The sequence below is a fragment of the Cygnus atratus genome, chromosome 1 (genome assembly GCF_013377495.2).
Source record: "Cygnus atratus isolate AKBS03 ecotype Queensland, Australia chromosome 1, CAtr_DNAZoo_HiC_assembly, whole genome shotgun sequence".
NCBI lineage: Eukaryota > Metazoa > Chordata > Aves > Anseriformes > Anatidae > Cygnus > Cygnus atratus.
Genome location: NC_066362.1, coordinates 57,094,982 through 57,165,988, shown reverse-complemented (window position 1 = coordinate 57,165,988; position 71,007 = coordinate 57,094,982). Strand labels below are relative to the sequence as shown.

Genomic DNA, 71,007 nt, shown 5'->3' with positions numbered 1-71,007 from the left:
TCCAGCAGTCCCTCTTCCCTGTCTCCCTAATTCTCCCCTTTCTCTATGCTCTCTAGTCTGCAGCACATTGAGGCACATGTATCTTTTCCCTTGTTCTGTCAACTGGGAAATAAGACCAGATCAAAAATGGTGTACTGACCAGTAGGTAAGTACAGGATGATATGGCAGAACTGTTGGTATATTCAGCATCCTCTTTAGTCCTCAGAGAAACAATTGGTTTATCACTTCGTGAACAACAGTCACGGGCCTAGGTGATGCTTAAGGGGCAGCATCACACTAAGGCATGGCTCTAGTTTGGAAAGGCCCATCCAGCCATGGCACTCAGTCTGTACTGGAGAACATTGGAAGAGAGACGAGATGGGCACCAGGGCGTTAGTTCTTTTTTTCCCGTCTCACGAATCCTCCCCCAAGCAGGCAGAAAGAAGTGTCTGGAGCAATGAGGGACACTAAACTATTTTAAAACCTCGATTTCTTTTGAGTTCTTTTCTTCCATTTATTTTATAGTCAGTCTTCTCCTACCATAGAATACAATGAACTGGAAGTCCTGCAGTGATTTACTGCTGTTAGGTTTCAGGATGCTTTTTTTTTTTTTTTTTTTCAGTAAAAAAACTGTAGCAGCCAGCTAGATACATAAACTGATACAGAGAAAAATCAACCCTTGGCCACATTTCTGTCCTATGCTGGAATAGTACTTTCTGTAGTGTGACATTCATAGACTAGTTTTTCTTTCCATGCACTTTACTATCTCCTGGTTACATGTCTATGGTGACACTGACATAGGACAAAATAAACTTTCCGGCTCCATTTTGGAAATACAAGAGCTATAGAATTATGTGGAGATTGATATCCTTAAAGAGCTGCAGCTACTCACAAACAAGGAAGAGCTGCTGGATGATGTTAAGATCAAGGACAGCCTTGGCTGCAATGAGCATGAGACTGGAGTTTCAGATCCTGAGAGGAGTAAGCAAGACAAAGAACAGAATTACAGCTGTAGACTTCAGATGTGCAGATTTCAGGAGCCTGCTTGGCAGGATCTGTGGGAAATTGCCCTGGAGAGCAGAGGCCCAGAAGAGCTGGCTAATCTTCAAGGCCAACCTCCTCAGAGCACAAGAACAGTCCATTGCAATGTTCAGACAGTTAAGCAAGTGTGGCAGAAGGCCAGAGGGGATGAACATGGAGCTCTTGAGTGAACTCAAATACAAAAAGGAAGCATACAGAAGATGGAAACTGGGATCAGCTACTTGGAATGAACACAAAGACATTCCTTGCACATGTAGGAATGAAGTCAGGAAAGCCAAAGCTCATTTGGAGCTGAAACAAGTGTGAGAGGTGAAGGGCAACAAAAAACGTTTCTGTAAATACATCAACAACAAAAGGAAGGCTAAGATGAGTGTGGGCCCATTGCTCAGGGGGCCAAGTGACTGGTGACAAGAGATGTAGAGAAAGCCATTTTCATTAGCAAGATCTTTTGTGAGGACTCCCAGGTCCCTGGGCTCCTTGCAGAGTCTGTGGGAGTGAGGTATTATCTGCAGTAGAGGAAGACAGAATTTATGTTGTCCCATACACAAATCCATGGGACCTGACAGGATGCATCCAAAGGTGCTGCACAGCTGCTGTCAGCAAGAAGCTGCTCTCTATCACCTTTGAAAAGTCATGGCAGTCGGAAGTTCCTCATGACTGAAAAAAGGCAGACATCACACTTGTCTTCATGAAGGGCAAGAAGGATGTTTCAGGGAAATACAGGACAGTCAGTCTCACCTCAGTCCCTGAAAAGGACATGGAGCAAAATATCTTAGAAGCCATTTCTAAAGCACATGAAGGTAACTGGAAACAGCCTGCACAGGTATTCCCTGTCGGGGCTGATCATGTCGGACCAACCTCGCTACTTCCTGAGATGAGCTGAGTGGTTCTGTGGATGAGGGGAGGGCAGTGGATGTTGTCTACTTTGATTTCATTAAGGCCTTTCAAACAGTATCAATTAGTCTCATCACCAAACTGTTGACATACAGGCTAGAGAAGGTAGGTTGAAAACTGTCTGCACTGCCAGAATCAAAGAGTTGTGATCAGCAAAGTCCAAATATTGACTGGCAACCACTGGATGTCCCACGGGAATCACTACTGTGACCAATGCCTTCACTGATGACCCAGATGAGGGGACAGAGTGTGTTCTTGGGAAGTCTGTGCTCAACACCAAACTGGGGGGAGCAGTTGATAAGCTGGAGAGCAGGGCTGCAATTCAGAGGAAGCTGGATGAGCTGTAGAAGTAGGCTGACAGGAACCACATAAAGTTCAACAAGAGCAAGCATGAAGTCTTGAATCTGTGAGGGAGTAAAGGGAGTAACGCCCTGCATCAGTAGAGGCTTGGGGCTGTTCAGAAAGCAGCTCTGCAGAAAAGGATCTCAGAGTCTTAGTGGACAACAAGTTGAACATAAAGCTGCAGGATCCAGGTAAGTGATCCTTACTCTCTATTTGGCACTTGCAAGACTGTGTTTGAAGTACTGTGTCCACTTTGGGCTCCCCAGTACAAGAAGGATATTGACATCCTGGATCAAGTCCACCAGGTGTCACGAAAACGGTTAGGGGGCTGGAGAACATGACCTACTAGGAGAGTCTGAAAGACCAAGTCTGTTCAGCTTGGGGAGAAGGCCTGCATGACCTTTTTGTTGTCTACAATTTCCTGATGTGAGGATACAGAGAAGACGGAGACAGACTCTTCTTGAAAGTGCATGGTGGTGGGACAAAAGGCAATGAAGCTAAATTGGAACATGGGAATTCTGATTAGATATCAGGAAAAAATTTACTCTGAGGTGGGTTAAATAGCAAAGCAGGTTGCCCAGAGAGGTTGTGGAATCTCTGTCCTTGGAGGTATTTAAGACTCACCTGGAAATAGCCCTCAGCAACTTGATCTACCTAGTCCTATTCTTAGCTGGTCTCTGGACTAGATCTGGAGGTTACTTCCAACATAAATTATGATTCTGTAGTTCTATGATAATTCACTGGATTTCATAATCTGTTCCCACTCATGGAATACAGTTACAAAGGGATGCATTGTGAAAATATTACAAAGAATAAGGTCTCACTCTATATAAAGTTTTGCTAACACTAATGGAGATAAGTTGAACAATGCAACAACTGGTATCTGAAATTAATAAACATTGGTGTTTATAGCACTAGTAAAAAGAACCAGTCACTCCTTTCCATCATACTGCAACAAGTTTTCTAAAATATCAATAACAGTCAGCTACACCTGCTATACTAAAAACCAACAGATTCAGTTCATGAAAAGTAACAAAACATCAAAAATAGTAACCAAGAGCCATGCTTCTAATCTTATAGCAACTACTCCATACAAGCCTACAGAAGGAAGACTTCATTTTTCTCTATTGTTGTTTGAAAGTAAAGGGACATTAGGATTGACTGTGAAGGTCCTCATCTTCCCCTTCCTCATGTTTGTAGTGAACATCAGTGAAAATCAACAGATGACCCTGAGGAAAGAAGAACATGTAAATTTCAGATGGACATATTCAAGGTTAGTAGATTCCACGGTAAACCCCTCAGCACTGCAGGGTAGCTTTATGCTTCCTGCAATTTAGTTGACCTCAGTGTATGAACAGGCTCTAATGTGAGTTAACACAACCCTCCAGAAGGCTGGGTAATGCTAACCCCAAATTGCCTCTTAGCACTACAGAAAGGGCAGAGTAGAGAGAACTCATGCACTCAAAGCTCCTAAGACCTACTGGGGATAGCAGAGCTATCCCTGTGGTGTTTTCACTTTGCTGGCATTTCCCAAAGGGCTAGAGAACCCTTTATAACCTACAATTACCCAAAGCACCCTAAGGTGGTGGTGGTAGTGGGGTGCATCCAAAGTCTGGATTTTAAATCTAGTGTATAGTTACACTAAAGCTTTACTATTAACTACATTTAGAAACCCAACATGACAATACACACAAATTCACAGACCTGAAAAGTAAGCATTTTTCTTGAACAAGAAATTGTGATTCTCACCTGATTCATTTTTATTACAGGTCCAATCAGGGTAGTGTGGGCGAAGTTAGGAATAGGAAATCCTTTTCCTAGTTTATCTTAGAAAAGGACAAATACAAATATATCTTTAGGTAATAATAAAATACACTTCAGAAGCATCTTTCAGTAGGAACTAAACTAGTTTTACAGTTTCCCTTTAATCAGCCATCACTGTGCCTCTGCAAGGGAGCTGTTACTTGTGTTTCCTAAAAATTTAAAAAGTCCTGTGAAAAAGTAGCACTCTTACATCTCTCAGCTGTATGACAATGGGACCTGACTGCCTCCACTCCTTTCCAGATTAACTGCCCCATGGGATTTGTTTTCTGCTGTTTCCCATTCTGACTTATTCTCTCTTCCTTTCACTTTCTTCTCTACCTTATCCTTTAATCCTGTCAGTCCCTCTTATTCTCATTTATCCCTACTTTCGTGGATCAAGTCCCAGCTTTACTGCTACATGCTTTTCCAGCCATCTGACTTTTGTGTCTCTTCTTTCCATTCTTCCTTTCTCCTCATTAATATCTCACCTCCTTCCTCAGCAGTCTCTTTGGTTCTGTTTACCCCATGGGCACCTTCTGTACTCCTCAATCTGTTTCTTTCCACCTTTACCTCCTTCTTCATCATCCTTCACTGTCTGTATCCCACTAAGCCCATTTTCTACTTTGTCCTGCCTAGGGCAGCAGGGGAGTGCAAAGGCAGAGGGAAGTCCTAACGTTCCTGATGCTATCCTGTAGCCCCAGGATGCAGATGTGATTCTGAGCTTCCCAAGTCTGGGCCCTTCTCTGGTCATGGCTTGACTCTGTGGGGATGAGACTCAGGCATGTCTCATCTCTGCTGCTGCACTGCATTCAATGAGAAGGAAACCCAGGCTCAGCATTCGGAAGGATGCTGAGACTCACTCTGTTCCAGCCCTTGCCTGATTCAGGTGATTGAGGGTCCAGCACAGAGCAGACCAGTCCAGATTTAGCCAAACTGACAAAAAACCTCCCGTAACATTCTTTAAAACTGGGCACTCCCTTTCACAGTTTCAGTCTTGCTTTCCCACCAACTGTGCTCAGGAACTGGCCACGATCCTTACCATTGATTACTGGGATCACTACATTCCGTAAAGCGTAAGACAGAAAATTCTTTACCAGTGAGACCTGCAGTAAGGGGGAAAACACATTTGGTGATTATTGTGTGATGCCTAGGGGATTGTAACCTGAGGATGGAGATGGAGGGTTAGAACTGAAGTAACATGCAAGAACATCAGAACAGAAACTGGCAAAGAAAATCTCAGGTTAAAAATAACTTTTTTTTGTTTTAAGTTGCATTTGGACAATGCAAAATTTACAAGGCAATGGGGTGGGGTGTTCATATTTCTTGCAACATAAGTGATATTTTTTCTGTATGTAAAGTATCTGGGATCAACTTTAACTGTAAGAATATGATCCATTTAACCTCATCTCAGCTTGCAAGTCTCAGTTCTCAGAACTGAATTGTGTTCTGTGTGGCAAGAACTGCCCCTGTTCCGGTGCTCTGTCTTCAGCTACCGTGATTAGTGTTTTCCTCTCATCACTTAAAGATGTAGGTTGGGCTGAGCTGCTGCAGTCACCCTGACCACTTCTCAGTCTATGGTGAAAGATCTAACCAGTGGCTTGCTGTTTCTTTTAACCCCTATTTTTTACTCCCCTTTTATTGTTTGAAGTGATTCAAGATACTTGAAACTGAGCTTAAGCTTGACTTTGTACTTACTCCTACTGCTAGGCCTTCTTAATTCATCTGTAAATTCAGGTTGGCTGACAGAAACAGCTAGAAGATGTTCTAGCCCCATGCCTGCCTTTGTGTTGCTGGATACAGAAAGAAGCAAAATCAACTAGCTTGCTAGGTCATGCAGCCCCAGGCCTCCTTGTTTCAACTAATATTACATGGTAATAAACGACATTTGGTGCTTCTGATGAGAAAGAAAACACTCCAGGAGGTATTTCCTCTTACTGGAAAGAAAAAGAGAAGCAGAGAATATACTATTTCAAAGCAGAAAGAGCAGTGGCAGATGATACCCAAGTCAGACCAAGAATTTTCCAGCAACAAGTTTTGTTGAATTGCTTTTTATCTCTAAAGAGATCAGATACCTTTCCTAGGCACTGAAGCCATCAACTTACCTCAGAGAAGCCAACAGTAGCGTTCAGCAGGGAGAACTGGAGCCTAAGGGGAAGAAGTAAAAGAAAAGAACTGAGAGAAAGGATGAAGGCACAAGTTATGCACAGCCACTGCTTGAAGATGAAAGACCATCTGAAGTGAACAGTCTTGAAGAAACACACCTTTGCAGTCCAGAAAAAAAAAAAAAAAATTTTTTTGTCTTTAAGTGCTGCATAATGTGTGTACGGAAATAAAATGCAAAAGTATAGTAGGCAGTGAGAATTTGCATTTCCTTTTACATCTCATTTGTACAATTACTGATTTCACGCTAATTCACTTTGCCAAAGACTCATTGTTTCCCAACAGCATTTAATCAAAACTGGCACAACTACAAATTGGTTGTAGAATTACTAGGATCTTTCTGATACCAATCTCCTTCTACAGTCATGTGTAGTCTTGGGCTGTGACTACAAGACTTGGGAAGAAAAATCTCTCTGGAATTACTACTTCCTGCAATGGCTGAACTACACATTCCTCAAGTGTTTGTTATGATTTCGATAAACCTCAGGTCGTTGTAAACATAATTCTGTGGAAAACAAACACATAAAAAAAGACAGCATATTGAAGAACACAATCTCATGTCAAAAGCTCTGGCTGAGTGGCAACATTATTTCTTGAACTCATATGACAGGCACTGATCACTCCAAGTCCCCTCTTCCTGTTAAAAAGGCCCAGTGATCAAAACTAAGAAAAGGCTGCCTACATTTTTCTTTAATGGAAATGTAATAGGTTAAAAAATATCATATATTCTGGAATTCTGCCCCAATGTGGAGTGCAGAACTGCCAAGAAGAAACACAGGTAGGGACTACTTGCTTGAGAGTCTGTGCTTCTACACAACCGTGTCATTAGGGAGAAAGGAGTTGTAAAATATAGCCCAGTTTGAAGTGTGAATAAAATTTACTGTAAGCCATCTGAGAAGACCTGTAACTGTACATAACCACAAAAACAGCAAGTGTGGTTACTTTGTAGTCTCACTTTTCCCTTCCCCTCATGTAAAGGCATACAAAGCTGGCTGTAGTGCTCTTGTAAAGTGTTTTCATGGTGGCAGTTCTTTTTATGATGCTGACATGGCATGGGAAATACATGTAGAGGGTTTAGAATAAACTACTGAACCCCGTTCTCCAGCATTAGCACAGACTTAAACAGATGCCTTTAAGGTAACTAATACATTGCCATCTTGAGGGGTGTTTAACCTTGAGAAAGGGGTAATATTATGTTGCACAAGACACACAGTTGTTCCCCGGTATTATTATACTTCATCTGCACGATATAGATTAAGCAGTCAGAGTATCTTAGAGCCCCTGTGAGAAAGAAGGTAATTAATGTTCTTTTTCTTACAGTGAAACAAACACTGTCAGACTGACACAATGAAGTTCTGGTGAGTCCTAATGTTGGGATCATTAATGTTACTTTCTGAATTTTCCTTAGTTACCTCTTCAGAAGTAATGAGATTATCAGCTTCTGTTTGGTTATTGTCAGATCAGCTCTGGTACTTGCTGTCTGCAAGGGAGAAACAAAACAGTGTTCTGTGACTGTATACACAGACAGATACTGTCCTAGATACAGGAGCAAATGTAATTGCTTTTTGTGATTGGAAACACAATGTCTAAACATTTTATTTAGTCAGTATGCGTAGATAGTGAAATCATTTGTGAATTTGCCAGTTTCTGACAGCAACAGGGATTGTCTGAATGAAGTGATAGTACTGCCCTGATTGCCTCCTTATCATTAGGATCATTTAAATTCCTGCATGGCTGACATAACTGGTTCATTTTCAACCTAATGAAGAGAGTCATGGGGACACACTGAACTGTTTTATAACAAATAGATTAGGAAGACTGGGAATCAGATAATCACTTATACATAGTAAAATTTATTCTTGAATAATCACTCAACACCCCACATGGAAAGAAGAGCTTTCATAAATAGCTTCTTGTACCTGCATATTAAATTCTACAATATGTAGTGCATCTTTCCTCCCCGTGAAATGCAACAGAACAGTATACATTTTTGTGAAGGAATTGGAAAATTCCTGTGTGATTTGTTCAGCTCCAGCACTGAACGTTATCTTCTAGTTCATGCTACTTACTAGATTCCCTGTAAAGATGTGCTGGGAAGTTGAATTTGGCAGAACAGCAAACACTTCTACACAGCCAGAGATCTGTAGGCTGCATCTGTCTGCCTGCAAACTGACCACAGCTGGTGATGTAGCCATCAGTTTCAGAAGCACTGGGCATGCTGTTACATAATGCAGAGTAATCTGTGGGGTTTCAAAGAGAAGAAAAGATTGAATGTGGAGTTCCTGCACCTTAGGCTTTTCTTAAACTATAGTTTCTGTGGCTACATCATAATCAGGTGTTATATAGCAATATAGTTAATTAAACTAGATTCAAAATACTCCATTTCAATTACACCAAGTTAAATGTTTAAATTAGCATGGCATATACTCTGAGTTTCAGAGATCATAAATGATGAAGCTTTAGACACACCAATATTGAACATATCTGAAGAAATAATTTAAGCGACTTCAGACGGAGGGGACTGGCAACACATGTTAAAGAAATGAGTGATTGATGTAAATAAAAAAGTAACGACCCAGCCAATATAAAGAATTTGGAAGAGAGGTAGCGTTCCAGAACAGCCAATTTTCTGAAAAATAGAGAAACTCCTAGAGGAAAGAACTTTAGTTTACAGTGCCATAGATGACTAATTTCATAAATTCATAGTAAATGTTGCCGCGTTAGGAGTTGTTAAAGCATCTCATAGTATCTTAATGACTTGCATCACATTTATAAACTGTGCTCCTCATGACCATTACTTCCCATTGGATATAATCTCCAGCAGCCAGCAGATATCTTGACGTAGAGAAGTCAGGCTGCCAAGAACAGCGATGCCTGGAAAGGAGACTGATTTCCCTGAAGATGTCTACTACATACTCTTGTTAATTATTTCAGAGACTGAGAGCAAATTTGGCACTTATGGGGGCAGAGGATGACTTCAGAGTAGTGTGACATAGTTAAGACGAACATAGAGCTATGAGGGGCCAGACATGTACTTTTGAATCTTCCACTACGCGTAAACCAGCTCAGTTTCCTTATCTCCTCCAAACTTTTGCAAATGAGCTAGTACACAGACGATATCCACAGGACACATCAGCTAGCATTCTTTCTTAAAAGGTCTGTACAAGCAGAAGTACCCACCTCAGGAACAAAATCTTTAAGTATGGCTGTATTTAGGTTAAATGTAGCAGCAAGCTGTAAACAAATTAAATAAATTAGGTCACAGAATCATAGAATCATTAGGGTTGGAAAAGACCTCCAAGATCATCTGGTCCAACCGTCCCCCTACTACCAATGTCACCCACTAACCATGTCCCCAGGCACCACGTCCAACCTTTACTTAAACACTCCCAGTGATGGTGACTCCACCACCTCCCTGGGCAACCTGTTCCAATGTCTGACTACTCTTTATGAGAAGAAATTTCTCCTTATTTCCAACCTGACACCATTATATGAGCTTGAAAATGAGGTTTTCCTTGAAAAAACATACTCTGTTTACTTTGTTTTTAAATAAACCATGTTTTAATGTAGCATTTCCTTGCCCCAACATCATTCTTAGGGAAGCCAGTGTTCTGCGGGACAGAAGAGTGACAGACTTCTTTCTCATGGACTTCTTTCTCATGTCTCTGGGTCACTGACCAAATAGTCAGTAGACATTATTCTTTGAAAGAAGAGACATGGCATGTTGCTTACTTCCTGCCTTTGGGACTTTCTTGGGTGGAATATACTGAATCTGTTGGAGACAGGACTCAAAAATCTCATTTGCCCTTTAGCTGCTGACCACTATGACAGTGTTTGTCAGTGCCATTTGTGTCACCACTTTTTATAAAGACTTTCTTAGCAATGTTTCAATTAGGAAAACTTCATGGAATCTCAGTCTACTGTCACTGTGGAAACAGCATTTCTGGGAGAAGTCTTATACGTTCTTCACCTGCAACTGAAAGGTTAGTTTCCTTGTACCTTCTTCTTGCCTTGTTCTGCTGCTAAATCTGAGGGTTTATTCTAGCTCTCAGCACAGCCAATACATTTGTTGTGGGCCTCTATGCAGCAGACTGTGGCTTAAGTACGCTTTTTCCTATTTTATGTTTCCCTCTCCTATTTGTATCTCATGTAGAGAAAAGCTTTCTTTGGTTCTTTCTGCCATCCCTTGCACACTGACTCTGTGACATTTGTATCTGTCACTCCTTGCCTAGAGCTGCCAGCAAACCCAGGTCTGAAGGAGGCTTTGACTATCTAAAATGATGAAATATGGAATGAATGTCCTGGATCACTCTTACAAGTGGTAGAAGCATGACCCAGATCTGTGTGAAATGGCAAACCCAATGTATTAATCTCCTTTGCTGACTACCCATGCTCCTGATATTTGTAATTCTGCTACATGCAAATTACACTCACCTCTTTGGAAATGGTGATGTTAAAGGCCCCTGCTCTGTAGTAAGCCAGTGAAGCAGACTTAAGAAAATAATTGGAGACTCCCAGGTAGAGCATGGAATCACCACGATTTGAGAGACCAAATGGAGCTGGCACAAAGGGAGGGTCTGTGTGATTTCCTACTGGATAAACTGTGCCCTGCAATGAGTTATTAACAAATATTTCTACTTATAAACATTTGTATTTGTCAGAATGCATTAGCAGTGGTTCAACAGAAAGAATTCTTATTCCATCTTCTTACCTGAAGAAAAACTTGATATTAAAGAAAACCTGAAGCAAGCAAGCGAGTTGATTATATGCCCTGAAAATCAGCAAATGAAAGTACTTTTGGAAAAACACAGGAATCACAGAAAAAATATGGCTTCCGCCCTTTCTAAATTTGAATTTGAGCATTCAGATGAATATTCTGAACTGCTACCATGAGAGAGAACAAAAATCCTCTTGAATAGAGTTTTCTCTCTCTTGTTGCAAAGATATATTTGTTAACTTAATTCTAAGAGTGACATTCAGCTAAAATCTTCAGGAACCCCTCCCCACACTCCAAAAGCACTGGAAGTAGTTTAAGAGAGGGACACAAAGGAACCTTTTTATACCACCTAGCTCTAAAACGAGAGTTGAGAGTTGGAAGATAGCAACTCAAAAACATTAAGAATCAGCCTGATCCAAGGAACACTGACGGCTAATAACTTTCTTACCTGATTAATAACTGACTAAGACTCATCTGGTATCTCATCACGGGTGTCAGCTTAAAAAGCTTATCCTGTAAGTTCTAGCTAGCTACAGCAGCTGAATAATAATTGCTTAGTACTCTTAAGCTGTGTATACCCCATTTGTAGAGTATTATTATTTTTATTTTTTTTTAAGATGGTAACAGTTGTTTGAACAGAATAACCAGAGGGAGAGTTTCAACTGTAACTCTAGCACATCTATCTAAAGGGAAGCCAGTTTTGAGAGCAACAGGGAGGTCTCTTCCAACCTAGATGATTCTGTGATTCTGTGATTATTGAAGCTGCTGGAACAAATGGGTGTTGCTGGGATCTCTCTTGCTAGGGAACGTGAAAAATAAATGAAGAAGGACCTGCTATGTGCTGCTCAAGAACTCTTTGTGAAAAGTCTTTTTTTGGGGTGTGACTGTACATAAACAAAACCCTAAGTCATCCCAAAACAAATACTCAGAATTGCAGTCACATTGGTAGCCATCATGGATTATGTATCACTGATTATAAAGCACCTCTGAAGAAGTTCCAACTCTGAAATAATTTAATTCTAAATAATAACTTTGGTTAATTAACCAATGCAGTTATTTTATTAAGTAAACAATTGTATCTGGTTTCTAAAATGGCTGTTACCCAAAACGTCCAAATGTCTTATGGCTTTTCTAATTAAATAGCAGAGAGGCTGAGTAAGACTGTAGTGAAAGAAAATGAATCAATGCAAAAGAGTATCAGAACAGTCTTAGAGAGCACAGAAATATTAATGGCAAATTACCTTCAAATCCAAGTTAATGTGTGATTTCAAGACTGCTGGAGAACTAACTAGGGAATAGTCTATTTGTGCAAAGGCATCTATCTGGCTTAAGACTAGAAAAATAATGGACAAAAACAAAAAGCATTATTACAAAAATATCACAAACAGCTTTTGTTTAGTTAAAGGCAAAGATGTTCTAGAAATTATGAATCTGAAGAAGGAGAACAGTGGGAGAAGGAAGAAGAAAGTTTAAAAAAATGTTTTAAGGGAAAAAGGGAGCGTATCCCCTCAGAGAAAGTCACCAATTCCTCCAGTTTAAGGCATAGTTCTCTTGTTTCACAACTGAATACACCCCTCAGAAATCTGCTTCCATGCAGTAAAAGAAATACCTAGGCAGGGTCTCCTTTTTTTGTTATTTGTTTGCACAAAAGAAATAAAATTCTATATGGTTAGTGAAATAATAGTACATAGTACTAAATACTTTGGAAGATGACATTAGCACATTTTTATGCACATCAGTGTTGAAAACAAGAGATGTTTGTTCACAACAATGGAGTGCTCTTTGTCAGACAGTATGATTGAAGACCTTTTTTCTGAAAGGTGCTCACATGCAACTTCAGACTGACTGCTGTTTCTGATTGCATTGTAGGTCTGTTCATACCGCAAATACGATCAGATGGTTTTAAAGAGAAATGGTGAATTCACACAGAGATTATTAACTCCTCAATATGACAGCACAGCCTGAAGTGTTTGGGTAACAACTGTGAAAGATAATGTTCTTGATGACTGTGATCTTCAGTAATATTTGCCAGTGCTTGGCACATGGTGGGTATAAGCCATTGTAGGAAAAAACAATTTCTACATACACTGCTTCCGAATATGGAGCTGATAACAGCTATATCCACAATGCAAACTGAAATGTTTTGAAGAGCAGAAACAAATTATCTGACATGAATTATACAACAGCAGAATTACATAAATTTGAATTGGTGAAAGCTACAGTTAAATATTCTTACTCTTGGAAAAAAAAAAAGAAAGAAAAGTTGTGGGATACTTATTGATTATAATCATGAAAATCCTACATGCTTTTTGAACATATTTATCTATTGTCTCCATGTCTCTACAAGAGTGACACAGGAATTGTTACTGATGTGAAGAGAAATATGCTTAAGGTGACACTGTCATCCTGCAGCATTTTATTATCTCACTGAACACAAGTTTAAAACAAGGTATGATAAGTTTGCAAGATCTTGCAGGACTGCAGTGCAGGATGGGATGTTTATTAGCTTTTTAGTGGGTTACTACTTACTCGGGTTTTCTTATGGCCACAGTACCAAGAGCATAAAGGATCAGTGTGAAAATGTTCAGCTTGAAAATCTAAGCTATCTAGGCATGTTCAGCTAGAACAAACTGAGAAGGATTACAGGTGACCTGCTATGAGCACAGAAGAAACCTGAACATTGTATATAAGGTTCTTGCAAGAGATTTCTAAGAGTCTGGAACAGGATAAGGTACAGAAAAATGGCTCTGTTTTTATCCCTTTGCTTTTTTGTACGGTAAACACAGGGAAGGTTTGGCATCTAACAAAAATGGTACAAACTGAGCACTGTGAAAATTACTTAAAAACCTGTTTTCAACAACTCACCCTTATGTTTTCTAAGCTGTGCATCCATCATTTGTATTTTGTATTTGATGTTTAGGCATAGCTACATGAAAAGAGAGAGACGTCAGTAACGTAAGGTCTGTATTTGAAATCCTCCCTTCACTAGCTGAAATTATCTTTAGAAACTTACATTTTCATCCAATTTGTTTTGAATGGGCTTCTCAAGATAACCAGACAGGAAGCTGGCTATCCAGCTGGAGAAAAGGAAACAAAAACAAAGACTTTTTATCATGGATTGAAATCTTTGAAATATAAAATCTACCAGACTGGAACATTAATATCATTTAGATTAATGAAATGCTATTACAGCAATATTGGTAGACTGTACAATTAATTGTTTTTATTAATTTGTGAGTCTCAGAAAAATGCTAGTTGTTCTCAGTCTCATGGGAGCTATTTAGAAGGCAATCTGCCAAGTTGAGAATATTCATGTAAACTTGATGATAACAATTAGCCACATTTTCTCTCTATGTACGACATAAAGCTCTCTAGAAAATCAAAATAACGAGAACTATAAACATTACTCCACATTTTATTTTGGAATAAAAAGTTTTATTTTTAAATTGTAGGTCAGATTGTAACAATGCATGATCAATCTAGATCCCCTTCTGAATATTTCTATTTGCAATCTTGTACTCTTTAATACACTCAAGCTGAATTTTTTCATATGCATTATGTCCAGTCAGCTCATTTTTAGCACATGCTCAGAGAAATGTAGATTAACCACACTTCACACACTCAGCAAAGGAGCCTGTTTTTGCAAACAGACCTTTAAAAACCTATTTTGATAACCTTTGATAATTGTATCCTGCAACTGGATCCCTAAAAGTCAAAATCTGAAAGTGGTTTCATGTGACAAACTCTACTATTTCCCACACAGCAATTAGAAATTCTCCTGTACATACCTAGATCCTCCATTTAACTTGACTTTTACCCTACTAATGCTCAGCTGGCAGTTGTGTAGCAATATGGACAAGTGGCCTGTGCTGTCCCGTGATACTTTGAAGATAACTGCAATAAACAGTCCTGAGATGGACACTGTAATTCTTCCTTGGTCTTTGCTGCTTAGAAAAACAAAACAAAACAAAACCATCAGTCAGGGAAACACGTTCTATAAGGCAATAATTTAAGAAACTATCTATAAATCCGCTTTGAAAGGACTTCTTGCTTCTACCATCTAGAATGACTGCTTTTTTTTAGGGATTAACATCTATTAGGGACATGCATTGCATTGAAAACAGATTATATGCATGAGTTTCCAGGACATGATTCATTGAGGCAGAGTCCCTGCTCCAGACCTCCAGGAGCAAAGGGCCTGCCAGGAGATTTTGTGACTGGCAGAGTGCTCTGGGACACTGTAGAGAGGAGGGCAACAGTAAGATCTGGGAACCCAGGGATACCTAAGAATCTAGGATAAGACCCAATTCTTGACCCTGTAAAACAGCCCAGGAAGACTGGGTTGTCAAGGGTCTCCCTTGGAAAGCTTATTTTCAGCAGCACCCTCTTATTCTAAGCTGAAAACAATGTGCAGGACTGAAGAATGGGGCATATTTGGGATCTATCTAAATCTACAGCTATGCACAAAACATACTGAGCAGAGAGCATAGAGTGTTCTCTCTGCCCTTCAAAAAGGCAAGAAATCTCCTTCACAACCCTGCACTCCAACAAAGCTGGCTTTGACCTCCTCCCCCAAACCCTGCATGGGACAGCTCCCTGTCTCCATTGCAGTTTGTGAAGCCTTCAGAGTTTTATAATTCTGGGGTCCCTTTAGATTATGCCCAGGTCCTCGCCCTTCAGCATGAAGGAGAGGTGGCTTTGTGTTTGGGAACAATTGATTTGCCCTGCTGAACACGGTATCCTTTTCCTCACAATGCTGGTATGACAGAAGGAACAACAGACAGGTTGGGGCCACTGTGACAGCAGTTTCCAGCTGCCAGTACTAAAAACTAAAAATGCAAAGCTGTGTGCTGCTTTGAAATCAGGACACGCTGTGAAACTCAGCTTGGTGATCCATCTTTCTCTACTATCTCTCTCACAAATAGAGTGTTGCCTACTGCTGTTATCAGTTACTCCATTAACCCCAATTGTAGAGATTAGCACCTTGCAACCTTTGCTGATATCCCAGATGTTTTAGCTCTCCCTCTCCAAAAAGAAGGAAAAGAAAGAAAGAGAGAAAGAGAGAAAGAGAGAAAGAGAGAAAGAGAGAGAGAAAGAAAGAAAAAGAAAGAAGAAAGAAAGAAAGAAGAAGAAAAAAGAAACAAAAGAGAAAATCTAGAATATTAAAAATCTATAGCAAAAATGCTGAGATAAAAAAGTGGAAAAATCAGTGTATGATCATGTAATCGAAGACAACCTCATACTGCATAGGCACCTGAAGCCAAGTCAGTTTTCCGCAGTGACCTGAACTGTATAATTTCCCAACTTCTGAGTGTTTGGCATTTTGACAGTACTCTCCTTATAATATGAACACTTTGGAAGACAATATACACTGTACTAGCAAATGGATAATTGGCTACAGAGTCAAAAAAGTAACAAACGTTGTCATCACAAACTCCGTGGTTCTGAATATTCGTATCATATACAGTCTGGACAAACTGAGCATGCTAACAGTTGTCTGACTTGAGACTTCCAAAGAGACACGCTTAGGTGTAGAATACTTAACCAACCAAAGAAACTAAATATTAGTTAGCAGGGAATGTTTCCTTCTTGAGTTCATCTAAACAGACTGCTGTTAAATGATAAAGCATATCTGACTTAAAAAATTAAAACTAGTAACTAAATTTCTGAATTACCTTCGTAATCCTCTCCCAGAACTGTCTCCCCCACTCCCAAAGCACTGTACAATACTTACAGCAGCCACGTTTCCATTCTCCAGTCTGCACTGATTGTAGCAGAAGCATGTGCCATGGATAGACTAATGCCAATCCCAGGAATAAAGGAAGCAGCAGTTTCTGGGAAATCTACAGCACCAATTCTGAGTCTACAAAAAACAGAACGTGGGATATTAGATTGCAGGTTAGAAGGTTAAGAAGGACTACTACTCTTCTGCTGTTACAGGCAAAGTCTATGCTTTGGTAGAAGAATTTTGCAGTATTTCTCAGAAAGTTTAGGAAAGATACTTATACCCTTATACTGAGTAGCATCCTTGGAAAAAGAATGCTTGATATCTGATCAGGGAAAAAGGATGTCTGGCCAAAACTAAAACCTCCTCCTGGGAGAAAAACAAAGTCCTTAAGGGGAAATGTGCTCGCTGGGGGAAATAAGTGTGTGTTAAACCCATATGCTACATCTACAAATAAACCCAGGTTGTCTGAATTTGCATTTGCTTAAGAAGATCAAAGTTTCTCTTTCCCCTTCTATATCCCCTTCCTTGCCTCAGCAAAGGGCTCTGTAGTGGCTCAGTACTTCTAAATAAAAGATTTCCCCGTGAAAACAAATATTTCTGATACTCAAGGATATTGTCTTGCAATGGGTGTGCTGAATTAAGCTGAACATCATAAAGATATCAGCTGCAACTTTATCACATAGTTGACTTTCCTCATTGTTTCCTGGTATCTGGCAGAGATCTCTGAAACAACTACCTTTAATCTACTTTCCCTGGGGCTGAAGGTACCAGCTAGTTTTAGCTAAAATGACCATAATTTTCCAATAACATCTTGGGCAGCAGTAAGGCTGCCTTTAATAACCTGTTTTCAGTGAGCTAAAATCAGACTGTCTGTTGGGAAGATTTAAAGATCTGGCTGGAAGAATGAGTTTGGATTCTGAAGATCATATAATAGTTTAGGTTGGAAGGAACCTTAGGAGATCTTCTGGATCACACCCCTGCTACAAGATGGGCCAGCTCAGGGCTTTGTCCACTTGAGTCTTGAACATCTCCAAGGATAGAGATTCTTCAGTCTCTCTGGGCTCTTGTTGTGGTGCGCCCCAGCATTTTTTCTAACTTCTAATTGGAGTTTTTCTTGATGCCTGTCATCGTTTCACTGGGTACTTCCAGGAAGAATCTGGCTCCAAACCCTCTATAACCACCATCCAGCAGATGTGGGAGACATGCAGTAAGACATCCTACTACCCCCCATTGTCCTTTCTTCTCCAGACTGTCCAAACTCAGCTTTCTTGGATGGGCAAGGATTCAGGTCTCAAGGATGATATAATACAATGAATATTATAATATTAGCAAAATATTAAGTATAGATACAGGATGCAGGCCCTATCCAGCATAAAATCATGAAGTCTCCCAGATTGTTATTTCTTGCCCTGGGTAACTTATAAGGAAAACAAAGTAAAATACTATTGGGCAGCAGAGCTTTACTCAGAAGTAGTATTAAAGGATCAGAAGTTACAGTTTTTCAGGTTACAGCCTATTGGAAAAGCTTAAACTGGAAGATGGGAATGAAGGCTGTAAAAAACTCTGCTTTTCTATTAGTTTCCTCATTTGGGGATGTTGTAGGAAGCTCCATAAACCTGTTAGTCTACTGGCTGTTCCTAGTACAATGATTTTCCTCAGCAGGAAATAGAAGTGGAGACTTACATAATCAAAATTCTATTTTAGCCGTTGTAAATCTACCCCAAAAGATTCTGTAGAAGTCATCTTCCTGCCTCATCAGCTCAAACGCATCATCCCCATGCACACATATTCATCCTAGCCTTTGTTGATGGCTTTTTCCTCATGAAACAAACTCCTTTCACTGCTACATGTCCTTCATAGTAGCAGATGTTTAATAATACCAGTTCTTCCCTCTCCCATCCATTTCACCTGCTGTGTCACAGCCATGCATACAACTGTCTTGCCCCAAAATCTGAGTCAAATCGACTAATAAAACAGCTGAAGTGCTCTTTCAGAGGCTTTCTAAAGCTCATCTCTGAGTACGGTACGAGGAAGTACTTTTAAAACAAATCAGTGTTTTGGCAGAGGGAGCAGAGTTAGATGAACCATTATAATTTTGCACTTTGAGATGTGTTTCCTTCACTTACTTTGAAATCATATAGTTGATCTTCATAGCTAAGAAACTCTCCTGCCCACTCCAGCCTGGGAAGGTCTCTTTCAGTACTGCTTGCTTCAGGAGCTCCATCCCAATCTTCCTGCCTGTAAGGGGACAGAGGAAAGCACATACCTTGCAGGCCAGATTCTGGCATGCAAAGGTCCAGATATACTGATAAATAATTTAATCACTTTTAACATAGTTCTTAAAAATGTTCAGTTCTTAAAAACCTTCAGTTCTTAAGCCCTTACCTAGACCTACTTCCAACCCCTTATACATCCACATTTTAGCTTCTATTAGCCCACATACAATTTAACCCAACATGATTTTGACCTGTATTTTGTGTTCCAGAACTTCCATCTGTTTTTTGAAACTGTTATACTTCTTTCACTTCACACACAATGTGAATAGCTTTGGAAACACTTGGTCATCACGTTTATCTCAGATTATCTTACATCTGTTAAATAAAAAGGCTTGTTAGGTATTTGCAAGATGACTTACATATGTAGTCCTTGCTTTCATAAAAAGTGCCAATATACGCATCTGAAGTGCTGGTATGTAAAATGGAGAACTATCTGAATTGTTGCTTGTACAGAGGAAATTGTTTGAGGTTTAAATCCAACCCTTTTAAATGTTTCCTTCCCTTTTCTTTCAGAGTACATATTTTACAGCATGCTGTAGATCTCTGATTTATTTTGTTACCTTCTTCCCTTACTTAAAGGAATCCCTGTTTTCCTGAATGTTTCAATGCTGTTTGTGCATTGATAACACATGTAGAATGTCATCAACAAACACTACATCTTTAAAGCCCAAATTCATTGTGTCTTCTTCCTTTTTGCTCAACTTTGATGAAGACACCACTAAAATTTTAATACTGAATGATGTCCTGCTTTCAGAACATATTTTTGACTTGAGTTTCTTTAGCTTTGGAGCCTCACAGTTGCTGAACAAAAAACTTTTTTTTTTCTTTTTTCCCAGACTTCAGTGTATTAAAAAAGCAAATAATTGAGATCCATGATAACTTACAATGATTCCCTGGGAATTCTGCCTCCAAAGCAAAATAATTGACTCTGTCTGACAGAAATAACCCAAAGTTCTCTTACCACTGTAAATGAAAGCAGCCAGTGACCTCAGATGGATTATCTGTAAAGGTTCTGGAAGAAGGTAAGGAGTGAGCAGGCAGGATTTATTGCCTCAGCCCTCAAATCTCATGTTAAGGGAAAAGGCATTGTCATGCTTTGCAAATATGTACCATGCTTTGCAAATATGAGAAATACCTTTGGGAGGGGCACTGTTAACATCTGTCCTTATCCCCAACTACTAATGCAGGGTTGGTCTATTCCTTTGGCACTCAAAAGCCATCCTGAATGTCACAACTACTGCTGGGCTCACACTAAAAAACTACCAGGCTGAGTCCTCATTTTTAAAGGTATCAGAGATGCCTAGGAAGCGCTTTCACCTGTGTGTCATAAAAAGATACACAGATCAGTTCTGTTTTGGATGACTGATGTTTGCCCTGCACTTCTCAACTTCTCAAAAGCCTTAAAAACAATGCTTATACAGAGAAAGAAGTGGACCTGATCCTTGCTTTCATCTTGAAGTCCTAACCCCAAGCTTCTACTTTTCATCTCAGAAGTCCATTGTCTACCTGTCAGGGTGTTCAGCACATAAGTAACGATTAATCCCTAGCATGACCCAGCCTTTGTTGAATTTGTACCTTGTTAACCTTTGTTATTAACACTAATTCTGTAAACAATCAAAATTGTACTAAGTGCTCTCCACACCCATGGACTAAGTCTTAAGTGAGATAGTGAGAGCTAGCCTGAATAGAAAGAATTAGGAAAATATTTTGTGGATATTAGGACTACCATGCACAAGCTTGCTGATGCTCTGTTAAGGGGCAGAATTACAGCAGACGGTTAAGATTTTTCGAAAGAACAACACATGCAGATGCTATCCCACCCCAAATGGAGGATTGACTGTAAAAGTATGCAGTTATGTGGCTGTTCCAAAATTGCAAGCAAGCTTTTTTTTTTTTTTTTTTCCAATTATGTCTTCATTATCTTCGATTAAATATTGCACTTTCAATCAAGATATTGGCACTTTTTCAAAAGGAAATATGACCATCTCATTCTGGTTCTAAGAGAGTAGATCAGTATGAGTGTAATAGAAACACCGTCAGACTGTAGGAGAATGTAATCACCAATACAAGGATAAATTTGCACCTGGGGTGCACAAAAAGCAAGCGAATAAGTGAGAGAAGAGACAAAGGATGCTCCTGGTGCGACGTGACAGAAGGAATTTATTCTATTTCACTATTTAAGGACTTGGCTTCTACACTGCACCTTTATTAAGGAACTATATTCTGTACACAGAACATTCATCCTAAATTAACTTTTGGCAATGTCAAGACGTACCATAGTCCAGCCCTTTCTGAGTAATCCTCACTTTAAGACCAGGATTAGCTTCCAGTTGTAAAAACAGCAAACACAGCAGCAAAGAATACCACATCTTTAGCATCTTCTCACCTTTGTCACAGGGACCTGTTAACAACATTTATGATGCAAATGTGACTGTAAATGATGCATACCATGAGTCACAAAACATCTTTATCTATCACTGTTCCCTCAAAGAGACTGGAACAAGGGTGGATAGTCACAGGACGGTTAGCCAGTGGTCTACTGCACAAAGCGTGAATGTGGGAGCAAAGAGAGATTTTTGATTAATGGATAGCACTTTGCTAGGCATCAGCTATTGGTGAAATTGCATGGTTCTGCTCCTCTACTCTACGCTTTCCCACCCATGTTTTGGCTGGTTTATTTTACTATGTCCTACCTCCTGCAGAGTGAATATGTCAGAGCAATAGCTGTTGAGGAGGAGCATGCCTGTCCTAAAACGCAGCATTCTTTTTTATATATACACATAAGCCTCTGACCTAATCCAAACACTGATACATGCAGTTGATCAAATCAGCTCATGAGAAAGGATTGCAATGGTAAATTCAAAACATACACAAGAATTACACGGTGATCACATGGGAGGAGAGAAGGGCGCCATGGCAAGAGACTGTAGCATAGTATGAGTGCAAAGCAAGACAGTGAGCCGCTATGTGGTGGGACACAACCACATAAGACAGCTTCACAAAAGCAGCAACAAATGATTTTTTTTCTCAATTACACTTTTCTAGCACAAAATTAAGATTCCTTTGTTCAAAACTCTTGCATTCATTCTATTTTTCACCAACAGTGATAGGCACTGTTCAATTCCATAGAAACAAAGCTGTTTCTCAAGGCAACTTCAGGTCTTTCAAGTGCTGTGTTAGGGAATTGTTTATTAGGGGCCTACGGTAATTTTACTCAGGCCTTAACACTGAGGAGAGTGGCACACCCTTTTCCAAGACTTAAGAATGTGATCGTGGTACCTGCCATTAACAAAACCACGTTAAGTGTAGCAAAAAGGTCTTGCTAGTTTCTAAAGTAATCAGGCCTCTAAGATCTTTCCTCGATTTCCAGTAACCAGCACATTGTCTTGATCAACTTTCAACAATTTATTCCAAATCTGCTAGAGAATATACAAATGCATAAAACAAGCAAACAACAACAAAACCAACAAACAAAAATAAAACAAGGAAACAAAACCCCTCAACCCTTTAATAGTCTTACTTCTGTGTTGTGACTGTGCTGTGACTGATGAGGCCAGACTCCAAACAGCTGCAAATTCAGAATCTACCCAGTACCTCATAAAATACTGCTGTTCAAGGGACTTCTGAACTGTAAGAGACAAAACGCATCATCAGTCCTGTTCTGATATCAGTTCTCTGAGGGAATCCTTATGAAATTACCCCAATATACTATGCAGGAAGAAGTGGTTTCAGGAGAAAAATGAATAAATCTGAAAACATAACCCACATTCTGACAAATTTTGAAAATCCCTCTTTAATTGGTCTTTCCATCTCTAGTTCTTACGCCTTTTTGGTTTTCTCTATTTTAACTGACACAAAATGAAGAATTATTTTAAAGTAGCAATGTTACGTTATGCAAAACAGACAGCTGGAGTCACAAATCCTAAAGTTGTTCCAAAAAGTGTCCTAGTTTTTCCTGCAAATGTAACTTTTTCTAGCTACTCCTTCACAGACAATTAAAAATCAATATAAAACAACAACAACAACAGCAAAAGACAGATTTTTTATCATTAAAGTACATAGATATTTATCTAATCTATCTAACGAGATTCCTAGGTGAGGTACCTCATTTTCATTGAATTTCATTCCCACTGAGGAATAAAACCCAGCCATCTTAGTCACCACTGTGCTTTGTTAGTTAAATGTTCTCGTTTGGCTCTTAAATATTTCCCAAGTGGGAAGTGGAAAAGCACACACAACTGAACTTCATGGCACTAAAAGATGGTATTTCATATGCTTTCTCAAATCAACAAGCCTTACTTTCACACTCCAAGGGTGATATTCTTGGTTTCAAAAAAGCCCCAAGTCTTTGTCAAAATCAAGAGTTGATTGTACAAACTTAGTCAGATGACCACAACAGACAGAACTAAGGAGATGGAAACTGTCATCTGACTGATAATCTAAATCAGAGCTGCCATTTTCATTGTTGATGACAATAGATGGTAGACAAATTGCTCTGAATTTTATCTTCAGTAACTGAGCATGTATCAAGCAATTGAAACATTTGATGTAAATACAATTGATGTAAATAATTCTCTTAATTCTTTTGTCTTCTCAGAGATAGAGTATTCAAGCTCCTCAAGAAGAAGAAAAAGATAAAAAACTGCTTTGTTTCAGTCTGTGTACCTGTCTCACCCGAATGAAGTACTCTACTTACCAGTCTACAGATATCACGTTTGGGTTCCCCCTTGTAAACGGTCTGCATAAAGTTTAAATAAAACTTGCAATAAAGATTACAGCTGAAACCCACCTAAGAACTAAGAAAGCTTCTGATACAAAAAATGTCACTACCATTGTCTTGTACAGACTTAACAGAGCCATAAAAACACACTATCTTAAACTGACCAATCTTTAGAATATCTCTGAAAAAGAATTTTGTCAATGTCCTGTCTTGGTTTGTCACAAACTCTCCAGTTGTAGTCCACAGCATGCTCATAGAAGAATTTATTTCACTTTCAAAAATTCAGGAAAGAAGTCTCAATAGCTAAGAAACACAAGACAAACAGTTCTCAAATACAACAGTAGGTATAGTATCTACCCAACCTGCACTCCAGAATAAGTATTTAGTTTCACGAATATCTCCGCTGTTAGCGCAGAACTGGGATTGCATTTTTCAGTTTCTTCCTTGCTCCATTGTTTCTAGTTACTCTGCTGCATGCTGAAGAACAGGTAGGCTTTCCGCAGCTCACCCTGCAATATCAAATCAGAAAGGACTCGATAGCTTCACAGTTTTAACCCTTCCTATACACTGATATTCCATATGGAAAATTACCTGAGGGAAAATGAATACAAAATTTATATGGTTAATGGGAGCGAGATTAGGTGTAATGCTTAAAGACACCAGCAAATGACACAGACAGAAGTTTGCTAAATAACATAAAAACAGGTGATCTTCTGCTCTCTACAGCCACAGCAAAGCCTTGGAGTGGAGTTGTCAGAGAACTATAAACCTGTGCCAGGCCACAAAATAAAAAAACATAGCTGCAGTACTCACACAGAACTAATTTATGATGGATAACTATGTTGATGGGCAGTCATCTGATGAGCTGATGGAAAACAAATACACACTTTCCACTGTTTGAATCCATTTAGTCCACATTCCTGACTTCTCTAACTGTCCTATCCTAGTACCTGAGCCAGAACTACTTGATTTATTTTTACCAAAGTCCATTTACTAAAAAAGTTGGTGTTCTTGTCATAGCGCTGCTGTGCACTGCACACTGCCATTATGGCTAAGAACTGCAGGGGTGCTCTTAAGCTGGTCCCCAAGAAAAAGGGGAGGAATAACAAATACGGCTACCTTGAAAAGGAATGCAGCAGGCATAAATATCTGGGATCTGCCCAGACTCAGGCTCCATTCTAGCATTTGAATAGGTCTGTTCTAAGTTTTCTTCTCTGCTTTCCTTCCAGTTGTTTGGCTCAATTATGAGACTCTTTTACAAACATTTGGAGCAAGAACAGAGTCAGGTGGTTTTATGTTTGCCACAACGGGTCCTGACCATCACAAAAGCCTATGAAATCAACTGCAATAGAAAGAATAATTAACTCTAAAAAATATTACCTATTCAATGACTTGTGGAGCTGACAGCATGATGAGGCGTTCTCTGTAAGCCTATGCAGCTTCTACCCTGGTTTTATATAATTTGCAATCCCATAAGAAGTCACCATAGACTCCTAAAAGGTACATGCAGTGATCTCAGTAAGAAAAACCTGACCCTTTTGGTTACTCACGAGATATAGGTAATCTTCCTGTGAGAATCTCCCTCCATGGGTGAAGCCTCCTTCTATGACCCAGAGAAATGTGATTTTGGTCTGCAAAGATATCAAACGCTGTCTCTGAGGTTTTACTTCAAAGAATTTTGTCCTGTACAAAGGAGTTCAGCAGATAAAAAATAAAACATATAAAGAAATAAAGTACTAATATGCTTGTGAGAGGTAGAGTCTGATCTATGAAGAAAGAGCGAAAGATTTTCTTGATAATTTTATCAAGAATTATCTATAACATGATTACCTAAGATACCTAAGAGAATAATCTGTGACTCAGGAGGTCCCTCACCAGTCTAAGGTTCCTGCATCATTGCTGACAGCATTAGAGAAAAGGCAGTGCAGCAGCCAGCTGGCAGGAGAAATCCTGCAGGATATTCCTGATTCAGACAACTTTGTCAAATTTTTTACTGCCTCCAGCAGAGGAGTCCTTTGATCTTTAGTCAAGAATGATGATGGAAAGCAACATAAATTATACAGTACTTCTGATACTTTAATATACCTTTTAGGAGTTAAGTTGACCACCATCAAGCTACAAGAAGCTAGGAGGTTCTTTCCACTGGCTTTGATTTTAACCTCCTCCCCCTGTGACAAACTCAAAATGGTACTTTGGACTTTCACAAATCTGATGACACTGCAGTCTCCAGACCTTTCTGCTCATCCTACCATCTCTGCCATCTTTTAGTGTGGCCCTAGTCATAAAAAACACCAGTATTGTAAGGGTTAATACATATGCACATATATATATTTATACATCTTATAAAACACACTCTTTGTATTGGCAAATACAGAAAGAAAAACAATGGAAAAGGTCCACTGCTCAGAGCTTTACTACTGCACTCAGCTTTCGGAAAAAAATTATATTCCATGAGGTATTTAGTTGAACCAAAGAGACCTTTACTTTTTATAGTCCTCCCTTGCCATGGGAAGCTGACTGCAGGTCAACAGGACTACAGCTATACTAAGTTTAAAATTTCTCAAGAGAAATGTTACCATTAGGACTCTCAATAGTTCTTTGGTGAAATGGTTTCTATTACTTTTTATGCTGACCACGTGAGGGAAAAAACCCAACTAGATAAAAGTACTTTGAGTTGAGAAACCAATGTTGTCTCTTAACCTACTTCATGCTGACAAAGAACTTTCTTTTGTCACCATATTGTGTAGTCTTTTCAAATGAATTTGACTAAAAAAAGTCATCATTTCTGATAAGGGTGAACCATGCTGGAAGTCAAAACTCTTCTGTATAAAACCATTTCTTCAAACTTGTAAGTACACAAGTTTCTTGTACTATTTTTGCAGACTGCCTTTCCTAGCCTGAGGTCAGCTTCATACCTAACCATTGAAAACCCTTCCCCAATAGATGGAGACAAAAGAAAATCAAAATGGTGGAGAAAAATATTACTCATCAAGTAACACCCTTTTAAAAGGATGTGTGAGTACAAAAATAAGCTGGTGGTTCTTGGTCATTTGAAATTGGCACAGGCAAACTTGGAAGCTATGCAAAATGTTTTAGCCTTTTAACATGATTGTTTCTCAGTTTTTCCTGTTTTCTATTTACTGCTGTGTGCAGAGCATGTCTGAACCTTACACTGTGGCATGACTCATGAAATTCAAAGGGAAATTTAGCAGAATGCCAGCAGAAATGCTCATTTGTAACTGGTATATCTGGTTACCTAATAATGATTAATACAGGCTGGTCTTGAGAAACTGAACCATCTTTGAGAAACTGAACCACCTTACTTCACACAACTGCTTTAGCTTGTGCAAGCTGCTAAAATGGTGCTTCTTCTGGAAACATCACAACTGTATCCATGAGCATTCTGCAGACTAGGGGAGCCTTCTCCCTTCTTTCTAAAGAAGAGCACAGATGGAGCTGTCATGGAGCCAGTGGGAACACTGGAGGTGACTGGGACATGAACATGGACAACACAGAATGGCAAAACAGAGCAGGATGCCACAGCCACTAGAAAATTGTCACAGTGTTGAAGCAGGAGCATAACTCACTTTGGAGTCAGCCCTCTCTAGGACAGAGGAAAGCAGTTTTTGACAGGCATGGTGCTCATGATCTGTCCTCAGACATTCATTTTTTTTTCTATCCTTTTTTGTTCCCGCCTTTCCCACTTCCTTCCAGTTTCCCACACCTCTGCCACAGCAGCATATCCTTCTGGGGTTTATCCAGGATGCAGCCCCATTTTATTACTGCATAAACACTTCCGAAACTGGGCTAGTGGCAACAGATGCAGCAAGCTTCTTAGGAACTATCACCTGTTTTAATGCTCGCAGTGGGCATGATATGTAAGATGAAGATGAATGTAACTAGCATCAGCTCTTTCATGGTTCAGTGAGTGGTATTCTTTCGTTTCAGTAGTGTCTTCACCTTTCATCATCAGTACAAGCCTCTCCTTTTTATTCAGAAATGTATTGACATATTGAAAACAAAAATGGCTGCCCTTCAGATTTATACATATTTGACACCAAACTCTTAAGCAAAGTGAAATTTAGCAACCATATTTACCTGGTTTGGATGACCATGTTCACACAGCGTAAAGACCAGGCACGAGATTTGGCTTGTAGCCCAGAACAGAATTTCTCAAGTTTCAATCTCCACTTTCTGTCTGGCCTTACACGCTGAAAGAACAGAGACAGGGCTATTCCTGTAACCATGGAGTTAAGAAAGGTAAAGTGATATAAGAAACTGCACTTGATGGTAGCTATACAAGCTAAGTCTTTCAAGTTCACTTTGCCTACTGTTATTTAAATATTATATTCCTACAAAGTATGATTTTCTTTCACCTCATAGTACGATTTTCCTTCACCTCATAGTACTCATTCCTTGTGTGGAGAAATGCAGGTGAGTTAATTGTGCTGTTAGAAGGAAAAATCACTATCATCTAAGAACAAGCATTATTCAAGTTACTTTCAAATTCAGTTTTCCAAGTTTAATATAATTCTTCAAACTAAGTACAAACTTGAATAATTTGTGCATTTTGCATTTTTTCCATCAACTTTCTGCCAAGTGGGTATTTCTAGGTGAAACTAAGCATACTTTTAACACAAAATACTACCAGGTGTGGGGAGATTTTTTTTTTTTGAAGAATGACAGCTGAAGTGCAACTAAAGCCAACAAACTGAAGTCTGCTACACTTCATATTTGTGTTGATAGTACTTGGGTGCAGGTGCTAAGACGTTAGACCTGAGATGGCAAGAAAGGTATAAAGGAATCATGATTCCTTTTATAAAGGGAAGCACTCTGACGGCTGTATCCTCCTTCAGCCCTTCCCCTGCCACCTGTTTCCATGAACTTCACCCCCAGGGCGTAACACACATAAAGCAACAGGCCCTCGTTGGGATTTTTATTTTTAGAGACAATATCCAAGCCGGTACTGAACCGAAAAGGAGGGGAGGGAAAAAAAAAAAACACCTCAGCGAGGGAGCCAAGATACAGCTGACGAGCCACCCCCCCCTACTGAGGGCCCCAACGGCCGCCCCTCAGTGCGGCGCATGCGCGGCATGCCGAGCAGCGCCCCGAGGGCGGACCCGGGCGGGGCGCGGCGGCGGGGCGCCAACCAAGCCAAGGCGGCGGCCCGGCAGCCCTCGCGCCCGCCGCCGTCCGCAGCTCGGCGGGGCCCGCTCGCAGCGCCCGGAGCCGCCGCGGCCATGAAGCTGCGCGTGCGGCTGCACAAGCGGACGGCGCCGCTGGAGCTGCTGGGGGCGGAGCCAACGCTGGGGGAGCTGCGCGCGCAGCTGCGCCGGGCCCTGCTGCCCGCCTGGGGGTACAGGTAGCGCGGAGCGAACCACCCCGCGGGGGGGGGACGGGGGGAGGGGGGGCTGTACCACGTGGGGCGGCGGGGGGGAGGCTGGTTTATCTCCCCCCCGTACCCCCGCCCCGCCGTGATGCTGCCGCCCCCTGCGGGGGCCGCTGGGAGCAGTTGTGGGGCGGGCCGGGGCTTGGGTGGGGGGTGGCTTGGGGGATCTCTGGGTTCGGTTAAAATAAAAAGTTTAAAGTGTGAGGAACTCTTGGCAGTGTTCGTAATAAAGCCTCTTAAATCCATTTAAGACGTGTGTGTGGAAGTGGCTCATTTGGGGGCGGCGGGTTGCGGGGTTTTAAGGCTAAGTCTGCGGGGAGCAGGCACTGGCGGCCTGTTCTGCCAGAGCGGGTGTTTTGTATGTGGAGCTGGCAGCTGCCCTCGTGCTGACCAGCTCCAATTATGTTGGTTTTCTTGTAATTGCTTGCTTCGAAGGAGCCTTTTCACTATCTTCATTTGTAACTAGCACGCTAGAGCCCGGTTGCTGGTTTTGAAACAAGCATTGTGTTTAATCAGATAGCAAGGGGGTTGAGTCAGCAACGCTAAATATACTACCAGCCAAGATTATGTAAAAACAAGATAACGTTTGTTTTGCAAAGTTTGGTATCTTCTGATTTGGAGCGCACCTGTTTGCTCTCCTTCATAACCGCTTTATGAGCGGTTACGGTAGACGCTGTTGGGCTTACCAAGTAGCTACAGCTACTTAAAATGTACTTGGGGAGAAAGAAGTTCACAAAGTAATCCTTTATCACTCTTCCCTTCGTGTCTTGCTAATTCTTAATGCATTAAAACCCATGGAACAGAACTATAGTAGTACGCGGTATGTGTTTCTAACTATACCTCTATGTGCTGCTACCCAAATGTAGCCAACCTCATTTATTTTTTTTCCTATTATTTTGCAGTTCTGATACAGAGTTTTCAATAACGTTGAACAGCAAAGATGCTCTTACAGAAGACGAGAAGACTTTAGCTTCATATGGGATTGTTCCTGGTGATTTAATATGTTTATTGCTAGAAGAAAAAGATGCCAAACCCAGCCTACCTCCTCCCTCATCTTCTAATCCTCCCACGCTTCAGAATGGTCATGAGACATCCACCATGATCCCCAACAGAAGTCAGGCTGACAGTCCAAAAGAAGAAAGGCAGGATGAACAATCTGCCAACGAGAAAGCTCAAGAGGAAGTTCAAAGGAATGATGACAGGGTAAGGATGTGAGAATTGGCCTGTACAATGCAAAGCAAATTGTGCACATTTGCAAAGTGCACGATTCCTTTCTCACGGGTTGTAAGTTCCCTGTGATTCAGATGTTATGGAATGAGAGGCCTGCCTGTATTTCTTGTGTGTGGAGGTTATGTTGCTGAGACAGCTCCTGCCATGTGCTGGATAGAATCATCAAGGTTGGAAAAGACCTCCAAGATCATCTGGTCCGACCATCCCCCTACCACCAATGTCACCCACTATACCATGTCCCTAAGCACCAAGTCCAACCTCTCCTTAAACACACCCAGGGACGGTGACGTTACCACTTCACTGGGTAACCTGTTCCAATGCCTTACTATTCTTTTGGAGAAGAAAGGTGTGCATCTGTATGACCCCATATACTTGGTGCAGTTAATAGGCACGTTTTCTATATATTATTCAGTGGTTTGTTTCCTATGTGACAGTATATATACTAGTTAAGCAGGTAACTGCACCCACCAACTGCTGGGTCCTAAGGTGAAAGGAGGCTTTCTAGAAGAAACTCTGTAGGTGCCACGGTGCTTGGTGCCTATCTCGTTATGTGACCGTGTCCCTGTTAGGCAGGAGCTAGAGGAGCTGATCATTCTTTTTAAAGCAATTAGTTCTTTGTTTTGAAATAAATGTTTAATACAAAATGTCCCTTACTACAGCTTTTATACAAGGAATATTGCTAAGCATTCTTACAAAAATATTGTTTCGAAGTATAAGAGTTAAGATTTAGGATGAAAAGAATTGTAAGTAGTGAAAGTGAATGTAGTTGGACCATTGTCCCAGGAGCAGTGTGCCCTTTGCACATGGTGCTGTGGGCATACAAGGTCCTTACCTGTTGGTCAGGCCATCTTTAGCTGTGCAGAAATCTATCATTTATTTCATTTTTCAAATGTGAGATGTAAAATTCTTACATCTTCCTCCAAAACTACAGTCACAGAAGGGTGTCCAAGCAGCTATGCATCATTAAAGGACAGAAGTAGAAATCTGCAAAACTGTGTTTAACGGGGCCTATGTGCATTGCTCTTAATGAGAGGCAGGAAGCTCCCCAGGTGGATGGTCATGCCTCTCGTAAAAACATAAAGGTGTCTTGTGCTATTGAACATGCATGTGGGGAAGAAATAGCTACAGCTCCTTTAGCCTCTTTTTTCCTTTTTCGGCCTCTTCACTTAGATAAATCCAGCTATAGTTTTAATTCACTGCTTTTTTTAGTTTGTAGGTAGTTTTATAAGTTACATAATAATATGGTGTGATTTTGGTGGGAGAAAAGAAAGCCCAACAAAACCACAGCCTTCCTCAAGTGTCAGCAGATGTGTTCCACTGATGTTTTTTTTTTTTTCCAGCTATATAAGCCTATTGTATTTCTAAGGAGTCTAAGTTGACCACTTTGGTTACTTGCTATGCATGTTGGCATACTCCAGTGACTAATTATTCCAGTATATATTGCAAGAATTCTGATGAAGGTTTGTTATATTATGAATTTGTCTTTGAGTACTATATGAAATAAAATGACTGACTTTTTATAAAGGGCTTGCATTATAAGTATTAAAAAAAAAATACAAAGGCTATGCTTATAATCCTAGTCTCCAAATCCCAGTCTTCAACTGGGATTCTAGAAAATGTAGATGAAACGAGTCTGTAGAAGTTGCCTGGGAAATCTGTAGTGTAGACTTGGGGACCATGAAGACTATGGTAAGCAGATAAATAATACTGATGTATTTAGAGGTGTAAATTTCTGAATGTAAATGTCTTTTGCTATCCCTTGAAGGCAGGATCCAGCATAGAGTTTCCTTCTGGATTAGTCCCAGAGGAAGTCGATCTGGAGGAAGGTACAGGCTCCTATCCTTCTGAACCCATGCTGTGCAGTGAAGCTGCTGATGGTGAGATACCACATTCCTTAGAGATGCTCTACCTTTCTGCTGAGTGTACCAGTGCCGCTGATGCTTTGATCGTTCTAGTACATCTTCTCATGATGGAGACAGGCTATGTACCACAGGTGAGTGCACCACCAAAAAAGAAACTTTCTGGTCAGTGTGAGTAAGCTGCAGAGTATCGCAAGAACGTATGATACAAGATGCCTCTGAAGATCAACGTGTGGCTTTGTATGTCAGTCAGCAGCAGGGGCTGCTGGAGTATCACCTTCTCTAATTTGCCTGACCAGTGTGGCTTAAGGGTAGAGACTAGAACAGCTTTTAGGTGTGAAAGAAGTGGCCTGCCTCAGTGTTCCTTTCGGTCCCCAGCCTCACTGGGACCCAGCTGATAACCTCCCATTTCTGCTTTATACTGATGAGTTTGTGCAGATGTTCTTGGATTGTAGCACTTCATTGTAGTGCTGTCTTCAACATCAGCATCATCTCAATAGGATTCAGTTCAAATGGTGGCTGACAAGGCCTAGGTCTGCCCAGGTATTGTCACCTAACTTGTATTGACTCAACTGCGTTCAGTTAGGCTTTGGTTCCGCAAACATATAGGGGTATCAAACTCATAACTTGAATACCTTATGGCACTGTCACTGTACAGTGTATGAATTCACCTCTTCCCTTTAGATTTTCAGACTTGCAGTATATGTTTACTAGTATGTGACTGAACATGCAAAATAAGACTTGCAGTCGGTGGTGGTGGTTTAAGTCTCTTGATTTTCCTTGCAGTGCTAAGAATGTGTATGGAATCAGTTTAGGTGTCAGGTTGACCAGTACCAATTTAATAAATCTGCTAAGTTAACTACATTCACATAGCCTGAAATACTACCTGAAGAATAAATTTGCCGCTGGGAACAGTTTAAGTCAACAAGTAGACTTGGAAATACAGAATAATTTTTCTGCAAATTTAAGAGGGGAGAGTCTGCTTGTAGTTGTGGTTATGTCGTATCTCCCTATGGCAGTCTGAGAGTTTTCAGACTGAAATTGAAAGTCGTCAGTCCACTGAGATTTTCAAGTTGATTTCAAGCTATGATTCTTCAAGCCCTATCAGAGATCATAAGTTCACAGAACGGGTGCAGTAACATCTTTTACATGTTTTCAACTGGAAAATTAACATATATTCAGGAGTTGTCAGAATGCTGGAATAAATGACAGAGTGAAGTACAGATCTCAGAGAAATAGGAGTAAGTCTGTATATTGAAAACCTTCTCTGTCAGAAACTAGGACAGAACAAAAAATACTAAACATTTCCTTAGATTTGCTGTTAGTCTTGGGGAAAACAGTATATACTCATGCAATTATAGACTGTATCATAACACAGATTGGAGTTAAACTAAGATTTAAATTGCAAGCATAATTCTGGAATTTCCAAACTTTTAGTCCTCTTCTTCCACTTGTAATGTATGGCAGTATTATCTCTGTGTATTTTTAGGGGACAGAAGCCAAGGCAGTATCTATGCCAGAGAAATGGAGAGGGAATGGTGTTTATAAGCTACAGTACACACATCCCCTTTGCGAAGAAGGTTCTGCTGGTTTGACTTGTGTGCCTTTGGGAGATCTTGTTGCTATTAATGGTAAGTTGGTCAAATTTTTATCCTGAATACGCATTGCTAGATATCACCATTGTTTAGCAAGAGAGAACTTCTATATACTTTCTTACACCCTCTTTAGAACCATAACTTGATTTTCCAGATTGATGAGGTGAGGTACCACTTCTTGACACTGAAAATTCTTGACATTTCTTGTCTCAGTATTAGCTTTTTCCCTCCCTCTCATCAGAACAGATCAGTGCTTGGCGGATTCAACTGGCCTTTTCATTGAAATGTTGTAAAAATCCTGTTTTATTTGTTTCATTTCATAGGAACTGTGGTATACGTTACCAAAGACTAAAAAGAGGGAGATTTGCTCCAGCTACAACATTTTGTTTGGTCTTATGTTCTTTACGAGACTTACAAATAACTTGTGGACTGCATATTCCTTAGTTTTGATGTGTAATCTTTCCTGAAGCATGTTAACAGTCTAACTGTGGTCTCAAAAACTGCATTTATTCGATACAGAAAATTTAGGGAAGTCTTATGTTTTTTGAAACAACTTCCATATCACTTGATGTGTTTTGTTTTGGTTGTTTTTTTTCTTTGCTTTTTCATATTTTATTTAGCATTTGAGCAATTCCATATTTCCCCGCCCCCACCCCAAAAAAAAATAAAATTTGAGCTTGATTTTAAACTCAAGATTTCTTTGCTTAAAATTCGTAGGCTTTCGTGTTAAACATATAGTTGCTTATGCCAGTTTGTGTAAGCATGTAATGTATTCTCAGAACATGTACACAATTTGCTTTCTGAAATTACAATCAAATGTTTTAACCAAGTCATGTTAGCTTTATATTCATAGTACTTGCAACACTGTCCTAGTGTTCATATAGTAAGATTCTTGAATCTTTTTCTAGAGTTTATAGCATTTGAGTTAATTTCTTTAATGACTGGGTTGTAATAATGGCTTGCTATGTACCCCTCCTAGGTGTGTTGCATCTATTTCCATGTGATAGAATTGTTGAAGACAATGCTTTCTTTTGTCACTAAGATATTTTTTTTTTCTTTCCTATTTTAAGTTCCAGTTTATTTTTTCTGAAATTTTTATTTATCTAGCTGCTTGAAGCCATTTGGTATTTTTCTTGAGGGGAGTTGGTAGGGGAGTAACGTAAAACACCTTCTGAGAGTAAGGCGATAATAAAGTGGTCTTTGTCATCCCAATATGTTTTCAATTTTGATTTTCTTCTTATATTTGCAGCAACATTAAAAATCAACAAAGAGATTAAAGGTGTGAAGAGAATACAGCTACTGCCTGCATCCTTTGTTTGCTTTCAGGAACCAGGTATGCTTGAGCTATGATACTGATAATGGTAAACTGAAGAGTAAGGGAGTAGAGTAACACAGTGGTTAAGAATATACTTCAGTTTAAGACTGAATAGGTAAAAAATAGCAAGAAAGAATAAAAACGTGGTCATCGTTTAGACGGGCCGTTGCTTTTTGGTAGAAGGAATTCAGAGTGTAGCCATTTACTTGTATTTTGCTGCTAAAACAATTTGAGTTTCTTGGATTCACTGAGTAAGAAAAGGACTTTGCAAAGCCTGAGTCATCCTTTGGCCCATATGCCTGTTACTTATGAAGTCCTGAATTTACGTGTGAATCTCTGAGGCAGCAATGCTGGACTGTACCCTCTTTCTGCCTCATATTTCAGGACTTTAGAGGCTGACAGTACCTACAGTCTTGCTGTGGTGCTATCATTGTTGTATTATTTTTGTTAGAAAATATGTGCTGACCGCATAGCTCTCTCCAGGATGCCAGAATTAGAGGAATACTAAGGTTGGGTAGGACAGATGGATATAGATCCTTTGTGAGCAGAGTAGCCTGACTAGCCTTTTGTTTTATGAAGCATTAATGAACCTCTTTGTTGCCAGTTGAGGCTGACTCAGTGTCGTACGCTGTGTCCTCAGATCCCCAGTCCCTGATTTATGAGGCTAGTCAAAAGGCTGTAGAAGAATAACTGAGTGCTGAAACGTGTCCAGGATAATGGTACAGTCTTCTGGCTCTCGTTTCTTCAGAGAACAGAATAGGAAAGCATTCCTGTCAGAGAACTGAATGTTACAGGCGTTTACAACATAGGTGCGTGCTGCCTATGGGCTTTGAAATCCAGTAAAAGAAGTGCTGATAGCTTGGGAGCCAGTTTGTGTTTGAAGAACTCAGGTATTTCTCTTAGTGGTGTTTTTTCAAGCCAAAGGAAAGACTAGCTTTAGCATGGAAATGGCCTGTAGTTTCTTGATAAAATACTTAATTCCATGGTTGTAACATACTAGCTGCAGATGTGTTCCCATCAAGACTGCAAGCAGAGCACGGTTCTGTTTATAAGAAACAGTAGTTTCCCTGCTCTTGTATAATCATTGCAGTCTAACCTGCTGAAGTTAAGCTTTTTCTCTCTGCTTTGATAGAAAAGGTTGCGGGTGTTTACAAAGACCTTCAGAAATTATCCCGTCTCTTTAAAGACCAGCTGGTTTACTCTCTTCTGGCTGCTGCCCGACAAGGTGAGAAAAAATATTTACAATCGGAAATGGTGCTTCAGTTTTTTGAGGATGGAAGGAAGGGGTGTGTTGTCTATCCAAAGCCTTATAGGAAAAGTGTTAAAAACACTTGAAACAGCTGTTCAGTGGTAGGTACATAGAGAGTAAGAATAAAGTAATTTATACAAAGATTAACCTAATTTATTTAAAATGTATTTCAAAAAATGCTCATATAATGACAGTTTCCTGGCTTTGATATGTAAAGATAAAAAGTTCTTTCTAGTCTCACTTAAGAGATTGAGATGGAATGGCTGTTCTCCATAGTTGGTGATGAGAAAGTCACACCACAGTAACTTTGTGGCGGTGGTTTTGTAGTTTTGATCTATTTCTTTGTCAAAGCAGAAAAACTTATATAGCATCGTGTTTGGAAGTCAAACCACAGGAATGATGTACTTAGTAACTGGTCGCTGAGAGCTTGTAAAGGGTGGAAGAAGTAACCCTAGCTGATGTTAGTGAAGCATTAGGAAAGTGGGCTTTCAGTGTATAGGTATTGTCATAAACGATTCAGGTTTGTATTCTGAAGACACAAGGGAATTCCCTGTAGACTTCAGTGCAGGAAGGCTTTACATGAAACGTGTGCTCAACATTTAATGTGTTTTTTTGTGGACTCTTGAAATTGGGCAGATTTTTTTTCCTTTACCTATTCCAGCGTTTGTTCTGTAGCCTATAAACATAGTTAGGCATGTGGTGTGTGTCTTAGGTTTGCAGTGGAGAGTGGTGTTCAGTATAAAATGCCATTTGCCCTATTTTTTGCACTCTATAAATGTACTGAGAGTTGGGAGACATTTGTTTTATAAGAAGTCGCATCACAGCACTTTCTGAGAAAAGTCATTTAACTTGAGGCATCAAAGGGAAATGATTTAAGGGAAAGATTATAATGTCCTTCCTTTCTTTAGGGTCTTCAGAGTAAGCTCTGCACCATTTAGATAATGCTTCTATTCCCTCCATTTGTAGCTCTGAACTTGCCAGATGTTTTTGGGTTAGTGGTCCTTCCTCTTGAGCTGAAGCTTCGGATCTTCAGACTTCTGGATGTCCGTTCGCTCCTCTCTCTTTCTGCTGTTTGCCGTGATCTTTATGCAGCTTCAAATGACCAGCTTCTGTGGAGGTTTATATACCTGCGAGATTTCCGAGGTAACGTTGAGATGCATGTTTTCTCCAATTCTCACATGAACAGAGGGATTAGGTCTGACAGATTTTGTCAAGAGGCTCCTTAAGGAACCACTTCTGATTTTTAAACACTGGGAGGAAGTAGAGTCTTTTGCAGTGGTGATAATCTGCAGAGTTATTTCTCATGGACTACATAGTTTTGCCCATCATGTGGTACAGACTTTTGTAGGTGTTTTTCATCTGTTTCCCTGGGTAGTTTGGTGCACTGGCTATTGCAGATACTAGAGAGTAGTGGGAAGGGATATTCCTGCTAGAATCCCTTAAAAGAGATTGCTACAAGAGATTGATTTCTGACAGCACTTCCCCTGATAACCTTATTTCTTCAAAGATGGGAATGGTGTTTCTGGGATATCTTACTAAGTTTTGAGATGATGCTTTACATAGAATGGGTGTACGAGCAGCTTGCCTACTGGATGGTCTTGGAGCTTTATTTTTTTTAAGCCACATTATTTCTAAAAATGTATTGACCAAGTGTGTTTTCATCTCCTCTGCAAGTTCCCACAAAATGGGACATCCTTGTCATGAATGCTACTTAAGAGATTGCTCATTTTAATTTTTTTTGCTTCTCTTGCAGATCCTATTGCAAGGCCTCGTGACACAGACTGGAAAGAAGTAGGTGACTTCTCTATATAATCTCTTTGAGAATAGTCTACATAGGATAATTTGAGGCTAAAGCATTGACTTGGGGAGGCTGCAGTCTTAAGTTCTATTTTAAAAGTGTGGTGGCCTGTGCACACGCATTGAGTTTGATCAGAGTAGGAGCAAACAGCATCAGTGAGTGACAGTGCATGCACAAATTGCAGGTTACGGGCCTTTCAGACATGTTGTGGTTAGTCTTTGGCAGGCGGAGTAGCTGCTGTTCTGGGTTTTGAGAATGCAGAGGAGTTCTTTTCTGAAAATTGAAGAACTGAACGCAAGTGCTGAAGCTGAAACACAAAGTGCTTCTAGACTGTAAAATACCTTTGTTTCTGTCTGCAGCTATACAAGAAAAAGTTGAAACAGAAGAAGGAGGCCTTGAGATGGAGGCACATGATGTTTCTGCCCCCTACACCTCATCCAATTCCCTTTCATCCCAACCCATTTTATCCTAGCCCCTTTCCTCCCAACCCCTTTCCATCAAACCCAATCTACCCCCCCATGATCATTGGTGGAGAATATGATGAGAGACCAACACTTCCATATGTTGGAGACCCAATTAACTCGCTTATTCCTGGTCCAGGGGAAGCACCAGGCCAGTTTCCTCCATTCAGACCACATTTTGACCCCATTGGTTCCTTGCCTGGAGCAAACCCTACACTTCCAGGACGAGCTGGTCCCAATGACAGGTTTCCACCTAGACCCAGCCGGGGCCGCCCCATGGACATTCGCCGTGCGTTCATTTGATTGCTGCTTTCTCCTTCAGTGAACTTTCTAATTCCTGAGCTTGCTTTCTAACTGCAGGAGGTTGCAAAATGCAGACACTAAAATCTGCCTTCTCTTCAGATTGTTGGAAGAACTCGTGTGCATGATACTGTTTCCAAACCAAAGTCAGGGTTTGTTTATGTTCTGGTAACCCTGCAGCACTTGGCACTAGGTCTGTTTCAAGAAGAGCTATGAGTTAGAACAATTAATGCTGTTCTCTGCCCTCCTCCTCCTCTTTAGTCATCTGTGAAGTGCTAGAGACCAGAAGGATACTGGCCAAATATTTGCTGCATCAGATAAAAAGCACTTTAAATACACAAATCCTATCTTTGTCTGTCTTATTTGAAAAGTTTTATTAATTTGCCAGGAAAAAGAATATTTTGTTTAAAATCTACCTGGCTAATAATCTTTCTTAACAGAAAATCTACCATGTTCCACATAGAATAGGATACTATCACTGTTATGGTAGATGTGAGTTCATAGATTTTTTTTTTAAAGATGACATTTTCCTTTTATTTTTATTAGGTAAAAAGTATTTTTGTGTTGTTACATAATACACAAAGAATACAGGGAAGTGATTTTTAAATGGATATATTAGGACACAAATCAATTCATTTTGCAAACAACTGAGTAAACTCATGCTACAGTGCAACTCAAAAATCTGAACAGAAGCAGAGCAATTTTACAAAGAACCAGCAGCAAAACTTTTGTCTCTTTTCTTGGTTGAACAGGTTGACTTTACAAATAAGTAGCTATAGTACATGGCCGCATTTACTGTGTGTGAACTAAAATTGGTGCAAAAGTAAGTCTTTCCTCCTGCGTAACTACGTAAGGAATTAAGCAGCTTGATCTGGTTGCAGTAGAAATGGGATTGCAGCAGGAGAAGCAGAGTTAATACTTTACTGCAGTAAGTTCCATTTAATTCCATTACTGCAGTATTAAATCTTGCTGGAAGGAAACATTGTAGTATGTTTTGAGCACCTTTCAAGTGTTGTCTCGTTAATTAATTAACAACTAACAAGGTCACTGTTAAAGTCTCCTGATGAGATCTTCAGTCTGATGCTGAAGCTCAATTAAAGAAAGACTGGAATAACTAAACTTTGCTAGAACTTTTATTTTCTTACTTTTTTTTTCCTTTTTAAGATGGATTGATCTCTGTTTCTGAAAATGTAAATGGTACTGATGACTGTTGTAACAGCTGATATTATTTTCTACAATCTTTCTGGAATTCAAAGAAGGGAAATGGATTACATTTCCTATTAAATACATGCTGTTTAATCAGTAACACATGTGCTTTTTCAGGTGGTATTTCAGTGATTCATCTTGTTTTGTATAAAATCAGCTGACTTCAGTATGGTCAGAAAGTTTTGTTATTAACTCCCACAGGAGTAAAATATAATACTTTTATTTTGCTCTCAAAAGTTGCATTTCCTTTTTTTCCCCTGTCCTACTTCACAGCTACGGCATACCAGTGCAAATCCTGCCCTTATCAAACACTGAAGAATAAGTATCTATAGAGTCTGGGGGGCAGTGGTTCCCATTTGATGCCAAGTCTAGCCTTAATTTTTAACATTTTCCTAAAGTAATTGAATTTCCTTTTTCCAATGTTTTTTTCACTTAAGTGAAGTGCACAGTCAAACATCTTGGAGCTAACAGTGATTCTTTATCTTCCACTGACTATAAGAAAGAAAACGGATGTCTACGCTGTGGATCTTGCACCATTTTGTCCTTGTGCTGAATACTTCAGAAACACATACGTTAAATTGAGATAACGTCACACAATTTTAACTGATAAAATATTTTGTAACTTATTCTTCACTTTTTTTCAAGCTATTTCTGGGAACAATGATCTTTGTGTGTGATAGATTAATTTTGTGGTACCAAAGGTACTCGTTACTAATGCCTTGATGATATCCACATTGCTCACTCTGCGGGCATGCTTCTTGCTGCTGTGGAGTTCAGCCCTCTGCCACGAAGACAACCTGGTCATTTGTCTCCCAGGCTTATGCCACAGGTTCTGTTTATCCTGGATTTTGTCATTTGGACGTTTGTTTGTGAAGAAATGAACTCAACATTATTACAGATATGCCAATGAGTGACCTGAAGATACTCCTTCCTTTTCTTCTTTGTTCCTTCACACTGTAGTGAAGGCATCGTGAGCCAAAGAGAAAGGAATCTGACTTATCCTGAACTGTTGAGTTCCCTTAATTCATAAAGCAGTACATGAAATACTATGTGAATATCTCAGGACCAACAGTATAAAATGAGAAGAATACAGGAAATATGTGAAAACCGGCTACTTATTTTTGTTATTTGGCAGCTTCTAAGACAGGTGTATGTGTCATTGCTGTTTGCAAAGTACAGAAGAGACGCCACAAAAGGTGAAGTGCCTTAAGGTGGCCCTCATTCCTTACCTGTACTGTTCATCTGTATCCAGTGCTGTATGGTTGCTACTAAGATTCATTTGGAAATTGGAAACTATTATTTTTTTCTCTATTTATTGTTTTACCTTCGTCCTGAAACTTAAGACAAATGTATTAAAAAAAAAAAAAAAGGGTATATGCAAGGTATAAGGTCCTATGTACCTGTCTGTGATCAGTGAAAGAGAAGAAGGTACAGCTGCAGTTACTGGAGCAGGACTGCTATTCTGAGCCCTAGCTTTATACAAGATGTTTAATTGCATGAGAACGTGAGTTACATTCCTCTTGAAATACCACACCTAGATATTACAAGAAGGTCAAGATGTTTCTTGGTATGTATCTAAACAGCAAAATCTAAAATCATTTTCCAGGTGGTGGATATGAGTGGGTGTCTTAGCTGTGTCCCAGCTTCTTGGGCTGAATCCAAACACACACATCTATTCATGTTTCCTGGCTTCCATGTGAAGAAAATTAAAGCATGCAGGACAAGAGGGAGACCCAGTGTGCTCTGACCAGGTGTTCAGTTTTCACAGCTGTGAGAAAGACCCCAAGGCATGCTGTGGGGCATGTCTGTCCTGTGATTTAAATGTAATTTCTATTCACCAACTTCTATCTTGCCTTTTTAACTGTACTTAACTCCAGCTGTTATATTTAGGTACCTGAATAGTTGGGTATACCTTAGTTCACGACTCATAAAATGGAGGATATAATCCTTGCATTTCCTCTCTCTGTTGCTTTATTAGGTTGTAGGGATTTTGGAATAGAAACCCTGCATCGGAAGTGATAACCTGAACATACAATGGTGTGTTTGTGAATCATCTGTTAGCCACAATATCTAGTTTGTAGTTTGAAGTGTACTGTTAGAACATTTATAAGGCACAGTACAGAGTTTCATCATTTTAATCAGGACATCAGCTCAGTATGTTCATTAAGCACTCTTGTGGACAGAACTGAAAATGCTTTTTAGGAACTATAGGAATAGGCAGGATAAGCTGATACTACCTGTTGCTTTTACTCATGTCTGCAAGCTGGAGCTAGGAGGAGGGGAGATCCCAGCCTGTTTGCTTGTCCCTTGAAAGATGACAGTTGGGAGCTGCAGGCAGGTCTGAGATTGCAGCTGGGCATCAAACCACATTGCTATCCTGTTGCAGTGGTCAGCTGCAGGACAGCCCTGCTGTGTTCAAGTGCAGCACCAGCAAATGATTCCACTGCTGTGGTTTCAGTGAGTAACTGGGGTCATTTTAAGGGGCCATGCCTTACTAGTCAGTAGTCACTTCATTTTTGTATAGGCTGTATTGGTAAGAGACACGTAAAAAGATTTGATAGAACAGTTGAGGATTCTGGCAGTAAACTTCTCTATCTGTCTTTGCGTCTCTGGTGACTGTGTAGTAGGGAAAGGCATAAGCTATGCTGAGGGAAGCGTTACAGAAGGAAATCCTCTCCCACCAGGGTTGTGTTACCTCTTCTCCATATAGTGGAGCCTGTTAATCTGCTATTGTTCTTGCTAGTGGGACAGTGTTTTCTCAAGGTCATTTGTCACTCTTTTATTGCTCCTGGAGACTGCAGAACAGCAGGGTCTGTTTTCTTTCTCAGGCAATGACATGTATTAATGATGCAACATTGTAAACTGCTTAGCAAACCTGGAAGGACAATGTAGAGCTGAAAAAAAAAAAAAGATAAATCATTAGGGGATAGGGTGATTCTTTAATTCGAAATGTGAGGTATAAATTATTGGTCCAGATGAGTCTCTCGAGAGCCTTCCAAGCTGGAAAAGCTATGCAGTTACTTGCCTGAAAGTGCACAGGTCACAAAAGCTATTACATATGTACAGGCCTGCTCAGGGGTTGGTCGTGCTAGGTCCAGGTGACTGCATTGGATCTAGATGTTCGTTACAGGTGCTGTGCAGGAAGGAATAGTTTGTTTGGCTTCATTCCCACCAGTGAATCATGAGATCCAAAATGGCAACTATTGCTGTTGTTTTTGCTGACTTGAGGACCTCTCTCTTCAAGTGATAGCAAAAATCTGTGCCATTGACTCGAACATTTTTAGCTTACTGACCTCCCTTCCTCCCTTGGTATTCCTAAGAGCAACTGATGTGAAGTTGCAAAGGAAAGCATAAAGCCAGAAGTCTGGCCTTCAAGCTGCATGCATGATTTGTGACTCAAGTACTTGACAAAACTTGAGGAAAACCACAGCCAGCAAAGATCTCTCTCTGTCTTCTCTGGAAGATTGTTACCTGCTTGGGGCAATTGCTTACGTGCCTTCCCATTGCTTGGTGTCTCTGGATGGAGCCCAGCTCATCTTATTTCGAAATGACAGTTTTCCTGTTCTATCACAGGTCTGTCACCTTGATTCATTTTGCACTCGCCCCAGTCAATGGGAGTTCGAGGAGCAAGACAGGATTTCACTCCATCTCTCTGTCCAATCTGTATTATGGAACACTCAGCACACAAGTGTGTGCACTTCATCAGCTCTGCTATTAATTAACCGTGTTCCTGGGGGATACCCTTAGCCAGATGTGACCAAGTCACCAAAGTGCTTGGAGTTTAGCTGGGTTTTGTCTGAAATTTGTGTGAACTGTGGATATGAGCTCTAGAGTGTTTCCAAGGGCAGGGAAAAGAAGTGTTTTTTTCCCCCGATTTTTTCTTGTGGAAGGCCCATTTCTCAGGTTATTTTTGAGCTAAGGCTACAGGGTTAGAACATGACGTTTTTCTCTCAGAACTCAGGAATCACGTGCTGGGGACTTAAATGCAAGGCATGAAACAGACGTTTTAACTGCTATGAGCAGAGTGATCTGGAACAAACCAGCAGTTCATCTGGATGACCTGCTCATGTGATCTTCGGTGTTTACCGATGCCTGGTACTGTATTTAACTTGAATGTGTAATTTTTCTCGGAAAACTGACTTTTAGTAAAGTTGGTATCATGAAGTTCCACGGTTCACTGTGTTTCCATGCTCAGGCATGCTCACTTTATCAGTCAATGAATATGTGCTTCTGTCTTTGCACATCTGTTTCTGAAATAAGCCTGTGTTTTCTTTTATCTTAGCCTCAACAAGGATTCTGTAATTGGAAGTTAGCAATTGTATGGACTACATTAAAATCTAGTTTGCACTGTAATAACTGTTGACTACACAGGGGTTAGCAGGAGTAAAATTTGATTTACAACTCAGTCATTTGAACATACATGATTCTGATTATGCACAAAAAACAATGAAATAGTGCCACTTTTATACAGTCACTTTTCAGGCCGTTATTAGAATATTTTCTTTGTATTAAAACAACTGTCGTTTTCTAAATTCCTTTTACCCAGGTATTAGCTGTAAATTGCTGGGTGCCACTGAGTATATTCCAGGATGACATTGGGTATATGAAGAGTGAAGGCTGACCAAAGCACAGATCCAGCTGCAGGGTTGTTAATCAGAAAACAGGCTAGCAAATGATTTCCTCAGGTTGCGGATGGTCTCAGCTTTTGCTTCATCTTCGTTGGGGTTTCCCCGCTGAGATGATTCAGATACGCTGAAGGTGTTTGTCAGGGACTGCGACTTGCTGAAATGGAAAACAGAGTTGACACTGAGACTCAGCAGGAGAAGGTAGTTATTCAAAGCCGGTTACTGATGCTTTGTGCTCTGTCACAGTTACATTCAAGGAAAAAAGAAGTAAGCAAAGAGAATCTCCATATGCTAAGACATCCAGGATTTGGGGGGTATAGGAGGAATGAGGGATGGGCAAGTGGATCTAATCTAATATTACAGTCCATACTAGTAACTGTTTATGAAGGCATATGATTAAAAATATGCAATTGCAATTCTTGGTGCTACTGTTGTGACAAACATTGAAGTCATTTCACTGTTAATACAAAATAATGGATTCCTACTGAGGATCACCTTTAATCAGCCACACCATGCATGGCGATCCTTTGATTTCAAATGTAGAGCACAAGGTGTTGGACAAAGTGGTAGCCATGTCCCCTGCAATGTGTGCTGTTGCCTGTCCTCCCTGGCACGTCTGCTCTGACTATCAGCTGTGTTATGCAGGTGTTTTGGTTGGCCTCAGTGCTCCTGCTGGGTGTATACTCTCTAGCGTTTTAGTTCAGATCAGGACTGTACTTTTCAAATAGATCTCCCAATTTTCCCCACTACCGTGCTTTGTCACTGAGTGTGGTTTCTCCTTGTCAGTAATCGGAATTCAGCACAAGACCAGAATCTGAATTAACGTTCATGAAATACGTATTGTGTGGAGATGGCATCCTTAGCGCTAACATTTTGATCTGTAAGTCCATTGCTCTTAGTTTGTCTTGCTAATTGTTGACATTATCACTGAAAGCACATTCCGGAACGTCACTCCTCTGCTCTGTCTAGAAGCTGTCTTACCATTTCTAGCTTATATTTTGCTCTGGCCTGTTCTTGCCAATTTGACCTTGTGCCAGCTTTGTCAACATCAAACATTTTATCGCCAAGCTTCTCGGCCATGGTGCCAGCCAGATATACTCCACTAACGGTGGCTACTGCACAACAATTCAGCGGTGTGTTCTGTTCCAGCAGAGCGCTTAAACATATAGTCACCATCTAGACTTCTATGTATGTGAGTAGTGCCACTTGCGCCCTCCCCACCCCCTTTGCTAGCAATTGCAAAAAATTGCCCAGTAAAGAACCTTGTGTGGCTCCTGCATCCAAAGAGTAGTGAAGGAATTACTCTTGTCAAGCTTTCTGGTCAATAATGTGCTGGTTACAGTCTGTAAGGATAAGGATTATATACCCTGCTGAGAAGGAAGTAGCTGCATTGACACGACTGGGGTAGAGCACATATTTAACAATGAGCACATAAACAAGAGGAAGAATGTGAAATCTTCGAGATGTAACCTACAATTTGTTCTTCCTGACAACAGTTCAATGGTGGCCTGAGTTGTGCCCAGGCACTTGTACCTCTGAAGTCACTCACACCTGTCCAGGCCTTTGTCCCTGGGGACTGCTGCCTGACAACAGGCGATAAGTTCTTCATGCCAGCTTAGGATACTTTTTTTGACAGACTTATTCTACTATCTACAGAAAATAGTGATATACAGATAATAGTGATAATACAGACAATTAACTGAGCACCTACTTCAGATGCGGGTGTGGGTTGGCTTGCTGCTTGGATGTTTCAGTGGGGCTTGGCTGGCTAGGAGCCCGGCCTTGAGCAGGGGGTCTGGGCTGCTGTGGTGGGAACATGCCTGCCTTGGAAGCCTGGACTGGAGAGGACCCAGTTGCTGATCGGACTTGCTGTGGAGATCCAGGTGACCTTTGCTGCTGAGGTGAAGTGGACAGGGGACTTTGGGGCTGCTGTCCTTGAGGAGAGAGCCGTTGCTGTGGAGGTGCGTTTGTCCGTGGAGGCTGAGACGCCTGAGGCTGGCGTGGCCCACCTGAAAGGGACATGTGCATATAAGCATGAGGAAGGTCACGTTGTGGAAAACAAGCGAGTATCTATATGGAGGAGTCAGTTTTGCTAAAGGGAGAGACTATTCAGACTACTTTTATGCAAAAAGATAAGGGAAATCCTCTTTTATAAGTCTTAACACTGGTGTCATGCCCATGTCTCTGGAGTTTTTTTGGTCCATTTCTCTGCCTCTTCAAAGAAGCCCTGCCGCTCCCCCCAAAGGAAGTCATTTCAATGTGCTGTAGTTTTCCATGTAACTAATACTTCTTATTCTTGTCAAGTGCTTCCTGCATTTAGAAAGAAGAGTCACTGGAATGCCAGCTCTAAAGGAAATGAAAGCTGAATCTGCAGGTTTGGGTCAACAGTCCCTTCATGAGAAAAGCAATTTGATGTAAAAAAACTGTGCGCCCTACTAGTATCTGAGCATCTGTTCCAGCATTATCAGCAGGTGACTTTAGCAATATTGGTAGCAGACCCTCAAATCTTGCTGTCCCTTCTTAATAGTTGTTGCCACTACAGCTCTGTGCAAACACAAATACGCTCTGTGCCTCAAATCCTGCTCCAGTGGCATTTCAAGTGGCCTTTCTTTGCTGAGCCAAGTCCTAACAGAGTTATCAACTGGATCTGTATTGAATTTTCAGCCCACTTTCGGAGCTGATATGGAATTTTACAGTAGCTGCTTTAAAAGTACACTGAATTTGCTTCCTGCTTATCAGTGAATTGGGACTATGACCGAAACCTTTATCCTGAGAGTGTTTATTTAGAAAGCAAACTGATGTCTCACAGTCCATGCTGTCATGGGTCCCAAACAACTGTACCTTGTGGAGGAGGCCGCGGCTGAGACAGTTGTGCGAGCTGAGGTCCAGGCTGAGTTTTCACTGACTGAGGCTGAGCTTGTGGGGGCTAGAGGAAAAAAAAAGCCATTCCTGTTAATACAGAGTCCCCAAAGAGAAGCCAAGAAGTAATATAGGAGCAGTGGAGTCCTGAAGTGTTCCTTAAATACACACACAGAGCATCTGGCTGGTAAATTTTCAAGGGACTGAAATTGAGAGCTAAGTAATAAGGAGCATATAAATTGTTTGTTCACAGGGAATAACAGTGAAGTTACAGTTCATAATGTTTTTTAGGTAATCAGGGATTACCAAATTTATCAGGCCCAAGGGATCTGTTAGTCCCATCTCCCATTTTGGACAGTTGCCAGCACCAGATGTTCCAAAGGAAGGAGGGATGAACCGTGGAAATGTCTATGGAGTAATCATCTTTTTACCCTGAGGGGTTTCATCTTGATTGCTCTTAAGTAAGGACCAGCTCAAACCCTGGAACATAAAGTTTATGATCTGCTCCACAAAATCTTTGCAACAGTTCCAGATATTTTTTTTTTATATTGTCACTCAGACCATTTCAATCTTACAACCTTCCCCACTTCTTAACTCCATTACTTTGAGTTTGAGAATAGTTCTCACAACCTACCTTTGCTAGGCCATTCATTATTTTGCAGAGTTTTACTGCCCTCACTCCCATTCATGTCCTTTCTAAAACCAACAGGTTGAATCCCTTTGGTCCCTCCATGGGAATGTTTCCAGGCTCCTAATCATTTTCATCACCCACTTCTCTTTCCTGGCCTTGTGATCCTTTCTGCAGCTGCCCAAAGCGGGTCTGCTTATGTTATTCCAGATGAAGCAGTATCTTGGTTTCTCTGTATACATCACCAACTCATTCCTTGTGCATCCAAATTCCCTGCTTCTCCCTTGTCAACACAACCATAGGCTGAGCAATGGTTTTCATTAGTCTGTTTGCAGCAATGTCTTTCTTAAGAGGAACGGTTAGCAGGACTTACAAGGTATATATACAGTTTATGTTCTCCCTCTCTCTACCCCAGTTTAGCTTACTTTTCAGTCTTCGGTACAGTTTGCTGTTGTGGTGACTTAACATACATAGCTCTCTCAGAAGTTCCTCGCTGACATCCCTGGTCCTGACTAACCCAAATAAGTTGGTGCCATCTGCACTTTATTCTCTCTCACTGTTTACTCTTTCTGACAGATATTTTAATAAGCAGATTAAGCAAAACAGAATTGTTGCACAGAGGGCTTGTCCAAGGTTAACAGAAGTCTGAGTAAGCCTATTGCACAAAATTGTTTATGAAAGAGCAAGGGAAGTTGGAGACAGATAGACTGGTATGTGCTGGATTATTTATATGGAGAACACAATGATAAAGGGGTTGTTGAAGCTCCTGGAAGGTCAGGAGAATGAGCTAAATGATTCTGGAAATGGGAAGAAATGTTTCATAGCTGGAAGCACTGAAATGAGTTTCAACTGACTAACATAAATGCGATGATGTTGTCAGCCAATCTTGTACATGATGTATCTCTGACAAGCTAAACGGATGGGGAGGAAAACCTAGGAATTTTCCATTCCATAGCTTCTAGTCCTACATAGCTTGGGACACTAAAATGTTGCCTTGGTGTTGCAGGAAATACACTGGAAATAACATAAAATATCCTGATTAGATCAGCCAAAGAAAGGGACTAAGATCTCATATTGACCTCTGTTGCCTCTGCCCACAGCCAACCCAAGGCTTCTCAAAGATGAAGGCAATGCAATTTTGAGGTGGAGAGTTGCAGGAGTGATGGCCACCCAATGTCCTTGACTGTTTGCAAGATTTAACATCTGTCATATCTGTGTCTTCATCTGAGGCATCTGCTTCACAATGAAACTTTGCCTTCTAGACCCTCTCTGCTTGCTTTTTTAATAGCTCTTGTCTGCCACCTTCCCTGAGGCTTTGTGACAGTCTAGCTACATTATTTTGGTTGATTGCCTGCTGTCTACCACTTTATGAACAAATTCTCAAAGAGTTGATGGACAAAGAATTGAAAGGAAGATTAATGGGATATTTTTCTTTGAAAAAAAATTGTGGTGGATGCTCTTAAGCCATGGCTCTGTTGGTTTATTAGTCTTCTGTATTATTCTTTAAATTAATTGTTGAGATCATTTGTAAGGTCCACAACTTCCTTACGTACATTTTTCTACGTTAGTCTTATAGCCTTTTTAAACACAAATTTATAGCCTTTTTAAACACAAATTTTGTATTTGTTATACACCAATCCTTTGGAGCAATAACTGTTTCTAATGAAATTGCACTTTTTTTCTTGGCAGCTGAGTCACTTCCTAAATTCACGTCATTGGATGTAGCCAGCTGGGTCTGGGGGATTAATAATTTTTAAAAATGTCAACTATCACCAATTTAATCACTGCTTTTGCTCTCTGCCCTGCATGCCTGACTGGGAAAATCTATGTATGATTTAAGAAGTTCTCCATTTTCAGCAGTTAAATTCACTGGAGTCCCATCACTGTCTCTGTTGTCTTCCCTTTCTCCCTTAATATTGGATGATCCATAGAGCTCACCAATGCTTTGGTGAGGTTCTGTCTTCTGCTGAACTCAGAGAATTTGTTTCACTCTTCCCTCTATCTGATCTTTAAAATAAAATTCTATCTTTTTTAAGTTTCCTTTTATTACTTGTGTGATTGTATGCATAAACGATTTGTGTGCATAAACGTCTTTTAAAATGTCAGATTTCCAAATTTGGAAGATTTTTTTCTGTTTGTCTTGAATGTCTTCTTTCACTTTGCGACTTAACCCTAGAAGTTTATTTCTTGCATTTCTCGTTTAGGAGCAGATCAGAAATGTATATATGCATTCGGGAAAACAATGTTCTCTTAAATAGCATCCATAAAGCTTGACTTCTAATACTAGGGAGCTTTTGAATAATTTTCTCATCTTACTAAAAGCACATTTCCTAACTGCTTGTGCTATATGATGACTTTTTGATACTGTCCCAAGGAAAGCAAACCTAGTACTACTTGTTCCCTTTCTGAAGTTGTACCTGGGTGTTTCAGAAGGCTAGGTCAAGCTGTTGTTTCCTATTACACTTGGATTTCACAGTTCCCAGAAGCAGTCACCTAAAAAGATGCAAAACTCTCTTTGACTTACTGTCCCACTGTGTTATTTGACTTACTTGATAGCTGTATCTCATTTTATTATGACTTGTTGCTTCTTCCATTTCTGTCAAGGCTGTGCACTCAATTTCTTAATTTCTCAGTTTTTCTTATCCAGAAACTTACAGAGATAGCCACAATAATATGCATAGTTATTCTATGCATACCCGTAGGATAGCCAAAGGCTCATATTTCTGTGTATTCAATACTGCTGCCTTCATATTCAGAATTGTTATTTTTCTTGTTTCTGTGGAAGTCTTCATCTGTAGTTCTATAACTACGTGTTACAGCATTACAGTAGCAATTGTAGCTTGTGCAGTTTCTCCAATGTTTGCTGTACCAAGGTCTTTCTCTATCGTAAAACACTTTAGTTAACACAGTTGTGGGTTTAATTTTCTTGATTTTGAATACAGATATTTGTGTCCTTGTTGAGAAACCTTTTCTCATTTAAATCTTCTGTTTGACATCTTATGCTTCCAAGACCATTTGTTTTGTTCTCCTTTGACTGTTTTAGTTCTGTTGCAATCCATTCCAGTCCTGTATGTCTTTATTACAGATATAGACAACATATGCATCTGTCCATGTTCTTCTCAGTTTCTGCAGGCTTCCCCTTTGCTCTTAGTTTATACACTCTTTATCTTGGTTATTTCAGAGGTCAGTTGTTGATTTCACTTTGGCCAGAGTAAATCCTATCCATTCTGTATGACTTTCGCTGTCCCAAAGCATTTTTAGCGTCTATTAAAGGTTCCCCTCACTCTAGCTAAAGTTTGCCTTGGATTTACTCTGAAGGCACTGCATGCTGGGGACCTGGTTTAGCAGGGAGTAGGCTGTCATAAAACAGAGGCAGAGAGCCACAGAGTCCTTCCTCTCACTTTATCTCGAGTGGAAATGGAAACCTTTCCAGTGTGTTGCAGTCAGTATTATCACTCAGCCTGATTACTCTTCTGTCTTTTCTTTTGTACAGATTTCTGTTGTCCTCAACCTTTCCTGCTTGGCTCCCTGCTAGACACTGAAAGAGGTAATAGCGCATACAGTCTGGGAATGAATGTGCCATGAGGAGTGCAAAGGGGTCAGCTTAAATGGAAAAATGACAGGTTGTTATAGGAATTCAGCAGTAGTCAGGCCTCCTACTGATAAAGTGGGTAAAGGGCATCTCCAAAGAAGCAAGGCTGTATTGAGAAATGAAACAAGTCTTGGTGGAAATTCCCACTCTCCTCTTTGGGAAGCACAGATTTTCACCAGAGATGCAAAAACTGGAATGAAACCTATCCTGAGGACTGATGTTAAACGGAGGTGAAGCTGGGATTTACAAGCACCTCTAGAAATGCTGTCTGCAATATGAATCTAAAATAGGATTTGATTTAGCAAGGCAGAATGCCTAGGTGTGTGGCCCACACTACCCATGCAATACCACAGTTACATTGAAGGAGAAGGCAGGAAACCGAGCCGTTTCTTAGGGCACCCACTGCAAAGGTCTGCAAGAGACTTCTCTGGAAGAGCAGTAGTCAATCTATCTAATACACTCTGGTATGGGACCGTTCATCTCTGTGGGATGTCTGACTGCCTGACATTTACAGGGAGACGAGAGAGAAAAAGAATTCAGGAAAACAGCTTGGCCAAAAGGTCTATATTCTGTCATACCCAAGGCCTCAGCGGTGATGGGGTAGATCCAGCAGCGGTGACAAGCTGAGTCATTTTGGAAACAACCAGATCGGCTATAAGCTGTCTGTCCTCTTCCACATGCTCCCCAATCAGGGGCATCGAGCTGTCCATCACCTGCCACAAGAAAGAAAAACAGCAGTTAATAAAGAGGTTTACTGGTGGCAGATGCTTGTTTCAACTCACCTTTCACGCTAACCTGCTTTGTCTAGTCCTAAGTCCCCTCCATGCTGAAACATGCTAGGGTGGGATTTCACTTAGATTTTTTTTGGAAACAACATGTGCTTCCTCCACTCCCCATCTTCTATTTACAACTTGGAAGCCAACCCAAGGCTTCTGGTGGCTGAAGGTTTTCTAAATCAAGCAAACACAAACTTGCTTCTTCCTGAGGAGATGCCTCTCGTGGATGGGGTCTCTGGCATTGTGCTACAGCATTTTGGGATGACACTGCAGCAGAAAGAGACACAGGCAGACACAGAAGGATGGAAACAAAATGTACTGAAGTCTGAGGGGATGAAAGCAGCAGGGACTGGAGGAAACCAGGAAACATTTGGGATTAATCAACACAGAGCACTGCACCCTGAGAGGGGAAATAAACACCACAGATGCATAATGAATAGGATGTCACCAAAACAACAGCACCCAATGCAGAAAAGTAAACTTATTCTCTGCTTGTCTTCTTGATATTACTGTAATATGACTGTTTTCCAACACGTACCACAACTGCTGGAGAAAGTTGGGAAGCAAGACTGTGGAGATGGGGGAAAGAGAGCTGTCAAAGTGTCTTTGAGGTAAGAAATGTTTTGGCAACAACAATAATAAGGAAAGCATAGCAGATCCTCAGCTGTGTAGCAGCTCTAAACATCATTTTCAGCAGTTCATGATAAATCAAGTGCTTCACAAACAACAGAATCCCACAGGAAGAACTGTGCTATGATGGAGTTAAGATTCAGCTGGAGTAAATATAATTGTACCAAAGTAACAGGGTTGGAAGAGTTTATTTTATTTTGCTTTGATTTTTAAACCAAACATTAAAAACCCTTGAAATGCAGAGTTAAAGATTGCATTGCTCAAGAAAGGCACTGACTCACGCTCAGATAACAATTGGAAGTGCGCTCTGCCCTGGCAAGGCTGCGAGAGTCCACTATTTGAGTGAAATGGAAAGTTTCGTACATTTTATTTAGAGGTAGAGGAAATCAGTGAGGTGAGTTCACCAAGTTTGTATTCTAGTCTGTTCTTGTAGAATAACTATTCATTTGGGTTCATTTCTATAGGTGTCTCACACAAACACTGGAGAAGCCACCTAGGAAGTTTTAACTGGGAGTTCGCGTGAAGAGTGAGTTGGCACCTACATCCATGGCTACTTGACCTAGGGTATGAATGAAGGAGGTTAGAAAAACAGATGGAAGTGCTCAGCTAAATGCACCAAGTGGCTTTTCATTCCTCTGTCCACTCTCTGTAAAAAAATTAGGAGATAGGGAAAGACGTTCTGCAGAGGTGTCAGCGATAAGCCAGGGTGGTGGGGAATGGCCAGTTCCCCTCTGCGTCTCATACACAGGGTCTCCTGGGGGCCCTCTGGCAGCTTCCTTCACAGGTCGCCCTCCCTTAACCCCCCCCCTTAAAAGCATTCCCACTTCATCTGGCAATTCCAGTTCGTGTGTGAGGTTAAGAGGTTTTGGCTCCCTGCAATGCACCGTGCGAGGGACGTGTCCGGCCACTAGATGATGCCGTTACCCTGCTGACAGGCCCAGCCTCGCTCGGCGGCTCCCTGACCCTCCCTGGGATACAGCTCGGTTCAAAACACCCAAATCAGATAAAAACCCTCGTTTCCTCACCTTAAGAACTGCTTTTCCCTATTTCTGTGGCAGCAGTAGCTGGAGCAGAAGGGAAAGGGGTTGCCCATGGATGTGGTGGAGTCACCGTCCCTGGGGGTGTTCAAGGAAAGGTTGGATGTGGTGCTTGGGGACATGGTTTAGTGGGTGACATTGGTAGTAGGGTGATGGTTGGACCAGATGATCTTGGAGGTCTTTTCCAACCCTAATGATTCTGTGAAGATGATGCTGTTTAATAAAACAGAGGCACCAGGGGGAACGAACCCTGGAGCAGGTCTTGCCTGAGGCAGTGAAGACACACCAGGGATCAGTACTTCTGTGTAGGGCCTGGCAGGGGTGTGAGTTGTGGGAGACCACCAATATGGGACTGAGCAACCACACGCGTAAGGGAAGGCCTTTGAAAATGGCGGTGATTTCACTGAGCAAAATGACACAGCTGGTTGCCACTGAAGCGGAAAGGAGCACGAGATGTCACCTTGCATGTCCTCTGGGAAAGGCAAATTGCTCTGCACCTGGGCAGCCATGAATGCTAGCGCTGGAAGGAATACAGGAATCACAGATAGATTGCACTCATCCCTTCCCGAGGAGATCACAGACCAGCCATGTGAGACAAGAGGACGTCGGCACATGTGGACCTGGCCTTTGTAGCAGCCCAAGGTCAGTAGCTGCTCCTGAGGCAGCTGCTGTTGCCTGATAAGGTGTATGGGGGGGAGCGGAAAGCAGCAGGGCAAAGAAGAGACTCTGGAAAACCCCCTGCGCCGATCTGACGCTGAAGCCTGAAGGCTGGGCTTGTTATTCCGTGCTCTGGTGTGCAGGAGCGGGGTGTTAGGTGATTTTTTAGGGAAGGAAGGAAGGACACAGATGATTAGACATATCCGAAGGACTGATAAGGCAGTGGTGAGGGGATGGGCAGGGCTCCTCGCAGGGCAGCAGGGAGTGTGTCTAGTAACACAGCTTGACTACATGGCAGGTAGTTGATCCAGGAGGAAGAATAAATCAAAAGGATTATTTTACTTGCTCCCCACCTTCTCCATATTTATCAGTACAGAAGAGGTGTGGCAAAGGGCTACATTATGAAAAAAGGGCCAAGGGAGAGATTATTAAACCATACACACTGCTGAGCTCTTTTGAGAATCTGGCTGCTAACAGCGGTACCTAACTCGTGCTATTTTGAGGACCTGGCCTTCTGAATATTCATGCTGAATATTCTTTTAAAGTGGCAAAGTTCTTTAAAGCAGAGGAAGAAGAAGAACCAGCATTTGCCGTCAAATTCACAGCTGTTTTAATAGTATGAAATCAGTAGATTTTAGCTTTGAATATGAGCCATGAACATGGTGCTTAAGTGTGCTAGTGCTTTGAGGGGCAGAAAGGTAGTAGGTCCTGTTATCTACTATGGGAAAAGAAAAGAAGGTGACGTTCACATGGCAGCAAACACTATAAGTGAAAGATTATTCTTGTCCTGTGCTGATAACTCATCTTTTTAAATGTGATTTTGTTTGCAACAAACCACTGTGCTAAATTGGAGTTCATAGAACTGCCCATCACTACTTCTGCAATTCTCTCCTAGAGAACTGCTTTGCACTGTGAAAATTAATTACTGCCTGCAATTGCATTGTGCAGATTCCTTATTTGTTCAGTCCATTTAGGTGTGCTTTCTTGTAAAATGTCACAGCATACTGTTCCTTCTCACCAAGAAAAATACAACTGTCGCACAGTCAAAAACTTTTTTTCCCCCAGTATCAAAAGAAAAAAGCAAAATAAAGGATCAGTTTCAGACCAAGAAAAGTACCCCAGGAAGTAGGCTGGAGGCAATTAATTACTTGTCAACATCTCTCTCCGATCTGCATAAAGTAGAAAAGGTGCCTGTTTGGCTTTGTTTTGCTCTTTGTATTGCATTACTCTATTCCTTTCCTGTCAGTGTCCGTCAGCCTGGCATCTGAATGCCTGCTCGATGTTGGTACACCAGACCTACTCAATTAGGTTCTACGCTGGCATAATTCAGCATGACCCATCTGAGGCTGATGTGTTTCTTCTGATTTGTATCACATTAGATCTGTTGTTTTTTACCTTGGAGAGAGGGGGGTATTAGTGTGCATTTCCCTCTGCGTGCAGCCTGGTGAGGTCTGTTAGCGTATGGCCGTGCTTTTCATGCAGTCACTCAGACAGGGGCAGATGTGAAAAACCAGAGGTATATCCTGACAGAGGCATATAATCCTTAAGCAGAGAATTACCCATGTGTGCACGTACATAAGCTTATGTGCAAGAATAGATGCAGGGATATGAAAACCACATCTCACATCTGACCATGTATGGACACAGTCCAAACATCCTTACTCTAGCAAGACTGCTTTCTCGCTCTTCCTTTCTCAGCTACATGTGCACAGAGACATAAAAGCGCATAGCAGGGAGGCAGCCTGCTCTAGGGGATGCTCCTCTAGGTGCCGATGAATTGCGTACAGGAGCAGACCCATCAGCCGTGGCCCCATCACTGCAGAAAAGACAGAGGCTCGCCAGTGTTTTGTTGCTGGCAACGTGCTTGGATCACATGGCCTTTGACAGGTCACCGCTCCCCGGGGAGTAGATACATAATGCTGGAATGTGCAGTCACTGGAGGGCTCATGTGGTTCTCATCAGCATCCCAACCCTCAGCGGGTGGGACTGCTCTCCCACACATAGCTTTCCAGTGTGTCAGCACCCCTGCATGAAGCCGTAGGCTGGCTCTGCTCGTCTTCCTCGGCTGGCCTGTGTTGGTGGAGTTTACAGCAGGTCAGATGCTGTGCCTCCTTGAATCACATAGTGACAGAGACACTTGCTTACTTGCCAGATTTTCTCTCCCCCAGAGTGTCTCTTAAGTTTCCACTTTGATTTTCTGGCCAGCTTTTCCTTCTCTGCCCCGCTTGGGTGACCTGAGTGTGCTATCCACCACGTTCCTACTTTTTCCTCCTGGCCTGGTGAGGAACGTGCTGAACCTTAGCTCTCAGAGCCACAGGTTGTCTCATTAGTGGGGCTCTGAGCACAAAAGTCTGTAGCCCACACTGCCTGGAGTAGATCTGTACTGGTCTGTCCTGCTGGTCTATTATAGTGAATGTTGTCCAAGCAAAAGATTTTAGCAAATTCACCTTTTTTAAAAAAAAATAAAATTAAATTGTTCCTGCTGTTCATGGGCCTTCTTGCTTCACTCTTGCCATTTATTCTACTCTCTTAAATAAGGTGCGGCTGGGAGTTTTGTTACTGGGGTTCCCTTTAAAGTGATTGGAGAAAGACATGTTCATTTAGAAACTGAGACTTTCAGTGCACTGAATCACCTGCTGGACATGACTATTTTTTTGTGTGAATGGGTAATGGGGGGACATTAATATGACTAATATGCTAACATCATGTGGCACCTGAATTCAGGTTGGGCTGAATCTGGGCATGTTTGTTCATGATTCTGCCAATCTCTACTTGCAGCTATGAGAGGTGTGCTGCCTTTGCAGGTGCTCAGCCTAGGCAGAATGGTACTGGGGCACTGATGCAATGAGACATGCCAAACTTTGGATGCTGCCAGCAACACTTGCAGGCTGCTATGTGCTCGCTAAGAAGGCAGAATCGTATCTGTCCCATGATGGTAAATTGCCACACTGTGGGGTCTCATCAGCTGGAAAGCTGGGGTGGCCAAGCAGTGTGTGGCTCTCCCATTTCTTTTCACAGTCCACACTGAAATGAGGGCAATATAACTCTGACGCCCTGCTGTATGTCTGTCAGTTTACCTGCGACTCTGAATAAGGCCCTTGCATATCAGTGGGCAACAGCTTGGAGGAAACAGATGGACATTCAGGAGCAGTGACTGCTGGAGCATGCACACAGGAGTAAGAGAGCATATTGGTGTATATGAACTTTGAGGGAAGGTGTGTGCATGCAGACACACTTCCCGAAGACTTGCCTTCAGGTTCCCCGTGCTCTCACCTCAATGATATAGTCTTTTCCATCTTTGCTGTGGACAGCTTTGACAGCACAAATATCGAGACCTCCAAACATTTCCGCACAGGCATCCGCCCAGAGTCTGTACCTGCAGAAACCAGAGGCATGGCCTAGGATTAAGTGTCTTGGGTATTACACCAACACAGTCACCCATCCTGCTGCTCAGAGGAGCACAAAGAGATTCCGAAGGCATACTTTGTATACTTTACATACTTTGCCCCTATCTCTTGCACAGGAGATGGACCAAAAAACACCCACAAGAAAACACCAAAAGGGAGAATCTTGCCTGAAGTTTCTCTTTAGTGCAGATTGTTTCAATCCTGCCCTCAAAGCCACCTTAAAATGTTTCTTTCCCTCCTTGGTATTTACATCAGATCTCCAGTCGGTTGTCATTTAGCCAAGCTATAAATATTTAGCTCATTTAATCTCCCAGAAGAGTTGGCCCCTTAGCGTTTGTATTGGCTTTGCCTGAAAGCCCTCCATTATGCAGACAGCTTTTCTCCTGATAAGATGTCCAGGATATTGGGGCTGCAATAAGATGGGAAAGCGAGTGCAGAATTTAGCAGGGTGTAGCCACCCCCTCCCTGATCTGTGACCTAGCGGCTCCTGCTTTTTACAATTCACTCTTTCAGTGCCATCCTTTTACAGCCTCCTCCCTCTGATCCCTTGGATGTTGCTCCTAGCCAGGCGGTCCCATCACAGGGACCAGGCACTGCTGGTCAGCGGGAGAGATACAGGCTACCACCTCTTTTTTCTGTCCCTGAACGGGACCATCAGCTGGTATGAGCAGGGGCCAGGTCTGACAGGTGTCCCCTTAGCTGTACTGGTGTCAGAGGAGGAGAGAGAATGACAAGGGGCCTGTTATGAGGGGGCCGCATCCCCCCGCCGTGGAAATGAGGAGGAAACGAGGCGGCCTGGTTTTATTTCCTGTGCAGCTGCTCTGCAGTCCCGACCATTTCAATAAGAAAAATAATCTCAGAGCAGCAGATCTGTAAGCAGGACTGTGACAAGATGCGGGGAGGGAGGGAAGGCCACAGTCTTTTGAAAACACTGACATTTTACAGACCCTGCAGGGACTGGGAAAAGAGCTGTTCTGGCCAAAGAACAAGTTTACATCCTTGAAGCCAGCCAGAGTCCCCATAGCTTGACAATATAATGATCAACTTGTGCGAACACAATGTTTGCAGGAAAATGGCTCCTAATGAGGAGACCAAGCACGTTCACACCAGCCCCTGTGAGAAAGGGGGAGCCTGAGGAGGACTGACTAGCACAAGGAGGAGGAGAACTGCAGACCCTGTGAACCAGGCAGGAAGCCCTGCAAGCTGCCCTCATGCACTGCTGTGCTCCCACACCCAGCACCATCACAGATCTTCCTAAGGGACATCTCTAGGTATTTGGGTTTGACAGCCAGCCTCGGGGAATTGCTGCCCATGCCGGAGCCCCTGTTAGCTACCTGGCCCTAGGTGAGCACTGGGAGGCATCAGGGCTGCTCAGGTGGAATAGCAGTGCTATGGGACAGAGGAGCATATTTATGCGTGTGCATCAGGGATAGCATTTGCAGAGTTTTACTGTCATTTTGCTTAGTATTATTTGGATGTCAGTCCTCTGGGCTACTGTTCAGTACAGTAGGTACTACTACAAAACTACAATAGGCACTACTACAAAACTACAGTTTGCTTCTACTCAGCAAAACTCCTGCCTTGTTGCATGCACTGATGACTCACAGATTTCAATGGTTTTTGCTGCATTTGTGGCTAGATAGGGCTAGTACAGTGAATTGGGGAACGACCTCTATAAACTGAACCTTCAAAATTCAGCTCGCTAGGTTAGCAGGAATCTGGGCTTTAATCCTGCAACACTGCAATTGGGGAATGTCTGCCCTTCTCTCTGGCTTCAGCTGTGTTGTAAAACAACCAGGATACGTAATAATGTCCAGTTCCCATAGTCATATTAGCATTTTGCAGAGTCACCTACAGCATCAGATTAGGTTCTTGGCTTGGTTTCCCGGTCTCATGGAACAAAAGTTGCAGAAGGGACCTTATATGATCACCTGCACAACTCATGTACCCAAAAGAGGAGGCATTTCTCTAACCTAGTCTGAAAGAGGACACAAATTCCCCTTCCCCTCCAGGCAATCCATTTCTGTTCTGTGTTATCCTTACTGTTAAGAAATATTTCCTATGCCCAAATGAACCTTTTCTACTATAGTTTAAACCTATTATTTCTTACAGCTTTGTACTAGCAATATAAAGTGTGGGTAATGCCCTATTAGCAGCCTTTCCTATATTCAAAGACTTTGTGCTCTAAATGTTTTCATCTTTGGGATGCAGTAGCGTTCAGCTTGTGGACAACTTCTTCCAGCTCTTTGAAAGCTAACGAAGGAAAGTGAACCTCTGCACTGTAGACATACATTCATTATGCAAGAGTGCACACCTCTACTGAAAAAAAAATATCAGTGGTCTGCAACTGGAAAAGGTAAAAAACTTCATAAGCAATTGTTGCATATTTTTCTTATAGGCTCTCTTTTCTCCTCTGAGCATTTCCTTTATTATCCTGTGACCTCTTTAACTCAATTGCTATATTTCTTCAAACGTGGTGCCCAAAGCTGGACAGAGTCAGAATTAACCATGATACTAAGATCATTGGGAATTGGAGATATAGTCTGAAAAAAATCTTAGATTCACTAGAGATGAGTGAGTACACATGTATTATTAATTCTATAGAATTAATTTCTATTTTATATTTAGTCATAATTTTTAGCCATATATTTATTATATTTCTATTTTATATTTATATAATTAATTATATTTAATTTTATATTCATAGATTCTATAAATCTATGAATAATCTACTTAAAAAACAGGATGGAGAACAAGTGACTTGATAGCGGTTCTGTAGAAAAGGGGTTGGGTTATGCAACAAAGCCTAAGTTACCATGAGTCAACAATACCACACAGTTGCAATATTAGCAAATATCACAGTGATTTGAATAGATGGAAGTACCATTTGCAAAGTTTAGTGTGAAAGATGCATGAGGCAGTTCCTTCTCCCCTGTTCAGCAGTGAGACCTTAGCTAAAACAGTGTCCACTTTTGGAAGACTAGTGCTTTCAGCGCTTCAGCTGACAGATTTTTCTCTCTGTTGAGCAGCAGAAAAACACTTTTTCTGTGTGCGCCTCTCATTAGTAATGTACTTAGAATAACTTCTTGTTACTTCTTATTTTGCACTGTGACCTTTCTGATTTTATCCCTACATGTTTGTGCCTGTGTGCTTGACCTTAGTATGCTGGTCTTGTTTCCTGTGGCTAAATTCACTAAAGATCTAATGATTTAGCAATGTTGCTCCCTAGCTGTACTTCCAGTCTGTTCTCCAAAACAGGACAGTTTGCCTTTGTGCCCCTAGTATTTTTTTAAGGAAATATTTGGTCTTTTAAACTCCTTTATCCGGCCTCCCGGGAGACCTCACTTACCAGTTCTATCAATGAACTGAAGTCTAAAATACAGTTCCTCCCTTCTAACCCAAGAATAGCTAGTACTGTCTTGAAACCCTCTTCCTTACCTCTCTGTCATTGCAATCTGTTCCAGCATCGCAGAGCCTGTGTTTGCCTTCCAGTTTCCAGAGATAGATGTCCTCCTAGGAAAACAAACCAAAAACATAACCATGAACATGAAAATACATCCCTGCCCCATCCTCCCTCATACTGTAGTCCTCATTCTTGACTCAGTGCTTGTACAGGAGGGGATGAGGTGAGGTACTTCCTCATAGAAATCTTTCCAAATCCTGCCTCAACAACACTCCATACAGGATACGTTGTTCAAACTCATGAAAGGCTGAGTGAGGAGTTAGGCAGGGAAACCTCCAAGGAGTCTTGAGTACACATCAAGCTCTGTGAGTACTTTCTTTCTTTATATATCTGGCCTAGGAGAGCTGAAATGTTGGTAGAAGGTCTCCGGGATAATCACCCTTGTGTTCTGCCATCGTAGCATCCTCCGTCTGTGGCAGAGCAACACTCTGTGCAAACATCTGACTAAGCAGTTCCACAAATGTCAGTTCTAACACTCAGGTCTCCCTAACTTTGACTTCAGTTGTACAGGTATCTTAGGAAATATGCTTATATCCTCTTTCCCACTGAATTTTCATTGATCTTACTGTGGCTTACTATGTTTGGACTTGGAGAATTTACAATTGCAAAATGGTTGGAGTCTCATTAGCTGCAACTGATGATTAATTTCCCCCAAATGGTACTGTTGCTGGCAGATGTTGAGTTTCACCATCATCCATTAAGGGATAAAAATTTCCTTTCCTTGACCCTAGGCACAGGGCAGACTTTGGACAGCTTGCTTTGACAACACTGTCCAGATAATTCTGGCACAGTGTACAATCTAAGAAAAGTCAACAAGCTGACAGCATACATCCAGGGAGAATCTCTACGTTGAAAGATATTTAGGCAGAGATTTAGGAGGGGAGTATGATCAAGCATTTTCAACAGGAGGTTTTGGAACCCTCCCTACCACTTCCGTCACCTTTTCAGCATGATGTAGAAGTGATACTTTGAACTTGTAAGACTACGTGGAACAGTCATAATACTGATGTCCTGCTGGACTGTAAACCTGGATCATTATAGCTGATACACAGGGTTTCCTTTTATTCTGGTGAAGGACAGCCTGGTGTCCTTTTTCTGATTTCTCTTCTTAAGTGGTATGTATAGTTGCTGTGAAATTTAAATAGTCTTTGTAACCCATATTTAAAGGAGTGGGAGGAGGGCCAAAGGAGCCTAATTACTGTTTTGAATAATTGTGTTTTCATATAGTTGACTCTTGCCTTTTGTTACCTTCACCCAACATCCACCTTCCCGCCCTACTTTCTAAGCAGAAGTATGGATCCCTCCTTGAGGTTTGGTTGTTGTGAGTCCTCGATACCCTGTAAGGACAGTGTTCAAATCTCTTTTTCTTTTGATATGTGATTCTTAGGATTACGTTTTTCAGTTCTATAATGGGAAGACCGATGCTTTATTATCATATAGATGCCATCATAGCGGCAGGTGGCACCTAGAATCCCATTAGCACTGATGAGAACTCCTGGAATCTGATTAGTAACAAGATGATTGAATATCAGTGTTCAGAAAATGTACCTGGCATACCAAATGTAAGCAGTTGAGCCATCTGTGAGAAAACCAAACCACAGCTATACAGTTTTACAAGGAAATTCAAAGTCTTAACTGGAAATGAACCCTTTACCCTGACTTGAGAAGGGGGAGGGTGGGGGTGTATAATTTCTCCCACAATTTCTTCAGCTACATGAGTAGTATTCATGTTTTCTCTTCACCAGTATTACAACCTAGGTCCAACACATTTGGTGGAATTTTAGGCATGTATCACATGCTACTTATCTGCTGTTTTGTAACTGGCCCAAGGCATGGGCTAAGTAGGTGTTTGTTAGTAGTGTAAATGTGGAGTCACTGCACTGAAGTCAATGGGAAACTGAACTCAAGCCTTGGGTCATGGGCTGGAAGGAAATGCATTGAACATCTGGGGCGGAGAGGAATGCATGAGTCACCCTGCAGTATCCTCCCTCAGGCAGATGCGTGCTAAGTAAACATATTCTGCAGAAATGTTGGTATACAGTCTGTTCTCAGAAGGAAGGGGTTTTTTAAAGTCTATATGTGTGGGTGAAGGTATAGAAATCCTGGGTAGATTCCATGGCTCACAGATCAAAGCAATTCACTTAGTCTGACGCATGCTGTAATTGCTTTAAGGCTGAGATTTGCTAGCATGACTAATGAATTTGAGTCTTCTATGTGAGACACCAGTGAGAGCCCTGATATTTCGGGTGCTTTTACCTCTGCCCTCTGACATAATAGGAACTCATGAATATCATAGAAAGAACCTTCTATTCTGTCTGACACTGGTATGGAAGGAGCAGCCCACGATCAAACCGGCTATGCCGATCCCCAGGCTCACTTCCATAAACGGTTCTCTCAATATAAGTAAATACTCTGGGTTAGCAAGTCACTTGGTGAATTTTGCTGTTTGCTTTCTTTGCTAATAAGCTTAATTTCTCATTAAGGTGTTTCCCGTTCATGGCTGTTTTTTTGTGTGAAAACATATTTCATTTAGCAAACAATTGTTTGCACAGCTATATTCCCAAATAGGATTAGCTCTTAGTGTGACTGCTTTCTTTTATCTGGTATTATTTCTGATCCCTGTCTGGATGAGAGTGTGGTGAGTGCGAATAATAAACAGGGAGAGGATATGATCAGCCTAACTGGGCCTTTGTTTCATGTAGAGGCAGTGTGGGAGCGGGCTCTGGAGCCAAGGCTGGGTAGGTTGGCAGGAACAGAGAATTTTAATGGATATTTTAAACCTTCCTTCCTTTGGCCAGTTTGAGTTGTTGTTGACCCGATCAGGTTTAAAACAATTTTTCTCTCATTGGGTTCACATGAAGCAGCTGAGTGTTCCAAAAGTCCTTCCCATGAAGAATGCAGCTCAGTCATTATCTAGTTTACTTAAATACCTCTGTGTCAGGAATCCGGCCAGGCAACTAGAACCGAAAAATATGTGATCAGGTCCATTTGATTATCTTATGTAACTACGTTTGCGCCAGAGCTATATGGCCTGGGGGTTGGTAAACATGGATCCAAAACTCACGGTGTTGCAGGTCTTAGGTAACATATGAAATGTTATCTGGAGACCTGAAGAATGTACTGCCAGGGCTGTCTACTTGTCCAGAATTTTGTGGCTGGATAAGGAGTGGTATTCCTGGAGAAGCTGTGCTATTTGGCTTAGCTTTGTCTACTGGTTTGCAGTAAGAAGAAACAGGTGTTTTATTGAGCCATGTGGTTACATCTTTAATTGAGCTTGACAACTACTGAAGTTTGGCTGAGCACTTTTTTATATTTTTAGACACACCAGTGCTGAGGGTTGCCCTTGTCCCACCTCTCTCACTACCTTGCAGAGCAGGGAGGAGCACTGGGCCACCTGCAGAAATACCTCTGCTTCACCTTCCCCTCCTGTGTATGCTTCAGGGAGCAATCATGAAAAATGCCCCTGGAATCCCTGTATGGTGGCCAAGCTGAGGCCATCTGTATGTGGTGCTGCATGCCCCTCGTGCCCTCGTGTAAACACAGTGCCACGATCTCTGGCTGGGGAGAAGACAGGGTGTTGCTGTGGGTTGCACACTGTAGGGCTCCATTAGTTACAACCATCTCTTCCAAACTTAGCTCCCTGAGGCTGTTGGGACACCCCTCTTTTTAATTGCCTCCCCTGGCTGGGAGGGTGGTGGGCTCAGTTCCCACAAGAAGGCACTGAGAGCTGGAGGATTTTGCTAAACTGCTGGGTAAGATGAGCCCTGTCACAAGGGGAGGTGGGGGTGGTAGGTGACGGCACAGCAGGGTTTTATAGTGGGAACTAACTGAAGCTCAGCAACAGGTAGAGGGAGATTTATCTTCCAAAACAACGGGCCGACAGTGAGTAATGAGGATGATCAGTGGAAGAGGGATCTGGGTTCAGAGGTGGGAGATGAACAGCAGGGCTCTTTTTCAAGGGAATTAAGTCAGCCTCCTCCTCTGCCCAGAGCAGACACTGAATGAACTGCGTCCACAGCAATGTGTCCCCCCACCCCTGCCCCCGTCTCACCCTGGCATAGCCATGCACTTACATGTAAGCCTTGTAATTGTTGCCGATTTTCTGGATTCGGATGTCATACTTGGAGTCGATGAATGGCTCGGAGGTGGCGTAGGTTCTTGCCATGGCTACGATGCTCGCCATGTCCCGGAAGTCGTGCTGGTTCTCAACTTTGACCTTGATTGCCGAAAATCCAGCAAAAACATGACAAGTGCAAAAAGAACAGGAATACTCTGTGAGTGGAAGTCATTTCCTTGACTGTGTCACACAATGTCTGTTAAAAAACACAGAGCTGAGAACAGAGCAGTGATTGCATGAGAGAGAAGTTCCCTGGATGAACCTAGACCAGAGCAAATGAACCCCTTTCTCCTTCCTCACGCACAAGCCCTGGCAAACCTGGCACCAAGCAGGCAGCTAGAACTTTGACCAGATGGCTCTTGCTAATGCTCATTGCTTTTATGATGCTTCAAAAAAAAAAAATTTCATCTCTTAAGGGGCATTACTTCATTCAAACATTGAAACTGCTATTTCCCATGTCGGGATGGATGAAAACAGAGCATTTTGGGTGGCCAGGAAATCAACAAGCGAGCTGGTTGCCTGCCATTTCTAGGCTTCCGTTCCCTGGCATTCCACATTGCCCCCATCCAGATTGTCCTTGAGGAGAAGTGCAGGTTTCCTGGCTGAAAGCAAGCTCTGAAGGAAAAGGCTGTCTCTGGGGGAGCCCGTGATTCTTGGGGGATCTGTGTGAGCAGGATGCCATGGTGCGTGCATGGGACAGCTGGTTGGGCGTTGGGCTTGAGTCACGCTTGGAGATGAGGGCAATAACCTACGAACTGGAGCTTTTCTGAGAAGCTTGCTTTTTACAGATTTGGGTTCATTTATGAGAAATGCTTTGAACCTTATCCAAAAAAAAAAAAAAAAAAAAAAAAAGGACCTAAACAGTAGAAGCTCTAATGATATGATTAAATCTCTATGAAAGCTAATTGATTTGGGAGGGAAACACCGAACAAGCTGGTAATGAGAACATGATGGACAGCATCACCTCATCTGTACCATCAACCACAGCATTTAGTCTACTGGAAAAATCTGCTTGGTACATAAGGAAACCCTGATGTTCCTCAGAAAGGGACGGACGCAGAAAGGGCGGGTTGATTGGCAGAAAAAAGACCAGCACTCTGTGAAAAGGGTGAACAAGTGAGTGCCTTTCTTTACATATTACCTATTCTTTGTAGATTGGTAACATCTTGAGATCACGGTTGGGGATGGCAGCCCCGCTTTGCTAAGTGTCTGCTCGCCTGCAGCAGCCAGATGGGCTCTGCCCCAGAAGAGCTCCGTTCTGTCAGTGTGTGTGTGTTGAAGGAGGGAGATACCAGACTGCGTGGAGCCGGCTGAAGGAAATGCATGCAATGGTATTTGGTGTTTCTCTGCGAAGAACAAACAAGTGGTTTTACATATCTGCCTGCAACCATGAGAGGGCAGGAGCCATCTTCACTAGAGAACAGAGGGCAGGTTTGTTGCTAACCTGTCTTACTGTTCAGATGGCTTTGTGTGAGCTTCAGCCACAACAGAAGCCAAAGGCGCAGCCACATCCTGGTGCAGAGAAGCTCTTGAGAACTGTACAGGTTGTGGGAAAGGTGAAAAATGCAGCTAGTTTGACCTGTAACCATTTCTAGATGCCTGAGTAAGAGGAAAAATGCCTGGTCTCTGCTTCTCCCCTTGCTGAATGCGGAATGCCCCTCATCCTCCTCCCTTTTGCTGTGGTGAGGGTTGGGCTCTTACTATTCAGGGCCATCAGAGAAAAGGAGCAGAGGGGGACTCCAGGCATGTGTGTGGGTGGGGAAAAAAATAAAAAGAACTAACAAACCCAAAGAGGAAATGTAAAGGCAACCTTTGTACATCGTGCAGGAGAGCAGCCTTGCTCCTAGCTGGGCTGTTGCCCCCTGTGTCTGATGGGGAGCACCCCATGCTGGGGGAGCCCCAAAACTGGGTATGCCTCGCAAAATCCTGGGGGGAGCAGCACAGGCTGGGCAGGGGCCAGGTGTTTTTGCTGCAGAGATAAGAGCAGCACCGGGCTGGGTGACATCAAGCGGGAGCGTCCCACCCTGAGGAGATGATGGCAGGAGGGCCTGCAGGGCATTACGACACACTCTCCCAGATCCCGCTAGCAATGGGGAAAGACAAAAGCCATTACGTAATGACCTACTTGGAACGAGGACCTCTGTGGGACCTGAAACAAAGCGCTGCTGCACTTGTGCAACAGATGTCTCTGGGCCCTCGCCGAGGCATTTGCATTCCCAGCCTGAGAGTGTCGGTCTGGGGGCAGAGGAGGGGATGCCGCTTCCCCTCGCAGACCGGAGTTAGATCATACTGCTAGAAGGGACTTGTATGCTCTTCTCGTAAATGAGGTTTTTCCTCAAAGAAGTGGTGTGCTATAGGAAGGAAGGGTGCATTCCTTCCTCCTCTCTCCCCACAGGGACATGAAACACATGTTCTCCCATGGGCCGGAGGATTTTTGGTTGGGTAAGTAGGACGCGGAGTACGAAATGAAGAACACAGCAGTTGACTCCCCCGCTGCTACACTGCTGCGCCATCCTCTGGAAACAGCTTTGCTGTCTTCCCCAGCCCTTGCCACAGCCCCTCCCGTGGACTTCTTAGAGAAAGCACCTCACCAGGTCCCCTTCTGGGAGGCCAAGGCCCTATTTCCCACCAGGCATCAAAATAATCACCACACCAAAGCTGAAATTTGAGCTGCCTCTTGTTAATTGTGAGAGCCAGCCAAATTTGACAAAATAACAACTGTGTCCTGGGTTAATGCTGGCTTAGTCCAGGATACAGTTATTACTTCATAAACAGGAAGCACTCCAGTTACAGTCAAATTAGATTTATTTTCCTGTCTTATCTATCAAGTCCACCATTTTATTAGCTTTCTACTTTTACATTTTTTATAATTCATTTCTTCCTGCCTTGTAACCATTTTACATGTCAATAAAATCTCCATTCTCCTAACAGGAGAGAAAAAAAAAGAGATAACCAAAGGCAGGGTGTATGTAGCGTGACACCAGAGGGCATTATTTAAGACAGGACTGTTAAAAATCATTATAGAGCAAACAGTTACCAGTTTACCTAATAAGGGATAAATCTGTCTCCTAAAACGGCAGGTTGGCCAAAAAAACGTGGAAGTGAGAAAAGGAAGAAGTTGGAAAGGAATCAATAGAAAGCTATTTTGTCTCTCGCTCTCCCCTTTTTGCTTCCTTCTTAGGATAAATGCAATATCCCATTAGCTGCATAGAGGAGTGCAAACAGCGAGGGCAAATAGAGCCCTTGCCCTGCCGGCCTGTTTGCTTAGCTGTGCTGGCTGTTTGAGCAGCAATAGGCTCATTCTGGGGCCATCAGCTGCTGTTTGCTGTAGAGTTTTAGTGACCTGTTGTGAAGAGCTTGGGTCAGCGTGTTGATAAATGCCTTTTCTGAGCAAGAAAGCTCCTCGGGAGAGTCTCTGCTTCCCTTCTGGCTCTCTTCTCTCACCCAGGTACCAGCAGTGCCCAGCGCGCTCCCTGTGGCTGCAGCAGAGGGACCTGGATCCCTGGGGACATGCTCACACAGATGTGACCGACCCTTTGCCCAGTGGTGGCACCTCAGAAGCTGATACTGTGACCGTTCACATCCTCAGCTTTTCCCGGAGGCATTGATCTTACTGCCCCTGAGCAGAACTGGGCAGAAACTTCTGCTTCCTCTGTCTCGTAGTCCCCAAATCCACTGCCTCATATACACACCACATCTTCCTGCACACCAGGATCCCAAGGCTGGGCCCTCCTTGCTCATCTCCAGCCTAAGCAGTGCAGGTATTGCCTCGCTGTGCCCTTTTGCTTTCATTAGTTATGTAGCCACAAAAAAAAAAAAAAAAAAAAAAAAAGTCAGCCAAAGTGGCATAATTACAGTAGTTTGCTAGGGCTTCCCTTGCCTTGCCTCTCTGAGTATCATCCAGTTAACTCAGCCTCACAGGTTAATCCCACAACACCTGAGAGATGGCTTGCAGAAGCAGTTTCTCTGTCCAAACTGGGTTTAGAGACAGGTTCATCTGCAAAGTAAATGTCCAAGGCTGAGCCAGGGCTGGGCTTGGCTCTGTGGTGTTTAAGTGAGCCTTGGTAGGCTTGTGAAGATACACACTCTGAGTGCTTTCCTCCAGAGGAGCTGGCCTGGCCACACAGAGCTTGGGATTTTTCATCCATCTCAAACTGCACTTAGCTTTTCTGAAGTGACTTTGCTCTTTTGGGACACTGTGTCTTGAGGAACAGCTCTGCACAGAGGGCTTCCTCAGTCTCTCCTTCCCTCTACCCCAAGTTAAACTCTCCTTCTCAGAAGATACCTGATCCAGTTGACACACACGTGGTTTAGGCCTAACTGAAATTGGCTAATCCTTTGACCCACCTCAAAATAATAAATATACAACAGAATCCGCGCTTCCTGATTACTTTCAGTCTGAAGCCCTCCAAATGTTATGCTGCCTTTAATGCATTCAGCTTTATAATCCCTATTAACTTCCCAATGAACAGCTACTCTCAGCCACGGGTCTTGGCAGCTTTGGTCCCCAGTACCCTGGATCAGTCACCATTTTCTGTGTCCAGCAAAAGGTTCCAGGCTGCTGTGCAAGAAATGAGGATGCTCTTGCTATTTTCAAGACGGGTGGTACCTCCTCACACATGAGTCAGTGGGATCGGGCTGCTCTGTTCTGAAAGTTACATGTCAAGTCATTATTTGTCCTCTGTAAATAAAAATATTTGTTCCTTGACAAACCAAGGCAGCCCTTTCCCCTTCCTTTCCTCTTCAGTGCACTGGGTTTTCAAAGCACTTACTTTTAGAACATTCTATTTCCAGTCCCGAGAGAGACAAGGTGATGAGCTGTCCTTCCTGATAAAAAGCTTGTGGTATTTTTACATTACATAGTGGCTCTGTTTAGTTTGTGCTATATTTATACCAGAAAAAAAAAAAAAAGTCTTTCCCATCCAGTAAAAGAGAAAATAACTCTGACCACATTATTATGAACAACAAGTTTTTCTTCTACAATGTAATAAATTCATCTGAGCCAGGATTTGTACTGGGGAGGTGTTTTCATAATTATGGGGCAGGCATGGAGAGGAGGTGACTCTTAAACTGGCCTAATTAGAGAGGTCTAAAAATAAAGCAAGAGTAGCAAAAAACATATATCTATTTATTATATTTATATAAATATATATA

At 41.7% G+C, this 71,007-nt stretch overlaps 3 protein-coding genes across 4 annotated transcripts; 1 reads left to right on the top strand and 2 right to left on the bottom strand.

The window, feature by feature from the left end:
- Positions 1-3,407: 3,407 nt before the first annotated feature.
- On the bottom strand, positions 3,408-21,309 carry LOC126913226 (BPI fold-containing family C protein-like). Its single transcript, XM_050709502.1, has 14 exons — positions 21,216-21,309; positions 18,791-18,902; positions 14,725-14,880; positions 13,950-14,013; positions 13,802-13,862; positions 12,178-12,269; positions 10,654-10,827; positions 9,400-9,453; positions 8,289-8,459; positions 7,632-7,699; positions 6,162-6,204; positions 5,099-5,162; positions 4,006-4,082; positions 3,408-3,485 (listed from the first exon to the last, which is right to left on the bottom strand). The coding sequence occupies exons 1-14, from the start codon at positions 21,307-21,309 to the stop codon at positions 3,408-3,410; spliced, it is 1,308 nt and encodes a 435-aa protein (XP_050565459.1).
- Positions 21,310-28,764: 7,455 nt separating this feature from the next.
- Positions 28,765-42,952, top strand: FBXO7 (F-box protein 7). Of its 2 annotated transcripts, none has more exons than XM_035569229.2 (9): positions 28,765-29,022; positions 29,952-30,252; positions 32,045-32,272; positions 33,628-33,769; positions 34,983-35,066; positions 36,181-36,273; positions 37,264-37,440; positions 38,051-38,088; positions 38,455-42,952. In XM_035569229.2, the coding sequence occupies exons 1-9, from the start codon at positions 28,901-28,903 to the stop codon at positions 38,857-38,859; spliced, it is 1,590 nt and encodes a 529-aa protein (XP_035425122.1). In that variant the 5' UTR covers positions 28,765-28,900; the 3' UTR covers positions 38,860-42,952. The 2 variants fall into 2 exon arrangements, with proteins under 2 accessions (XP_035425122.1, XP_035425123.1); XM_035569230.2 differs by having other exon boundaries at positions 28,795-29,016.
- On the bottom strand, positions 42,952-65,974 carry LOC118259585 (synapsin-3-like). The gene is made up of 7 exons (XM_035569231.2): positions 65,810-65,974; positions 61,712-61,786; positions 58,140-58,242; positions 52,345-52,479; positions 47,529-47,613; positions 46,399-46,696; positions 42,952-44,844 (listed from the first exon to the last, which is right to left on the bottom strand). Exons 1-7 carry the CDS (start codon positions 65,917-65,919, stop codon positions 44,712-44,714), a joined length of 939 nt encoding a protein of 312 aa, XP_035425124.1. The 5' UTR covers positions 65,920-65,974; the 3' UTR covers positions 42,952-44,711.
- Between the last annotated feature and the right edge of the window lie 5,033 nt (positions 65,975-71,007).

Coding starts and splice junctions, on each gene's coding strand:
- LOC118259585 (XM_035569231.2), bottom strand. CDS start 65,919: ATGGCGAGCATCGTAGCCATGGCAAGAACCTACGCCACCTCCGAGCCA. Junction 58,243..61,711: donor CAGATTGCAATGACAGAGAG/GTAAGGAAGAGG, acceptor TGGTTTCTGCAG/GTACAGACTCTGGGCGGATG. Junction 46,697..47,528: donor GCCGCGGCCTCCTCCACAAG/GTACAGTTGTTT, acceptor TGTCCCTTTCAG/GTGGGCCACGCCAGCCTCAG.
- FBXO7 (XM_035569229.2), top strand. CDS start 28,901: ATGAAGCTGCGCGTGCGGCTGCACAAGCGGACGGCGCCGCTGGAGCTG. Junction 32,273..33,627: donor AGACAGGCTATGTACCACAG/GTGAGTGCACCA, acceptor GTGTATTTTTAG/GGGACAGAAGCCAAGGCAGT. Junction 36,274..37,263: donor TCTGGCTGCTGCCCGACAAG/GTGAGAAAAAAT, acceptor CTCCATTTGTAG/CTCTGAACTTGCCAGATGTT.
- LOC126913226 (XM_050709502.1), bottom strand. CDS start 21,309: ATGTGGTATTCTTTGCTGCTGTGTTTGCTGTTTTTACAACTGGAAGCT. Junction 13,863..13,949: donor AAAACAAATTGGATGAAAAT/GTAAGTTTCTAA, acceptor CTTTTCATGTAG/CTATGCCTAAACATCAAATA. Junction 7,700..8,288: donor ACATCTTTACAGGGAATCTA/GTAAGTAGCATG, acceptor TCTCCCTTGCAG/ACAGCAAGTACCAGAGCTGA.